The sequence below is a fragment of the Eleutherodactylus coqui genome, chromosome 3 (assembly GCF_035609145.1).
Source record: "Eleutherodactylus coqui strain aEleCoq1 chromosome 3, aEleCoq1.hap1, whole genome shotgun sequence".
Classification (NCBI taxonomy): domain Eukaryota; kingdom Metazoa; phylum Chordata; class Amphibia; order Anura; family Eleutherodactylidae; genus Eleutherodactylus; species Eleutherodactylus coqui.
This window is the reverse complement of record NC_089839.1, coordinates 18,029,423-18,101,001: the sequence shown is the minus strand read 5'-3', so window position 1 is coordinate 18,101,001 and position 71,579 is coordinate 18,029,423. Positions and strand designations below refer to the sequence as shown.

The window sequence follows — 71,579 nt, the reverse complement described above, 5'->3', positions numbered from 1 at the left end:
AGTGCCCTCCAAACACATCAAAGAAACTGAGAGTAATGCCCCACAGACACTAAGAATGCCTTCAGTTGTGCCCTCCTCATAGAAGTGCCCCCCCCCCCCCCCTTCATGGTAAAAATGCCCCTGTTGGTGCCTCACGGTAAGGATGCCCCAGTAGTAGTGCCTCATTAGCTCTTCTCGACTTATCATCTGTCCAGTTCCGACTGCTCACCTCAGAAGGAATGGCGATGAAGATGCACATCCTGTGCTGAGGGTGGTGGCAGGGCACTGTGTGGTGGCACATGGGATGTGGCTGGTGGGGGAACAGAACCCGGGACATCTCTGATGAGAGCCGAATTGTTTGGCGCCTTGGAACGGGGTTGTTGCAGTGGTAAATAAGTGGGGACACATTTATCTAACGGCCGATGGAGTAAGGCCTCATGTCCACGGGCATGTGGGGGCCCACCCCGGAATCCAACCCTGCCACCGACTGCACATACCCGGGTCTTCCTTTTTTCTGTACTGCGGATGGGTGTGGAAGTGCCGGTCGGCACACATAGGCGGTAGTTTTTTAAAAAAACTGCTTTCCCGCGGGTTGGTTGGCTTCCATTGACTTCAACGGAAGCCATCTACGTGGGAGCCGCACCGAAATGGAGCTTGCTATGTACCAAAATATCCGCAAAACAAATCCGCATGCTTGAATTCGGGTGAGGGCGCCCGTGCTGCCCTATGGGCGGCTTATATTGCAGATCTTCCTGTGGACATTGGGCCTAAGATGCGTCAGATGTACTAAGAGGCGACTTTTTTGCTCCACAATTCCGGCATAAACACTTTTATGAAATCCCCCCCATTCAGCTGTGCGGGACCCTCGCAGTAATGTCTGCTGCGTGTCAGTTCCAGAGCTGCAGTTCCATCATGTTTTATAGCGCAGCCACCTCCAGAGCAGCTGTTCACAAGTTTGCTACTTTGTCTTACTATACTAGTCCCAATTCTGCTGCTACAGTATTACTCTAGTCACATCCCAAGCTGCATTTACAGTTCTGCATTACATAGGACTTTATATTTCAGTCACTTAAGAATGAATGAGGGGAGGGGCAGCGGATGAGAATACCGGACATAATTCTTCTGCTTTAGTTATGTGATGGATTTATACAGGAACAGAAGAGAATCCTCCTATCTTTCAGTGACCTCTAGTGGCCACACAGCAGCAGTGCAGTCTGCTACCATTTTCCATAAGGGAAGCTTTCACCAGACATAGATTTCAATTCCTACCCCAATAACGGCCACAAATACGCCAAAAATAAAGTATGGAATGACGGTCTTAAGAAATCTCCCCATTGGACTTTTTGTCACAATACAGAGGCAGCATACAGTACAGGGTGGGCCATGGAAAAGTAGCCCGTCTCTAACAATACTGCAACTGAAAAATTACCAAATGGATTTTTTTCCCCCCCCCAAAGCTTTATTAATTTATTCATGTTACAACAGATCCTGGAAGTGGTTGTCGTTCTCTTCTAAGCACGTCTAAATATGTTGGCTGATACTGCCTGCAGCTCTTCAACGGTGAAGCTGTGGATAGTGTTTGTTAAGTTCAACGAGAGTATGCGGGTTATTGCAAGTTTTCTGTTGGCGCAGTGATTTCTCGTGAGTCAGGCGGGGTCTTCAGTAGACCGCTACCTCGTATTCTGTGAATTCACGTGACCTGATGAGACCGCGCTGCGTCCCTCATAAAGTGCGGCAATGGGTCCAAAAGTCATCTAGTGATCAGAGTCCGCCGTCCGACACGTTTAGCTTCCAGTTCCTGCGCACACGTTATTCAGCATGGTTTGGGGTTCAGAGATCGCAGCGCGCGCCGACACGTCGTTCGGATACACCGCCGCGCTGGGACCGTCTCGAGTTGATTTGCAATCGCTGCCTAATGTCACAGACGACTTCGGACTGACGGCGGCCTCGGTTTCTTCATGTTTCTGACAGTTCTGGTTTGGCGCCATTTCTGAAGCAGGCTCTGAATACAATGTTTAGCACCTGGGTACTTGTCGGCGAAGACCTCGTGCGTTTCCTTAATTAATCCGCTCCGCACATTGCCTTCCCCAATAACTTATTTGCTGTTACGGGAAGAAGACCGCAGAGCAGATTTATAAATGCGGTCTAAAAGAAAATATCTTTGTTGCCCATCGCAGCCAATCACAGCGCAGCTTTCGATCCTTCCACGGCGGAGGTAAAATGAAGGCTGCGTTGTGATTGGTTGGGATGGGCATTCTTTTTAGACTGCTGCCTGTATAACCCTCTTATGGAAGCAAGGCTATTTTTCCTTGGCCCGCCCTGTAGTTCATGCAATCCTGAAAATCCGTAAGTTCACCATCCTGTTCAGAGCAGCTCATATACCCCAGATGCTATAATGTAAACCAGGACGTGGAAGGGTTAATAACTATATCCGTAAGGTCACATGTCCATAACGCCGCGGACTCCCGTTATTAGGGACACTCTCCAACTTGGGACTTTCATGCTTAGTATTCTTAGATGTTCACTAACTATTCAGCAGCCTTGTACTTGTGTGACACCAAAGAGAAGGGTAAATCGCTTTACATAAAAGGTCACGGGGGTCGGACCGCCATTGGCTTTTAGCACCTATCCGAAGGACAGATCGTAAAAGTCTGATTGGTGGGAGTCTCACCGCTGAGAACCCCACCAATCCCGAGAACCCGTGCTGTCCTCTTCTGCGTCAATGTAGAAACCTTCTTTCCTCTAGACAGAGAGGGCGCCACCTCGTTACAATCCTGGGTCTAAATAGATGGAAGAGGTCTCTGTACTGCCCCCTGTGGTACCCTAATAGTAACAGTGACCCTATCAGAGTATGTACCGCTTTCTATCACTGAGCCAGTTACATATGCAGTGAAGACCCCCCAGCACCTGTAATCTCTGCTCATTGCGTAGCACAGCCTCATGAATTAAACAGCAGTCATGCTATACAAATAGTATAGCAGTGCCATGCCTCATTAGTTCAGTAACTAACACAATAGGTGATAAAGTGGGTTCTAGCACAACCCCTTTAACTTGCTGACCACTAAGGGGTCCAAGATCCTTCTGATTTGCTGTCCACTGGCTGTTGTCATGTGAAGCCCACCCACAGGAACAGAGACTTAACAGCAAGTGGGGTTGGTTTATGTGCTTAGACCCTGCTGCAACATCTAGTAAGTGATTTATCAACCCACAGAACAGCAGCCGTTCCAGACCCAACCACTCGTAAGGGACGGTGCCATACCTTGATTTTCTGGAGTCACTACTGCTGGTGGAGACCACTGATTGCGCTTGAAGCAAGAAGCCTGGGCACTGGCAGCAATCAGGATGTGTCCCATGGCCCGTCCCAAGTTAGATGTCTGGAATAGCAGCCTGAAGGTGGCTTCAGCCTGAGCACAGTCACTGAAAGCCTTCTGCAACAGCAAACCCACAGCCCTTAGGCTGGACAATCGTAGAAGCCAAATCCACACCTAAATGGTGCCTCTGATGGTGTAGATCTGCTGCGGGATTTAACCCTTATAGTTCAGAGGTTGCATTCTGCATCATAAACAGACACTGCCGATACAGAATGCAGTTCTTCCAAAAAGGTTACAGAAAACTCACATCATGGTGTGAAGAGTTCAGAAATCCCTCCAAATGCTGCAGAACTACCAGCAGTGGAAATATTACAGCATTTCTGTCATATGAAGGAAGCTTGAGGGCGCCAGGACCACTAGTGTAATAGCATCAATTGCTGCACCAAGACACATGTACTAGTGGCAGCCACTGTAGCACATGGAATTGCACCCTGACCCTAGTCAACCCCTTTAATATGGCCCTGGGAGGGGCTTCTGCACCATCTTTTAGGTCAAGGAATACTCCCATTCACTGACAGCAAGCAGTGACCCTGAAAACCACCAAAAGGTGTGTGGGGGTGGGAGTGAATTGACTCAAAGGCTTTTTCTTTACCACAATCCTTTCCTTTGAAACCAGGTTCAGGGCAGGCTAGGCGACCCCTGAAGCTACCCAGCTCTTCCAGTTACAGACAAGTCCAGAATGTGGGACTCATTTGGGGAAATACGACCCCCTGGGTCAGCGCAGCAGAGTCAGCAGCTTACAGAAGAGCCTGGAAGCACCAGCCAAGACCCCTACATACATGTGTAAGTCCAAGAACAGACTTGTGTACATGCAGTTCAGCCTACTCTTCGACTCGTCTAGCCAATTTTCTCCATTTCAGGGAAAACAAAATTCCTTCCTGAATCCAATCTGGCAACTGAAATAATCCCTGGATTATCGATCGTTCTGAAGTTATTACATGACATAATATTGTAACACTCAAGACCTCCAGACCCCTCTTTTACTCTTATCAAGTTTGCCATCACGTCACCAGGAGAGAGAGCTCCACAGTCTCACTGCTCTTACAGTAAAGAACCCCCTTCTGTGTTGCTGATGAAACCTTTCCTCTAGATGTGGAGAGCGCCCCCATTAGTCCTGAGTAGAACTAGATGATTTAGAGATCTCAGTACTGACCCCTGATAGATCTATACAGTTATTAGGTCTCCCCTCGGCCATCTTTTTCTAAAGTTAATAACCCCACTTTCTCCTAACCTCTCTGGGTATTGTAGTCCGCCCATTCCATTTATTGCTTTAGTTGCCTTCCTTTGTACTGGCTCCAGCTCTGATATGCCATTCTTCAGTACCGATGCCCAAAGCGGTCCACAATATTCCATGTGTGGTCTGACCAGCGAGTTGTAAAGAGTTAGAACAATGCTCTCATCATGCACCCCTAGACCTCTTGTGATGGTGACATGTTTCCCTGCCCACGGGCAGAACCTTACATTTATCAGTGTGACACCTCAATTGCCACTTCTCAGCCCTCAACTTACCAGATCCTCCTGAAAACACATGGTCGTGTTAAATTTACTAAATTTTGTAGAATCTGCAAATCTTGCCATACTATCCTACTAAAATATATATAAAATATGGCCGTTGTGGTGCCGCACTAGTAATGGTGCCCCTCCAATACTGCCCATTGTGGTACCGCACTAGTAATGGTGCCCCTCCAATACTGCCCATTGTGGTACCGCACTAGTAATGGTGCCCCTCCAATACTGCCCATTGTGGTACCGCACTAGTAATGGTGCCCCTCCAATACTGCCCATTGTGGTACCGCACTAGTAATGGTGCCCCTCCAATACTGCCCTTTGTGGTACCCCACTAGTAATGGTGCCCCTCCAATACTGCCCTTTGTGGTACCCCACTAGTAATGGTGCCCCTCCAATACTGCCCTTTGTGGTACCCCACTAGTAATGGTGCCCCTCCAATACTGCCCTTTGTGGTACCCCACTAGTAATAGTGACCCTCCAATACTGCCCTTTGTGGTACCCCACTAGTAATAGTGACCCTCCAATACTGCCCTTTGTGGTACCCCACTAGTAATGATGACCCTCCAATACTGCCCTTTGTGGTACCCCACTAGTAATGGTGCCCCTCCAATACTGCCCTTTGTGGTACCCCACTAGTAATGGTGCCCCTCCAATACTGCCCTTTGTGGTACCCCACTAGTAATGATGACCCTCCAATACTGCCCTTTGTTGTACCCCACTAGTAATGATGACCCTCCAATACTGCCCTTTGTGGTACCCCACTAGTAATGGTGCCCCTCCAATACTGCCCTTTGTTGTACCCCACTAGTAATGATGACCCTCCAATACTGCCCTTTGTGGTACCCCACTAGTAATGATGACCCTCCAATACTGGCCCGGGCACAGTTTCAACTGCTTTGGACAAGTTCCAGTCTAGAACTTACCTCCTCATAGAAGCTGATCAGGCTGGGTTGACAGGAGTGACCCCTCAAACCCATGCTGCTATGGCGTTCTCCAGCCATTCCCCTTGCGGTACCCCATGTGGCGGTATTGATCATGTGACGGCACAAACACTGTAAAAAGACTTTATTCTGCAGAACATAAATCCTGTAACAAAATAAAAAATAATCCTCACAAGACACAACTCAGAAGAGACTGCAAAGATTTATGAGCGTTCAAGACATTCCTGAGGGCGCTGCACAGGGCGAGGGGCAACACCCCTTGGGTCAGGGTAGGCAACAAGCTGACAGACAACGCAGCGTTACGAGTGCGCATCAGGCTGTCCGATTGTGGGGTGAAGCGGGTTATACTACAGTAGAGAGGAGATGATTCCCAGTGCAAGTAACCAGGGGCTCGCAGCAGCAACTTGTCTTGAAGCTTCCCCCTCCTCAAACAAGAACATGCCAGAAGGGGGTCCCCGATAGTGTACAGTCCAAGACTCCCCCCGAAGCAGGCTGCAGATACCAGGCTCGGGGAGACTGAGGAGGGGCATTAATCCACCTCTTCCATGCGAGAAGCATCCTCATCACCTTCCAGAGGAGGGATATCATCTGGGACGGGCGCTGCACACTCTTCCACCGTTGAGTCGTCATCATCGATGCCTGATAACAGAGACAATAGTTAAGAGGAGCTTAAATGGCACATGCACAACCTAGAGAATACGCTGGATGTGGTTGACTTCGGATTTCTGCCCTCGATGGTAGACACTTACCCAGGCCGAGTTTGATCATCCTGTAGATTCTATTGGAATGGGTCTGGGGGTCGTCCAGGGAGAAGCCAGAGGACATGAGCGCCGTCTCGAACAGCAGAACCACGAGGTCCTTGACAGCCTTGTCATTCTTGTCAGCGTCTGCCTTCTGCCGCAGAGTCTCCACGATGGGATGATCTGGGTTGATTTCTAGATGTTTCTTGGCCATCATGTAACCCATGGTGGAGTTATCACGCAGGGCCTGTGCCTTCATGATGCGCTCCATATTTGCCGTCCAGCCATAGGTACTGGTGACGATGCAGCATGGGGAGGATACCAGGCGGTTGGACACGGTCACCTGTTAAGAGGGACAACAGATCAGCAATGACAAAGTGTCCCGACTGAGTTACTATGGAAAACTGGATGATGCCAGCCTCAAGTCCAATCAAAGATAGACGGGGTTGTGCTGCCGTTTCTTAAGAACATCCCTGAATGCCTGCAGATCTCTCTAGGGGGCGATCTACATGCAAGCTTGCAGTCAATACAAAACCACTCTGCCTACACTTAAGGTACAGGGTGACAGATCAGAATCCCCTGTGCCAGACCAAGCCATTCCTAACCAATGGAAGTTGTGTATGCACACTGCAGAGAGGTGGGGTGCACCCTTAAGTCCCAAATCCTCCATTCTAAGGGTCCCCATGTGGCTCAGACCCTGCACCCCTACCAGCTTCCCTGCTCACCTTCTCCACCTTCTTGTCCAGTATTTCCTTCATCAGTTTGCACAGGGACTCAAACTTAGTCTTGTTCTCTTCCATCTTTTTCTTCTCTTCTTCGTCCTCTGGAAGCTCCAGACCTTCCTTGGTGACAGAAACTAGAGTCTTCCCGTCAAACTCCTTGAGTTGCTGGACGCAGTACTCATCGATGGGTTCCGTCATGTACACCACCTCGAAGCCGCGCTTCCTCACACGCTCCACAAAGGCGGAGTTGGCCACCTGCTCCTTGCTCTCCCCTACGGTTCCACAAGGACAGTCAGCGGCATGTAAACATGGAGGCCATGTCCTGTTATAACCGCAGCTGTGCCGTCACTCACCTGTGATGTAGTAAATGCTCTTCTGATTCTCCTTCATGCGGGACACGTACTCCGTCAGAGAGGCCATCTCGTCTCCGGTCTGGGAGGTGTGATACCTCAGGAGCTCCGACAGCTTCTTCCGGTTGGTGGAGTCTTCATGGATTCCAAGCTGAATATTAAAAAAAAAAAAAAAAAGTCAGTGCTTAACCCCTTACGGATGTGGTTTTTTTTTTTTTTTTAACGGACGCAATTCTGCTTGGCTCAACGGTGCCGCCACTCTGGTTAAGTCCTCACCTTCAGGTTCTTGGAGAAGGCCTCGTAGAACTTCTTGTAGTTCTCCTTGTCTTCTGCCAGCTCAGAGAAGAGTTCCAGACACTTCTTCACGATGTTCTTCCGGATAACCTTCAGGATCTTGCTCTGCTGCAGCATTTCTCTGGAGATGTTCAAGGGGAGATCCTCGGAGTCTACAACGCCCCGGATGAAGTCTGGAAGACAAAGACCTCATGAGCATCAACAAATTAAGCCCTACAGTACTGTTCCCAAACCTGTAGCTATCCAGATACTGCAAGACTACAACTATCAGCATGCCCTGATAGCCAAATGATGACCACTTCCTTGCCCACAGTTCTATATAGCCTCTGCTTCACTCAATCTTGTATACAATAGTGGAGTACAGGGCTCTTCTCCCGCCAGGAGGCACTTACTGAGGTACTCTGGGATCAGCTCGTCGCAGCTGTCCATGATGAAGACTCGCCGCACGTACAGCTTAATGTTGTTCTTTTTCTTCTTGTTCTCAAACAAGTCGAAGGGAGCGCGACGGGGGATGAAGAGAAGCGCCCGAAACTCCAGCTGACCCTCCACCGAGAAGTGCTGGAGAAGAAATCAAAACCATCACATCAGCACCGCTCATCCCACAGACAGCAGCCCCTCCCTTCTCCATCACCCGGTCTTACCTTTACGGCTAGGTGGTCCTCCCAGTCGTTGGTCAGACTCTTGTAGAACTCTCCATACTCCTCCTGGGTGATGTCATCGGGGTTGCGGGTCCAGATTGGTTTGGTTTTGTTCAGCTCCTCCTGGTCGATGTACTTCTCCTTGATCTTCTTAGTCTTTTTCTTCTTGTCTTTGCTCTCCTCCTCGTCATCAGAGCCCACGTCTTCTATTTTGGGCTTGTCCTCCTCACCTTCGTCTTTTTTCTCTTCCTCCTTCTCTTCCTCCTCAGCCTCATCGTCGCTGATCTCCTTCTCTCGCTCCTTCTCCAGCTGTGACACCAAACCAAAAAAAATGGGGTCAGTCAGCAGCAGATAAAGGCCCCCTGACAAGTGATTGAAGAGCGCCCCCTGAAGGATAATTACTCACGTAGAGGGTGATGGGGTACCCGATGAACTGGGAGTGCTTCTTCACCACCTCCTTCACCCGCTTCTCCTCCAGGTATTCAGTCTGGTCCTCCTTCAGGTGCAGGATGACTCTAGTGCCGCGTCCGATGGGCTCACCTGCGAAGCGCAGAACGCATCAGAGTGCGCCAAAGTTGGCATTGCCTCAATACACCAAACCCCCCAACTGCGCAGGATGTGGAGTCCTCAATGCCTACCCAGCCCCACCTCCCAGCCCCTTGTACTCACCATGGTCGATCTTGACGGTGAAGGACCCCCCTGCGGAGGACTCCCAGGCGTACTGCTCGTCGTCGTTGTGTTTGGTGATCACCACAACCTTCTCGGCTACCAGGTAAGCCGAGTAGAAACCAACACCGAACTGTCCGATCATGGAGATGTCCGCTCCAGCCTGAGGGGAGACGACAGCGCTCAGAGGAGCGGATCCTCACCACGTACCCCCCCCCCCCCCCTAGACTGAGTCACCACCGCGGCCACCTACCTGCAGCGCCTCCATGAAGGCCTTGGTTCCGGACTTGGCGATGGTTCCCAGGTTGTTGATGAGGTCGGCCTTGGTCATCCCGATGCCGGTGTCCTGCAGCGTCAGCGTGCGGTCATGCTTGTTGGGGGTGATGTCGATCTTCAGGTCTTTGCCGCTGTCCAGCTTGCACGGGTCCGTGAGAGACTCATAGCGGATCTTGTCGAGGGCCTGAAAACACACAAGAGGTCATCAACTGCCGCCGCGACGTACACGGCGCCGACCGCCCGGCGTAAGGCGCCACTCACATCGGAAGCGTTGGAGATCAGCTCCCGCAGGAAGATCTCCTTGTTGGAGTAGAAGGTGTTGATGATGAGAGACATGAGCTGCGCGATCTCCGCCTGGAAGGCGAACGTCTCCACCTCCTCCTCGCCATGATGGACTTCTTCTGGCATCTACAAGAGACGGGATACGGTCAACAGAGCGCAACGGGGTCCCAAGCAGCAGCACCCCAACTTATACTACGCCACAGCTACTAATGGCCGACCTGACCTCATCACATTGGCGCGGCCCCGCTCCCACCAAGGTGACCCCCACACCCCTAAAAAGTCCCCCCAAAAGCTCAGTTCAGGAAGTATGACAGCTGCAGTGACGTCACAAGATGGCGGCGTCCTCATTACAGGCTCTAACCACGTGCCCCATTCTCCGGCATCTGGAAGGTTCCAGCAGGAGGAGGAGCCAGCGCGGAGCCCCTTGTGGTACCCCGACATGAGAGAAGTAGCGGCCGCTATCCCCCCGCCTGCCGACCCTTCCCGGAGCCGCCGGTACCTTGTACTGTGCTGGAACCTGCGGGACTGACTGCAGCGGCCGAATGAAGGGGAGAAGTTCCGGCAGCCGGGAGTTTATATAGAGAGCGGGCGGAGCGCAGGGAACAGATCCTTCCGCCGCCCACGGACACGCCCACCGTGACTGCGCCATAGAAACCTCCCCTCATGCGTCACACAACTGGCCCGCAGTAGTGTGAGGAAGAAGAGCGGAATATGTATACTAACCCCTATATATATATATATATATACCCTATATACAGACAGGTCCACCCTATTCTATAAACACCCCGTATGGTGTGTCCGGCATATCATACGCCCTCACATAGTACACAAGGGGGCGACGGAAGAGGAGGCGCCACAATCTTATAACGGCTATCTAACGAAAATTTCTGTTGCCCATAGCAACCAATCACAGCGCAGCTTTCATTTTACCTCAGCAGTATAACAGCAACCAATCACAGCGCGGCTTTCATTTTACCTCAGCAGTATAACAGCAACCAATCACAGTGCAGCTTTATTTCACCTCAGCAGTATAATTGTAACCAATCACAGCGCAGCTTTATTTTACCTCAGCAGTATAATAGCGACCAATCACAGCGCAGCTTTATTTCACCTCAGCAGTATAATTGTAACCAATCACAGCGCAGCTTTATTTTACCTCAGCAGTATAAGAAACAACAGCCAATCACAGCGCAGCTTTCATTTTACCTCAGCAATATAAAAAATGGCTCTTGCCAACTTGTTTTTTTCACGCCATTGTGAGGCGTTTTTTATTCAAAAATGCCCCGCTTCCGTGAAATTGCGATTCTCCGGCAGGTGCTTCACACGTATCCGAGGAACGCAGGTGTTTCCCATTTCAATGGCAAACATCACATCGCACGGCGTGTAACGTCTTTAAGGTCCCCTTGAAAACAATGGGGGGAGGCGTTCCGATAAACACCAACAGATAGAACACGCTGCGACTTTCTTCCCTCGCGGCATCGCTCATGTGAATACGTCCATTAAATGAATGGAGTTTATATCCGTGCGAATTCTGTGCGTCTCGCCATGCACAAAATGCGGGCGAGATTCTCTTAGGTGAATGCAGCCTCAGGCTAGTATCACACAGGCGTGATATCATCGGGCTGATATGGTGCCATGTCCCCGCGGATGGGAGGCGGTTTTGTGCTTCAGGAAAAGTTGCGATCCTCCGACGCGACTTTCAGCCGCACCGCGGGATCGGCAAATGCGTCTCAGTGTTTTTAATGGGAAACTTTGCATCATACGCCGTGCGTTTTCCGGCCCTATTGAAAACAATGGGCGAGGCGTTCTGAGGGAACGCGCAAAGGTCGGACATGACACGGTTTTTCTCACACCACAATGCAACGCGGGGAAAAAACGCTCGTGAATAGGCGCCCGTATAATAATGGGGGTCATAGTCATGCAAGATTTGTGCGTCTCGCAACCCATACCGGTCTGCTGCTCCCGGGTGGAGCGTCACTTTAAGGCTGGGGTCACATGAGACGGAATTCTCGCGGAATAACCGCACTGAAATTCCGCAAGAATTCCGCCGGAGAAGTGCAGCTTCAAAAAGTGCGGCATTTTGCAGCGGATTTTGGAGCCGTTTCGCCGTCGGCATTCCGCTGCGGCTTTCTCTGCCCATAGAGAGGAGCGAGCCGCTGCGAATACGAAAAAACAATTGACATGCTGCGTCTTTGTTTTCCACACCGCGCGGCTTGGCTGCAGCGTGTGGACGACCACTTTGCTGGCTAACCCCAGGATTAGGAGCCGCGGGTGGAATTGCTGTGCGGACATTCCACCCCATGTGAACCCAGCCTAAATATGAATGCCCCCTCGTGTGGTGATCAATGCTGAAGAGAACTGCAGCTCTGCTATCATCCTTCAACGTAAACGCCTCGCTCGTTGCATGTACCGAGGATCACAACATTTCCGCCAACTTTAGATTTTTTTCGCCACTGTCGGTTCATGGCAACGTGTGAGTCGCAACGTAACCGCGTCCATTTATATTCTACATGGGGAAAGCAGCCATCTTTCTTTCCCATGTAGCGCATTAAGGCCGAGGTCACTGTGTAGCCCTGGGACGGTGTGATCGAGGTGCGGTTCTTGCCGCGCAGTCAAGAACCACGTAACACAAAAGGCACGCAGTTTAAGGGCCCTTTCACACGAGTGCAAGCATATTTGCGTGCATTTTTGCGGAATGAATGTTTCGTATTTGCTCGTACTGTACCTTTTGCGCGCGCAAGTCGCGCCCAATTGCCCACGTAAAAAATACCTCACCAATGCTCCCAGCCATTGAAATGGCCAAATGCTTTAATGAGTGCCAGATGTGCGCAGGAAAATTATTATTCCACACGCAACTACAGAATTCCACACGCAAAATACACGCTTGTGAATGAACCTACTGAAATCCATGGATTCTCTTTTCTGTGTGTTGTGCGCGCAAATTTTACGTGCACAAATACTCGCATAAATACACCCATCTGAAGGAGCCCTTACTGTGGAGCTCCACCTGTACTAGCTGCGGGAGCGCTACATCTGTACATATCCTTGTGGTCTGTTCAGATAGTGCGGTTCTTGTAACCATGGTGGACCAAACCATTAGACATTATACCTCTCTAGACTTGTCATGGTGGGGGAAAATAGAGGGTTCCAGATGTTAAGATGCCCCTACATGGTGGAGGTCGCTAGATGGTTGAGGCACCAAGATGGTGGAAGTCCTCAAGGTGATGAAGGTCCTTACATGGTGGAGGTTTGTAGATGATGGAAGCCTCTAGATGGTGGAGGTTCTTGGGTGATGAATGCCTTTACTAAGATAATGCGGTGTCTAAATGATTAAGGCACCTTGTTGGTTGGGGTCCCTACATGGGGGCACCTAGATGGTTGGGGTCTCTAGATGGAGGCACCTAGATGGTTGGGGTCCGTAGATGAAGGCACCTAGATGGTTGGGGTCCCTAGATAGAGGCACCTAGATGGTTGGGGTCCGTAGATGGAGGCACCTAGATGGTTGGGGTCCCTAGATGGATGCACCTAGATGGTTGTGGTCCCTAGATGGAAGCACCTAGATGGTTTGGGTCCCTAGATGGAGGCACCTAGATGGTTGGGGTCCCTAGATGGAGGCACCTAGATGGTTGAGGTCCCTAGATGGAGGCACCTAGATGGTTGGGGTCCGTAGATGGAGGCACCTAGATAGTTGGGGTCCCTAGATGGAGGCACCTAGATGCTGGAAGCCCGAGAGGGTGTAGGTCCACAGGTAGTGAAAGCTCTTAGATAGTACAGGTCACTAAATGGTGGAGGTCCCTAAATGATAAAAGCTACTAGATAATGGAGGTCTATAGCTGATGGAAGTCTCTAAATAGTGACAGCTCTTAGATGTTGGTAGTCCCTCTGAGATGGAAGCCCCTAAATTGTGGAGGCACCTAGAAGGTGGAAGTTGAAAGGTGGTGGAAGTCTTTAGATCATGGGGTGTCTAGGTAGTGGAAAAATCTAGATGGTGGAGGCCTTTAAATGGAGGTCTCTAGATGTTGAAAGCCCCGAGAAGGCTCGAGTAGTGGTCTTTAGATGATGGTGGCTCCTAAATTATAAAAAACCATAGACTGGTTCCACACTACCAAGAAACTTGTAGGAGATTTGTGCATTGAGAGAAGCACAAATACGAACCCCATTCTTTTGAATGGAGTCATATACATGAGCGATGCGGTGTGGGAAAAAATCGCTGCATGTCCTATCTTTTCGCGTTCCTTGAAACGCATCGCCCATTGTTTTCAGTGGGACAGTAAAACACATTGCACAGCATGCAATGCGAGGTTTCCCATTAAAAACAGTGGGAAACATTTGCCGATCCTCCGACGTGGCTGAAAGCTGTGCCGGAGGATCGCTACTTCACAGAAGTGATGGGAGGCGTTTTTGATAGAAAAATGCTTTGTGTCGCCTGTGAAAACACAGTTTGCCGAGCGTTATATCGGGTTGAGCTTCTCGACCCGATACTGCACTCGCCCTTGTGTAGGTAGCCTTAGACAAAGAGGTCCTTAGGTGCTGAAAACCTTGCGATGGTAGAGGTCGCTAGATGGTGGAGGCACCTAGATGCTGGAAGCCCCTGGAGGGTGTAGATCCCTAAAGGGTGAAAGGCTTTAATTGTTGGAGGTTTCTAGATGGTGGAGATACCCAGGTAGTGGAAGCCCCTAGACAGTGATAGCTCCTAGATGGTGGTAGTCTCTTTATGATGGAAAACCCTAGATGATGGATGTCCCTAGAGGATGGCGGCCTCTAGGCGGTGGAGGACCCTAGATGGTGGAGGCACCTAAATGGTGAAAGTATCATAAGGTGTAGGTCCCTAGGTGGTGAGAGTCCCGGATGGTGTAGTGTTGGTCCCTAGGTGGTGAAAGCTGCTTGACAGTTCGGCAGCACAGGGGCTAGCGCTGTTTCCTTGCAGTCCTGGGTTCAAATCCCATCACGGACAACATCTGCATGGAGTTTGTATGGTTTCCCTGTGTTTGCGTGGGTTTTCTCCGGGCACTCTGGTTTGGATGATGCAGGTTCCTAGATAGAAGAGCCACAGAATCAGTGGTGCACAAAATTATTTTGAGCCCAAGGGCCACCTTGTTATATTGCACCACTCCCAAAGGCCATAATAAAACTTAGGGGGTTATTACCATCTAAGACATTTATGGCATATCACAAGTATATGCCATAAGAGTCTGACAGCTGCATGTATCACTTTCTAGACTACCACCTATCAGAAGAATGGGGGTCCCGTACACAATCAATACTCCAGACAGAAGACAATGCAGACATGCAGTTCTATCGATTGTAGGTGATGGGTGTTGTGGTAATAGTCAAGCATTTTACAGCTCACATAGATTACAATGGAAAGTGCTGCATGCATAGATGGCAACCTCTGACTCATATACTCCTTTATGGTGTGCCAAACAGGGATCAAGAGACCCTATAGACCTCCTGCTATATGAGAAACCCAGAGATGGCTATACAAAGTACCACTAGTACTTGCCCGTCGCTGATCGGGGCACACTCCTCTTCTCATCCACATAGAACTACATGTGAGCAGCCACACAGACAGCCTTTCTGTTTCCAGAAGACCGCATGTAGCCTACGGGCTGCAGATTTTGCACCCCTGCTCTAAATGGTGGAGGTCCCTAGATTCCCGAAGCCTCTAGATGGTGGAGGTCCCTAGATGGCGGAAGTCTCTAAATGATGGAGGTTAGATTATGGAAGCCTCTAGATGGTGGAGGTCCCTAGATGGTGAAAGTCTCTAAATAGTGGAGTTCCCTAGATGGTGGAAGTTTCTAAATGATGGAGGTCCCTAGATGGTGGAAGCTTCTAGATGGTGGAGATCCCTAGATGGTGGAAGTCTCTAAATGATGGAGGTCCCTAGTTTCAGGAAGTCCCTACACTCTGAAAGCCCATAGATGGTAGGTATTCCTAGATAGTGGAAACCTTTGGATGGTGGAGATCCATAGATGATGAAAGTTCCTAGATAGCTGAAGCATCTAAATGGTGGAGATGTCTCAAGATGGTGGAGGTCCTTAAACTGTGAAAGCCTATAGCTGGTTGGTGGCTATGCCTAGATGGTGGAAGGGCCTTGGGAGTGGCAGCCCTGGGACATTAACCCCCTTTTGCTCTCCACAATCCAGCTTAGTGTAGGCTGTATAACAGCTATGGGCTCCTCTAGGTAGTGAGGGCCTGTGGATACATATAACTGACTGTACATAGACCATTGTGGTCACTAATCCCTCTGTCCCTATGTCCAAAGTACGGCAGGTGACACTGGAACGACAACTCTTCAATGGCCGTCTATACCTATTTCATGATGTATTCAGTATATATGGCCTAAAAATAACTTACAGGAGTGCTGACTATATATACGGTATACGGGGGTATATATAATACACAGGGGCCCAGGCTGTATATACAGTATATATGGCCTAAAAATAACTTACATGAGTGCTGACTGTATATACAATATATGGGGGTACATATAATACACAGAAGCACTGTCTGTATCGTTTTAGAGCGCTATGATATTACAGGATATAGACATTAAATAACCAGCGGGGTTGTTGGTCTTGGAATCAGGTAGGAACTGTCAAACGTTGATCCAGGGATTATTTTGATCGCCATTAAGGAGTCGGGAAGGAACGTGTTCCCCAAAAATTGCCTAAATTGGCCTCTGCCTCATTGGGCTTTTTTTTCCTTCCTCTGGATCAACACGGTGGTGGAAACAAGCTGAACTAGATGGACATTATCCCCCTTCAGCCTAACATACTATGTCACTATGTATATGCAGTATATACATTTAATACATAGAAGCACTGTCTGTATATATTGTATATGGGGGAGTATATATAATACATAGAAGCACTGTCTGTATATATTGTATATGGGGGAGTATATATTACATAGAAGCACTGTCTGTATATATTGTATATGGGGGAGTATATAATACATAGAAGCACTGTCTGTATATATTGTATATGGGGGAGTATATAATACATAGAAGCACTGTCTGTATATATTGTATATGGGGGAGTATATATTACATAGAAGCACTGTCTGTATATAGGGGAGTATATATTACATAGAAGCACTGTCTGTATATATTGTATATGGGGGAGTATATAATACATAGAAGCACTGTCTGTATATATTGTATATGGGGGAGTATATATCACATAGAAGCACTGTCTGTATACAGTTTATGGGGGTATATATAATACACAGGGGCTCAGTCTGTATATACAGTGTATGTGGGAGTATATATAATACATAGGAGCGCTGACAGTATATAAGTACTATATAATATATAGGGACCATTATCTGTTTCTTCCTGTTCGCACAGTAAGGACAACATCCTACGAAAGGATGAAAAATTGTGCTTGTTTTGGGTCTATTAACAGTGATCGGTGACATTGTGGGTCCGCGGCCGGCTGTCCGGGTATGGGAGCCTAGGAAATGTTATCAGGACAGCAGAGGACCATGATAATAGAGAGCTGGCAATGATGGGGGTGGTAGTTGGGTGGTCTCCGCTCGCTCTCTGCCCTCTGCTGTCCTTAAATGAACCTCACCCTCACGGATGACATTGATCTATGTGACCCAGATAGGATGCTGGGGGTTGTGCTCCTTCACCAGGAGGGGGCAGCGGACAACTATGCAGAACACAAGGGGTAAAGTAAAGAAAGAACCGGGGACTATTTGGAGATGTGTAAGGACAAAAGCTGTGATGCGACTTTTCTTCTAGTAGCTTCTCTGTATGCTCAACCCCTACACTGACTACTCCTCCCCTCATCCTGCCCCCTACTCCTCCCAGCATCCTGCCCTGTATTTCTCCTCCCCTCATCTTGGCTCGGTCCTGACTACTGTCCCCCTCATCTAACGGCTAGATGCACACTAGACGCGAACGTAAGTTGCGCCAAAGGGGCTCGGGCGCTACTCCCACCGGACAGCGTACGGACACCGGTCTGTGTTCTCTGACGTACGCTGAGTCAGCACATGCACGCCCTTGTGTCTTGTCTGTGATACGTCCCAGTGACAATTCGTCAATATGTATGGCGTCATAGGCTATAATGGGGCTGTGTGCTGTCCGTGGATTCACAGGGGCGGCACTTGGCCCTAAATATGCCAGTGTGCAGGGGGGGCGACCTCTCTTGTCTACTACACTCCTCTATTGTTGCCCTCTGCCCTTACAAATGCAAAGAAGGTTTATTAGCAAGACCAAAGAAACAGTATTGTCAACGCAAGTGGAGAATAGTGATAGAAGGATTGGGGTGAGGGATCGGGGGATAAAGGACACAACACGCACTATACAACTGCCAACCGTACCACTAAACAACACCCAGATATGACCATCGCACCATCGCCACCATTACTCCGTAGGGACCGATTAGTATTACAGTACTGTTACTGAATAAAGCCCACCAATATTACCCGTACCACTACACAAGGCCCAAATAATACCACCGCACCGTCACCGCTACATAGGGATTGAATATTGCTGCCATACTGTAAGAACACTGTGTAAAGATTAATATTACCCCCATACAGTGTCCATAGATACCGGCCCTACACAGGTGCCCAGCAGACTGTACAAGTGATCACAGTACCGTTATACCCAGAGATCACAGCTGACGTCCATTCTGACTGACTTTTCTATCCAGCCCAGAGCACCATGATGATATCTTCCAGCCACAATCTATCTTTGGCTCTACAATTTTCCAGCCGCCAAAAAACGTTTACCAACCTACACAAACTCTTCATCCTACTGCTCCCCCTAATGCTGTGCCCGTTACTACCCCAATCAGCCCCTGTACCAGGTATGTGCTCGGTGCCCCCCAATACTATACTTAAAAATAAATAGTGCCTCAGCTATAGTTACTCAAAAAATAGTGCCACACAGACAGAACCCCTGAAAACAACAGTGCCAGATAGACTGTGCCCATATTGTACCCAGGCATCATTAGTAAAAGCGTGACCGTTTGTACCACAAACAGTAATAGCGCTCTTCCTAATAACGCACGCAATGATAGTGCCTACGTTGTGCTCCTCGCATGCTGATAATGCCCCATGTAGTAATACTACCCAGTAATAGCGCCCTCTCTTGTCCGCTAGACATTAATGACTCCGTGTGCGTTTGTACACAGCATGTTAGGCTGAAAATAGATATATGTCCATACAGTTCAGCCTATTACCCCAGAAGCAGGCGAAAAAAAACCAATGAGGTAGAAGCCAATTTTCGTCTTTTTAGGGAAGAAAACTCCTTCCTGAATCTGGTAATCAGAATAGTCCCCGGATCACCGACCGGTCTGAAGTCATCAGTGATATAACACGTAATAGTGTATCACTCAAGAAAGGCGTCCAGGCCCTTTTACCGAGTTCCCTATCACCATGTCCTCAAGCAGAGAGTTCCACAGTCTCACTGCTCTTACAGTAAAGAACCCTCTTCTATGTCGGTGTAGAAACCTTCTTTTCTCTAGACCAGGGGTGTCAAACTCATTTTCACCGAGGGCCACATCAGCCTTATAGCTGCCTTAAAGGGCCAAAATAAGACTGTGTAGTAAGGGCTTGTTCACACCGGCGTATTTCGCAGCGCATAACGTGCGTGACTTTTGCATGCGTAACATGCAGTGAATAGAACCCACTGATTTCAATGGGTTTCTGCAGGAGCGTATATATATTTACACAGGATATGTGATCACGTAAATGAAATACACCGCATGACGTATTACAACCACAATAGGCCATTGAAGTGAACGGGCCGGTGCAGGAGTCCTGCATATTCACTGCATTTTGCGCATCATTGCGCCCGTCTGCGTATTTCTATGCATGTGCAAATACACAATGTGTTCACACACGGAAAAACACGCCGGAGTGGACGAAAACGCAGGTGTGAAAGATTTTCAGTCGTGCGAGTACGCAGCATGTTAGTGTGACCGAAATGTGCTTGTGCCTGTGTTAACAAGCCGTAATGGTGGCCCCAGTAGAAAAAGTTACCCCCACAGTGGCCCCAGTAGTGTCCCTTAGAAAGGTGGCCCCAGTACTGATAGTGTCCCCCATAGTAGCTCTAGTAGTAATAAGTGACCCCCATAGTATTCTCAGTAGTAATAGCGACCTCCCTATTGGCCTAGGGCAGCATCCCTACAAGCATTCCACTCATCCAGCCTGAAGCTCCGGGGCCGCAGTGCAGAGTCTGTGACTGCTGACCTCTCCCCTCGGCGACTGCGCTGCATACAGCATGGCGCCGGCGCGGTCAGAGAGCGCTGTTGCCGGCGGACCAAACCTGCAGGATGGACAAGTGGAATGCTGCACGGCTAGTGGGCCACATAAAATGAGGCGGTGGGCCAGTATATGTTTGACGTGTACTCTAGACGTTGAAGGCGCCCCCTTGTTCCGGTTCCGGGTATAAATAGATGATGGGAGAGATCTCGGTGTTGTCCCCTGAAATATTATACATAGTTATTAGAGCGCCCCCTTGTTACAGTCCTGGGTATAATAGATGATGGGAGAGATCTCTGTCCTGACCCCTGATATATTATACATAGTTATTAGAGCCCCCCTTGTTACAGTCCTGGGTATAATAGATGATGGGAGAGATCTCTGTCCTGACCCCTGATATATTTATACATACTTATTAGAGCGCCCCCTTGTTACAGTCCTGGGTATAATAGATGATTAAGAGATCTCTGTATTGACCCCTGATATATCTATACATAGTTATTAGAGCGCCCCCTTGTTATAGTCCTGGGTATAATAGATGATGGGAGAGATCTCTGTATGGTCACCTGATATATCCATACATAGTTATTAGAGCGCCCCCTTGTTACAGTCCTGGGTATAAATATATGATGGGAGAGATCTCCGTACTAACTGCATATATATCTATACATAGTTATTAGAGCGCCCCCTTGCTACAGTCAGCCAGCCAGAAGCAACCATCACAGGAAGATTTAGGCTTGGTGAAAGAAATGAAGCCGGTGATCACCTGGTACAGTTCTGCCAAGAAAATCAGCTCAGGATAGCAAACAAATGGTTTCTACAACCCAAATGCGGACTGCCCCCGTGGACATCCCCAAATGGCCTCCACCGAAATCAGATTGATTACATCCTGTGTAATGATCGTTGGCGAAATATTCAGTCATTGCAATAAAGACATTTCCCGGCGCTGATCATGGACTCCTTGCAGCTGGGATCAAATTCCGTAGCATTAAGAAAGTCGCTCCATTGAGAAAATTCAACACCTCTAAAATCCCCCAATCATACACTATTGGAGTAGCAAACCGATTCGAACTGCTTGACACATCAGAGAAGCATCCAGAGGAACTACGGCACGATATACAGTCCACGGTTATGGAAACCACGGGTAAGCATCTCACCTATAAGAAGCAGGAAAAACAACGCTATTGGTTGTCCAAGGAAACCCTCAGAATGGCTGATAGAAGAGCAGCAAAGGCGGCCGGCAAGGAAGATGAAGTCTGGCAAGTAAATACCGATTTTCAGCGAGCGGCAAGGAAATGGACTGGAATGAGCGTTGCAAACAACTCGAAGCAGAAGCCATGAAAGGCCATATATGAGGCCTATTCTCACAGGTCAAGATGGCCCAAAAACCTTTCTTGGCATGCAACAGGACAATCAATGTGAAGGAACTGAATGACCAACAGAGTATCAAGGATAGGTGGAGGGAATACTCAGAGGAACTATGTGTCTGCAACCACATACCTTGACCATAGCATGAGGTGGAGCCTGTGGACTTGAAGCCTCCATTTAGGGTTGCCACTAGAGATGAGTGAGCATACTCGCTAAGGGCAATTACTCGAGCGAGCATTGCCCTTAGCAAGTACCTGCCCGCTCGAGAGAAAAGGTTCGGCTGCCGGCGCGGGTGACAGGTGAGTTGCGGCAGTGAGCAGGGGAAGCGGGGGAGGGGGGGGAGGGAGAGAGAGATCTCCCCTCCGTTCCTCCCCGCTCTCCCCCGCAGCTCCCTGCCCGCCGCCGGCAGCCGAACCTTTTCTCTCGAGCGGGCAGATACTTGCTAAGGGCAATGCTCGCTCGAGCAATTGCCCTTAGCGAGTATGCTCGCTCATCACTAGTTGCCACCCGATCGGTAAATCACCGGCCTGGCTGGTGTTTTTACCACCAGGCCGGTGATATTATTTTATTTACCGGCCTTATTACAGGCCAGTATTTTTGTCGAGCCCCGGGGACTGCAGCAGGCTGCGCCAAAAATACCAGCCTGTAACATAGTCTATTGCAGGCAGCCCATCATGCAGCAGACTCTCGCAGAGAGACTATGCTGTAATACTGATGACGCACCCCTGTTGGGTGGCCGCAGGAGCACGGGGAATCTCGCGCATGCGCAATGGGTTTTCAGGGACACAGCAGACAGCCTATGATGGGAGTCGGGACCCGGCAGCTTGGACAACGGGACGTGTACACAGCCGGTGATTATATGGGCCATGGCTGGGTCACTGAATCCCACCGCAGCCATAAAGATTATTGATGTGACTATTGAATTTGTGCTGTCCCTGCCCGATCCCCGACACATGGACATGCTGGACCAGAGCCTCCACTCCTTCACCACTTCCAGGCTGCGGCCTATAGTGGGGGAGGGTCTGGTCAATACGGACCCCCTGTCACTTAGCAGAGGGTGTAGGATATGTAGTATATGCTGTAATCCATATGCTGGATACACTGTGCTCTCTATGCACTTTCTCGTATTTGGCGGTTTAATATGTCTCCACACATTTTTTTTTCAGGTTGGAGCATCACGGCAATTTCTGGCGCAACGCGGACTGTGCCGCTAAAGATCACAGCGCGCCCCATGGCACACAAGTCAATGCAATCACATGGCAGCCCTTGGTTTGTCGCAATCACAAGACGTGCAAACGTACCGGAATTCTTGCCGTGATGCAACTGACCTCTGACGTGGCGAAATCAGTACTTGATAGCAGGGTTGCTGCCCTATTGGAGGTTCAGGAGTGGGGAAGGGCACCAAGGGGGGCACTATTACCACTGAAGCTACTGATGGGGAACTATCACCAACAGCCACTGGAATAATGCCGCGATGCAAGATCCTTCTCAAAATTATACAGGAAAGACCGAGACCAGTAGTCGAAGACCGGTTCTCAAAGATGGCACATTTCATGGCGTTAAAGAAGCTTCCTTCTGCGATAGAATTTTCAAAGATTTTTGTAAAAGAAATCATTCGTCTACATGGGGTTCCCGAGAACATTGCATCTGATCGCGGGGTTCAGTTTGTGGCGCAGTTTTGGTGACCCTTCTGTAGAAACCTGGGAATGTCGCTTTCCTTCTCCTCAGCGTTCCACCCGCAAACTAATGGTCAGACTGAGCGGAAGAACCAGGATTTAGTGCAATATTTACGGTTGTTTGCTAGCGAAAAGGCTCATCAGCGGGCAGAGTTCCTGCCGTTGGCAGAATTTGCACTAAACAACCGCACTTGTTCTTCCACTGGGGTGTCTCCATTCCTGTGCGTATATGGTCAGCATCCTCGCTTCCTTACAGCTATTTCTGCGCCGTCTGCCCATCCTGCAGCTGATGTCGCCACAGATACGCTGCAGGGGGTATGGAAAGAAGTACAGAAGAACCTGGAAGCAATGGGGGCTCGTATGCAGTTGTGTAGTGGGAGGAGTCTGTCAGTATCTGAACCTTACAGGTTAGGACAGAAGGTATATTTGTCTTCTAGAAATCTTAAATTGAAGGTTCCGTCTTTGAAACTGGTGCCTCGTTACGTGGGTCCCTTTGTCATCACATGTGTAGTAAATCCGCTTGTTTATGAACTTGATTTGCCAGCTACATGGACAGTTCACAGGGCTTTTCATAAGTCATTATTGAAACCTTTTGTCACTTCGGTGAGGCCCACTTCCCGTCCCCCACCACCCACCCTGGTCTGGGGTGAAGTTGAATATGAGATCCAGGAAATCCTGGATTCACATCTGTGCCGGGGAACTTTGCAATATTTGGTGACCTGGAAAGGCTTTGGTCCTGAAGATCATTCCTGGGTGGCTGCACGTGAAGTTTATGCTCCACTGTTGGTGCGGCGTTTCCACCGTCTATTTTTGGATAAGACTGGACATGGTGGCATGGTCCTGGAGGTCCCCCGTCAGAGGGGGGTAATGTTACCAAGCGGCGGTTGCTGGTCTGCCCGGGGCAGCGGTGTGCGGGGTCCCGCGGTCGGGGCATGTCCCCCCGGCAGCCGGACAACAAGCCGTGTGCCGGGGGCACGGGTGCCTGGGCGGCGTGGTGCTGGTGGCATGCGGCGCCATGCGAGCGCACACCTGTGAGTGCAGCTGCCGTGCACGAGCTCCCTTTTATTATGTTCTGTTGGGAGTTGGCTGTCTCCCTCTCTCCGCCCCTGGGCGGAGGCTTTTGTTTAAAGGTCGGGCAGAGGCTGGCAATCACTGCCAGTTATTGGTTTCCCTCAGTGTGCTAGCTAGTCTGCCTCGGTTGGTCTCCTGCTTCTGTCATCTTGTCTGCTATACTTTGCTATTATCCACCAGGTTTTTCCATCTGCCTCAGTTCTGCTTAGTATTGTTCGTGTTGGTTATTTACATCTGCTTTTTCTGTCAGTATTCTACCCTTCCATCCTGGTACGCCAGCGTCCCTTTTTCGGTCTCTAGTGAGAGCAGGGATCGCCGTCCAGTTGCCCACCTGGGGTTAGCCAGGAGTGGAGCCAAGTAGATAGGGACAGGGGTTGTGGGTGAGATCTAGGGCACCCGGGCTGGTGTATCAAGGGTAGTATACCGTAACAGGCGCTCTAATAACTATGTATAAATATCAGGGGTCAGTACAGAGATCTCTTCCATTATCTATTGAAACCCAGGACCGTAACAAGTTGGTGTTGTTAGCCGTTTAGTCATTCACGAACATTGGCAACCCTTAAGGCTCCCTCCCTCCATGTTTTTTGGTTTTGCACTGTTCTTTCAGTTGTGTGATATCTGACAGTATCAGCTATCGTGTCCTTTGGCAGACAGGTCTTCTGTCCAAGCGTTATAGAATTTTCTAGCGACTCTGTTCGCTTTACATGGCCAAAATCCGTGAGCCCGAGTCTGCTTATCTTACCCTCCAGTGATATATCGGGTCTTATACTATTCAGGACTTCTCTGTTCGTTCCTCTTGCCATCCAGGGTAGGGTTGGGACATCGACACAAAAATATCGATAGTATCGACGAACGAACTAGCTGAACGAACTATTGATTATTGTAAAATATTGGTGGAAAACTATCGCTATTTCGATATATCGATTTTTAAAATGCTGTATAAAAATAAAGCAGGTCGAGGGTTAATAAAGCAACAATCAACATAAAAATTATAGTTTTCTTTTAAAACTTTAAACTGTTGAAATTTATTATTAACTTATAACTATTAATAACAGGAAAATATATTAACCCTTTGCAATCCAATTTTGGATTCAGGGTTTCCTAGGGGGCTTTCTCTTTCTGCCATTATACAATGGCTCCACCTGCTGTCTAGAGCCAGTACTGCGGTATGGGATATGCTGGAGAGGCCCCCGACAACAGAGCGGCCAGTAATATACAGTAAGAATACCCTGCCGGACGTCTTTCGACATCAGAAGCTGTACAGCCTTCAATCAGAATGTCTTTAGACGTAAGACAGTGGATTGGAAAGGGTTAAAGTACAAATGAAAATAAAAATTACAGATAAAACACAGAATTATATTGAGGTCTATGAAAAGAAGCTTTTTATCATTGGCCCCAATAATCGTTATCTAATGAGCCAACAAACACACTGAAACAAGGTCCTGCCAGCTACAAGGAAGCCAGAAGCTGGCCGCTGGACCTGACGGGATGTGAGCATGGTCTCTGTTTATGGGGTTGCGTGCCCGGCCTCTTTTCAAGTTGCCGCTGAGGGACCAACGGTCTCCATGGCAACTTGTAAACAATGACGGGACTGGTAACGCGAACACAATTGTAATTGCGTTAGATGGGTCTCCTATTTTTTCTATGGGCACTGCGTTCGCATTAGATGCTGAACGCACAACAGGTCACGTCTGGACGCGATCTTCATGCGTTCAGCGCAGCCCTCCATCTTTCATTTAGAAAGCATTGCCCATGGCCATCACGGCAGACGCAAGCGTTCAGAGCCTGCGTCTAACGTGATGAACAAACCCATGTAGAAAAGGGTCCGAAGACCCCACCTTTCTGAGAGTCGTTTTGCCTGGAGCAAACCTGATTGGTGACAAAGAGTCACCTGACACTTTCCAAAAGTTTCTAGAACTTGTTTATAAGTTCATTAGTGCCACAAGCAAAACTACATCCTGTACACAGAGGAAAGGGCGGAATGTAAAGAAAAAATATACGGTCACCGGACCGCAAGACACGCTCCTTCTTTACAAAAATCGATATTATATCACCTTAAACTATCGATGTTACCGATATATCGGACATTACAACATCGATGAAAAGTATCGCCAAAGCATTAGCGATATATCAATATTTTGATATATCGGTTTTCGATGTCCCAACCTTAGTCCAGAGTATACGCAGCACCTTGCACAAGCGCCATGGCTGCAATGCATCAATCCTCCTTCTATCAGCTTCCCTCGCAGTCCAGCTTTCACATCCATACATAGCTATGGGTAATACAATGGTTTGCACTATTCTACATTTACTTGCTATACCAATATCCCAACTTTTCCAGATTTTGTCCATGTTTAGCATTGCGCTTACCCCCAATGCTCTACTACGTTTTATCTCTGGCATAGATTCTCCAGCCTGGTCAATTTTTGAGCCAAGGAAGATGAAGTCTCGCACGCATTCTACGGCCTTATTGTCGATTTGAATTTGCCTATTTTTTGCAGTTGTCATAATTTTAGTCTTCTTCAAATTCAGGTAGAGGCCCATTTTTTCCCTTTCAGTTTTAATCTTCCATATCAGCTGCTTCAGACCGGCTTCTGTTTTTGCAGGCAGAGTTGTTTCATCCGCATAACGGACATTGTTGATGTTTCTTCCACCTATTTTCACCCTGATTTCCAATTCGTCTAGGTCCATTTTATGCATGATCGCTTCCGCATATAGGTTAAACAAGAAGGGTTAGAGGATGCAGCCCTAGCGGACGCCTTTGCCGATCCCAAACAAATCTGTGTCCCCATACGGTGTGCCTACAGCCGCTTTTTGATTGGTATATATTGATTTCATTAGCTTGACTAGATGTGCCTATACATCAGCTCTTGTAGAGCCTGCCAGAGCTTGTTATGGTCAATGCAGTCAAAGGCCTTGATGTAGTCTGCAAAGCACATGTAGATGTTCTTTTGGTATTCTCGATCTTTTTCCACGGTCCATCGCTGGTTTGCAATATGGTGGTGGGTGCCATGTCCTTGCTGGATCTTAATAACTAGGATAGTGGTGAACTTCTGAGACTCAAGTAGATCGGTGCTAAAATCTACCAATAAATGCGCCCACAAACGAAAAAGGCACCGGTAACGGTCTCAGAGGCCCCTCCGGACGACGCCTCCAACTTTTACTGCATGCACAGACAGAGCATCCCTTAACAAAGTTGCGGATCTCCCGAGACATGCCTGGCCACCAGTAGTGTCTAGTACAAAGATCCAGAGTCCCCTGAACCCCCGGATGGCCTGCGAGAACAGATGAATGAGACTCTTCAATGACTCTGAGATGCAAGGTCTGTGGCACAAACCATCTGCCCTCCGGAACCCCCTAGGGAGCGTCCTGCTGACAATTTTGTAGAGGAGGAACGAGATCAGATTCTACAGCTGCCACCACCACCCCAGGTGCCAAGATATTCTCTAAGCCATTGTTTCACTTTCCGGCGAACCGAAACTCAGTGAGAGGGCGTCTGCCTTCACGTTCTTCTCCTCTGGAATATATGTAATGACTAGGTTAAACCTGGCGAAAAACAACGCCCACCTGGCCTGACGAGCTGTGAGTCTCTTAGCATTGGCGAGATATACTAAGTTTTTATGATCAGTATACAAGGTAATGGGATGCTTTACCCCTTAAGATGGTGACGCCACTCTCCTTGAGACCACTTAATCGCCAATAACTCACGTTTACCCACGTCGTAGTTACATTCCGCCGAACGGAACTTCCGCGAGCAGAACGCACATGGGCTATACCCAGATCTCCCGCTGACTTCCTGGGACAATACAGCTCCTGTCCCCACCTCAGATGCATCAGCCTCAATGAAGAAAGGTCGCCGCGCGTCAGTCTGTACTAGCACCGGGGCAGCAGTAAACACCCTTTTGAGACAACTAAAAGCCTCTAGGGCCTCTGGCAACCATCTTACCAAGTTGGCCCCCTTCTTGGTAAGATCGGTCAGGGGTTGAGCAGTAACAGAATAATTCTTAAGGAATCTACGGTAGAAATTTGCGAAACCTAAAAACCGCTGGAGAGCTTTCAGGTTATCTGATCTGACCCATTGGAAGATTGCTGCCACTTTATCAGACTCCATTTGAATCTCCGTGGGTGAAATCACATAACCAAGGAAAGACACTTGTTTAGTACCAAAAATGCATTTCTCCAACTTGACAAAAGTTGGTAGTCACGCAAACGGGTCAGAACCAACCTCAGGTGCCGCACATGTGAATCCCGGTCTGGGGAGTACACCAGGATGTCATTGAGATATATGACCAAGAATACCCCAGGAAGTTGTAGAAGACCACGTTCATAAAACCCTGGAACACAGCGGGGGATTACAAAGTCCAAAGGGCATGACAAGACATTCAAAATGTTCAAACGAGGTGTTGAACGAGGTCTTCCACTCATCTCCCTTTCGGATGCGAATTAAATTGTAAGCCCCCCTTAAGTCCAATTTGGAAAACCAGTGGGCCCCTATCACCTGATTCAATAAATCAGGAATCAGGGGCAAGGAGCTCTGGTTCTTCAGTGTGATTTTATTCAAAGACGGATAATCCACACAAGGCCTCAATGCCCCATCCTTCTTCTCTACAAAGAAGAGACCTGCCCCGGCAGGGGACCTGGATGGCCTGATAGGTCGTTTGGCCAGAGACTCCGAGATATAGGACTTAAGGGCTTCGTGCTCACGCCCCGACAAATTGAAAATGGCTCCCTTAGGGATGGGACTGTCGGGGATCAAATCAATACCACAGTCCCACTCCCTATGGGGAGGCAAAGTCTCAGACAGGTTCTTGGAAAATACATCATGAAAATCAGACAAATACTCAGGAATAAGTATGGCATCTGCTGAACACATGGATATAGTAGCTAAGTGACTATAACAGGACTATCCCCAATGTGTCAATTCCCGAGTGGACCAATCAAATCGGGGATTGTGCAGTGCCAACCAGGGCATACCAAGCACTACATCAACAGACATCCTTTCTATTACCAAGAACGACAGATTCTCAGAATGAAGAACACACACAGTGTACTGTAACATGGGAGTCCTCCATTGTACAACCCCTGCAGACAGAGGGGTAGAATCGATACTAGTGAAGCGTATGGGAATCTATAACGCTGAGAATTCAGTCATCAGAGGTCTGACAAAACTTAAAACTAATCAAATTGGTGGCAGACACCGAATCAATAAAAGCCTGACCAGACCGAGTGAAATTCCGGAAGCCAATATGACAAGGCACCAACAACTTAGGGAGTACCTGTGATCCTAGGCAATCCTCCCAAAAATCGCCTAGGATCTGAAGTTTTCTGCCGATTCAGACTTATGTTGTAGACGCTTCTGAGGACAGGTCGCTACACGATGTCCGGCTTTCCCACAATAGAGGCAGAGACGATGAATCATCCGTAACCGTCGCCGTTCCTCGGGACTTAGGTTATTCCCTTCCATAGGCTCGGCACCAGAAATTGGCATGGGAGAAGTGGGAGCGGGTCTGCCGGATTCCCTAGCCTTACAGGCCTGACGTTCCTCTTTTCTAGATCTCAGCCTCCTGTCAGCTTTGACCACCAACTCCATCGCATCATTGAGTGTCACGGGAGCGGGATGAGAAATGACCACATCAGACCACATCCTTGACCACATCAGAAAGACCCAACAAAAACACATTTTTAAGGGCGCAATCGTTCCAAGAGCTTTCACCTGCATACAGTCTAAATTTAGAGCAATAGTCCTCTACCCACTGCTGCCCCTGACATAGAGACATGAGATGGGATATCGCCAACCCCGCACGGTCCGGCTCATCAAAAATACCTCAAAGTTCCCGAAAAAACAAATCAACTGACTGCAGGCAAGCCGAACTCTCGGGTAAGAAGTAGGCTCATGTCTGAGGGGGGGGGGACCCCGAAGTAAGGACATAATCAATCCAACTTTCTGGGATTCTGAGCCGGAGGAGCGGGGCCACATTCGAAAATACAATCTACATGCCTGCTGAAAAACAAAAAACTTGCTCCTCTCCCCTGAAAATACCTCAGGAAGAGGACACTTGGGTTCAGGAATAGAAGGGGCGGTAGAAACATGCACTAACTCCCGCTGCTTCTGGGCCACCATACGACCTGACAGGTCTTGGATCACGACCACTAAATCTTGCAACTGACTTGCGAGAGTACTCATGGTCTCCATTGGAGAGCAATTTTAACGGCCAGCTATTATGTTACGGTATACTACCCTTAATACGCCAGCCTGGGTGCCCTAGATCTCACCCGCAACCCCTGTCCCTGCCTACTTGGCTCCACTCCTGGCTAACCCCAGGCGGGCAACTGGGCGGTGATCCCTACTCTTACTAGGGACCGAAAAAGGGACGCTGGCATAGCTGATGGAAAGGGTAGAATACTGACAGAAAAGGCAGATGTAAATAACCAACACGAACAATACTAAGCAGAACTGAGGCAGATGGAAAAACCTGACGGACAATAGCAAAGTATAGCGGACAAGATGACAGAAGCAGGAGACCAACCGAGGCAGACTAGCTAGCACACTGAGGGAAACCAATAACTGGCAGTGATTGCCAGTCTCTGCCTCTTGGCGCCCCTGTGTAAGTAACAAATATAATTCTCTAACTTCCCGATGTCGTACAAACATGAAATTTTGCAGGAACATTCTTTAGGTCCTAAATAGGAAAAGTAAAGGAGTCACAACTCGAAAATTCAATGCTAAGTGCAAAAGTATTGGCGCCCCTGTGTAATGTACCAAACCTAAATCTCTAACTTCCCAACGTCGTACACACATGAAATTTGGCAGGAGCATTCTTTAGGTCCTAAATAGGAAAAGTGAAGGAGTCACAACTTGATTATTCAATGCCAAGTGCAAAAGTACTGGCACCCCTATGTAATGTAACTTCCCAGTGTCGTGCAAACATGAAATTTGGCAAAACCATTCTTTAGGTCTTAAGTAGGAAAAGTAAAGGTGTCACAACTCGATTATTTAATGCTAAGTGCAAAAGTATTGGCAACCCTGTGTAATGTACCTAATCTAATTCTCTAACATGCCGATGTCGTACAAACATGAAATTTGGCATGAACATTTTTTAGGTCCTAAATAGGAAGAGTAAAGGGGTCACAACTCGATTATTCAATGCTAATTGCAAAAGTAAGTGCACCCCTATGTAATGTAACTTCTCGGTGTCGTACAAGTGTGAACTTTGGTGTGAGCATTCTTTAGGTCCTAAATGAGGAGAGTGGGAGGGGTGGCACATTCTGCAGAGGGACATCGGTACATGCAGCCTGAGGAGAATCTAACGCTCCTCTATGTGTATGCATATTTTATTCCTCGGTTACTCTAAAGTAGCCTTGATTTCATAAAATTTACTGTGCAAACAACCAGTAAACACCTGTATCAAATATACACGGGCGAGGCTGGGTAGATCAACTAGTATATCTATACATAGCTATTGGGTTGACCCTCAACCTGCTTTTTTTCTAAACTGAATGACCCCAAATTTGATAATCTCTCTTTGTATTGTAGTCCGCCCATTCCGTATATTACTTTAGTTTCCCGTCTGTCTACTCGCTCAAGCTCTGATATGTCCTTCTTGAGTATCGGTGCCCAAAACTGTCCGCAATATTCCATGTGTGGTCTGACCAGTGACTTGTAAAGAAGAACGATGTTCACATCATGTGCCCCCTAGACTTCTTCTGGTGCACCCTGTGATCCTATTTGCCTTGGCAGCAGCTGACTGACACTGGTTGCTCCAGTTAAGCTTACAGTTAACTAAGTGGGAAAGCACTGGGCAAAACTGACATGGAGAAGGACTTGGAATTTTAGTGTGTAATGGTGGCATGTATTTCCCTGCCCATGTGCAGAACCCTACATTTATCAGTGTTTAATCTCATTCGCCACATTTCTGCCCAAGACCCCAACTTAACCAAATCTATTTGCAGCCCCCTTGCGTCATCTCGTGTGAATATCTTTACATAGTTTTGTATCATCTGCAAATATTGATATTTTATTGTATAATCCTTCTACCAGGTCATTAATAAATAAAAGGAAGAATAGGGTCCAATACTGCCCCCCCCCCCCCGTGGTGCCCCACTAGTAACGGTGACCCCCTCCAATACTGCCCCCTGTGGTACCCCACTAGTAACAGTGGAGGGGTCACCGTTACTAGTGGGATACCACAGAGGGCAGTATTGGAGGGGTCAATAGAAGATAGACTTACCGTCCTTTTGATTCCAGTTTCACTTTTCACCCTTTGTAGAATATCGACACCTCCAAGACTGCCCCCTGTGGTACCCCACTAGTAACGGTGACCCCTCCAATACTGCCCCCTGTGGTTCCCCACTAGTAACGGTGACCCCTCCAATACTGCCCCCTGTGGTTCCCCACTAGTAACGGTGACCCCTCCAATACTGCCCCCTGTGGCTCCCCACTATTAATGGTGAGCCCCCCAGTACTGCCCGTGTGGCTCCCCACAAGTAACAGTGACCCGTACAAGAGCTCATGTCCACATCTGAATGCGCTAAACATGGTGGGTCTCCCCGCAGTGTTTTACACATTCGGCAGCCATACGCTCTGCTGGTAGAGACTGCGTTTGGTGCTGCGCATGCCCGCGAATCACACGCTTACAGACACGCACAGTGTGATTTTCTTTTTCAATTCCCCGCTCTGTTCAGAAGGGGGATGCATATGGAAACGCTGCCCATACGCAATGTATTCTGTGTGGACAGCATATCATACGGTGCCCATACAAGTGTAAAGGGTTCACGCTGCGTACGGACACAGAGAAATAGAGCATGCTGCGATTTATTTTTCTTGCGTATCAATACGCAGTGGCCGCACGCCGCTGTGCATAGATCAATGAAAGTCTATTGGACACAAGCCCTAATACTGCTCCCTGTGGCACCCCACTAGTAATGGTGACCCTTCCAATACTGGCCCCTGTGGTACCCCACTAGTAACTGTGATCAAATACTGGCCATTGTGGTACCCAACTAGTAACAGTGACCCCATCCAACACTGGCCCCTGTGGTACCCCATTAGTAACAGTGACCCAATCAGAATATGTATCATTTATAACCCCCCCTTTGCTTCCTATGGCTGAGCCACTTACTTACCCCCTTACACACATTCTCGCCCTCGGACCAAGCATTCTCATTTTATATACCAACCTTTTATGCGGCACAGTATCAAATGCTTTGAGGAGGAATCTCCAGATACAGAAGATCCAGTAACTCTCCCCATTCCAGTCTAGAACTTACCTCCTCGTAGAAGCTGATCAGATTGCTTTGACAGAAGCGATCTCTCATAAACCCATGCTGATACCGAGTTATACGGCTCTTTTCCTTGAGGTCCTCCAGGATGGCATCTCTTAGAAACCCCTCAAACATTTTACCCACAATAGAAGTCAGACTTACCGTCCTTTTGATTCCAGTTTCACTTTTCGACCCCTTTTAGAATATCGACACCACAGTGGTTATGTGCCAATCTAGTGGAATAGACCTTGTCACTATAAAGTCCTTAATTATAAGAAACAATGGTCTGTCTATCACATTACTTAATTCCCTTAGAACCTGGGGGTGTATGCCATCGGGACCCGGTGATTTGTCTATTTTAATCTCTTTAAGGCGGCTCTGCACTTCTTGGGCTAAACTTGCGTCATTTATTGGAGAGTTTACTTTATCACTCTGCATCTCATCTGACATTTCATTTTCCTTTGAGAATACACTGGAGAAAAAACTATTTAAAGGGGTTGTCCCGCGGCAGCAAGTGGGGTTATACACTTCTGTATGGCCATATTAATGCACTTTGTAATATACATCGTGCATTAAATAGGAGCCATACAGAAGTTATTCACTTACCTGCTCCGTTGCTAGCGTCCCCGTCGCCATGGTGCCGTCTAACGTCGGTGTCTTCTTGCTTTTTTAGACGCGCTTGCGCAGATCCGTCTTCTCCCTTCGGCTGGTCTTGGAAGCATCGGCGTTTTGGCTCCGCCCCCTTGTACGTGTCATCGCGTAGCTCCGCCCCATGACGTGTTTAGGTTCCAGCCTCCTGATTGGCTGGAATCGGCACGAGACGGGGGCGGAGCTACGCGATGACGCGTACAAGGGGGCGGAGCCAAAACGCCGATGCTTCCAAGACCAGCCGAAGGAAGAAGATCCATCTGCGCAAGCGCGTCTAAAAAAGCAAGAAGACACCGAAGTTAGACGGCACCATGGCGACGGGGACGCTAGCAACGGAGCAGGTAAGTGAATAACTTCTGTATGGCTCCTATTTAATGCACGATGTATATTACAAAGTGCATTAATATGGCCATACAGAAGTGTATACCCCCACTTGCTGTCGCGAGACAACCCCTTTAATAGATTTGCTTTCTCCTTATCACCTTAGAAATTTTCTCCTACATTTATTAACGGGCCAACGCTTTCAGTAATATTTGTACTATTTATATAATTGAAGAACAATTTAGGGTTAGTTTTTCTGTATTCAGCAACAAGTCTCTCCATCTCCAGTTTTGCTGCTTTTTACCCAATTTATTGTTTTCTAGTGCTTCTTCGCCGCCTTGCTTTAGTAGTTTAAATGCTTCTTTTTGCCGTTTATTGCCCCATTCTACAGCTTTATTGAGCCACATTGGTTTTTAGAACATCGTCCCAGTCAATAAGGGCGTCTCTGAGCCGGTCGAACTTTGCTTTTGTAAAGTTAAGTATTTTAGTATCTTCCCTATAAAACTCTCTTTTGAAAGACAAATGGAAATGTATTATATTATGATTACAGATGAGCGAGCATACTCGCTAAGGACAATTACTCGATTGAGCATTGCCCTTAGCGAGTACCTGCCCGCTCGGAAGAAAAGGTTCGGCTCCCGGCGGCGGGGGGAGAGCGAGGAGGAACGGAGGAGAGATCTCTCTCTCTCTCTCCCCCCCCCCTCTCACTGCTGCAACTCACCGCTCCCCCACACCGGCACCCGAACCTTTTCTTCCGAGCGGGCAGGTACTCGCTAAGGACAATGCTCAATCGAGTAATTGTCCTTAGCGAGTATGCTCGCTCATCTCTAATTATGATCATTATTTCCCAGGTGCCCCCAAACTGCACCCATTATTCTGCCAGGTCTGTTGGTTAATATTAAGTACAGAAGGGCCGTCCTGCTAGTTGGACCCTGTACAAGTTGGGTAACATAATTATCTTAAGTTACCCATCCCCCAGCTGCTCACTACCTTCTGAGGCAGAGATGATGTCACCCACAACAGGGACATGTGGCCGCTGCAGATAAACTGTTGTCACATCATCATTGTTGCAGCAGCAAGTATAAGGTAGCTGGGGACCGGGCACCGTAGGGATGAGAACGGCGGGGGATGGGGTGGGGTAAGACTTTTGTGTTTTGCCACAACTCTGAATGTGTTTAAAAAAATAATAATTCTTGCCCGGATAATGCTTATTAAACAGTTTACAAAGTCCATCAAAAGTAATCACCCAGGGCAGCAAACAATAGCTCCAAACTCTCCAAAATCAATACCTTAATTAAACAATTGTTGCACTTCCTTCCCGCAGTGCTCGCCAACCTCCACTCTTCCTATCCCTTGCAGTTATTGCTCCTCCCCTCTTCCCACCCCTTGCAGTTATTGCTCCTCCCCTCTTCCCACCCCTTGCAGTTATTGCTCCTCCCCTCATCCTGCCCCTATTAGTTCTACTACTCCCCCAGCTTCCTGTTTTCTCCTGCTGTTTCCAGTCTTCTCTTGTGCCTTCGCCTCTTCTCCCTTCACCTTTCCTCCTCTGTTGTTTCTACTCCTCAATTCCCCCCTTTCAACACCTCTCCTTCCCCCCCTTGTTATCTCCACTTGCCAGCTTAGTTCCATTGTCTTTTGAAGCCTAAGGTAGTCGGAAATCCACCTCGTCTCATTAGAGATTCATACTGCTTTGTTTGTCCCCAATGCTTTACACTGCAGCTCTGCTTATGCAGATTTTTTTTTTGATATGTATCACTGCACACCCCGGGCTATTATTGGGAGATTCTGTTTACGCTATAGTGAAAACAGGAAAAATTGCGTTCAATCTTACACAAAAAGCAAAAATAAAATGTAAAATTGTTATATTACCAATTAACTCAAATTGTTAATTCCAAAAAAATAATGTTTTTTTTCCACTGGTGAGAAACAAGATGTAAAATAAGAATATTTTACTACGAAGTACAAAACCTGCTAAATATTAATCAGAGAGAAAGTCATTGAGACCAGCAGGAAGTAAACGCCCCCTGTAAACGCTCTGCCGGCTCCGCGGGGGCGGGGTTACTGAACTATTTATACAAGGATACATAAAATAATAATAATGGCATAGGTTACACAAACAAAAGTCATAGAAAGTAGCCACCACCGCCCCGTGTCTCCTGGCACGAAGGGGGATGCAATGGGGGTGATACACTTGTAGGAGTTACTGCAGGCACAGCTCCGGGCATTGTGTGGTAGGGAAGGAAGTCTTCATCCCCTTCCAGTGAGATTTGGGTTACATCCAGCGCCTCGCTGTGCAGTTCAGGGTCCCTTAGCCAGGAAATTAAACTTTCTTTGGTACGGCAGGGACAACAGACAAAAAAAAAAGCAGCCAATGAGAGCAGCAGCGGCAGCAGCGATACGTTATATAAGGAAAACGGCTCCGCGACACGGAGAGAAGATTCTTCATGATTCACATGACGAGCACTGAATACATGCGAGGTAGCACTGGACTCCGCTAGGCTTCGGAGGGTAGAGGGCTCTTTATATCAGACCAGGATCCTCAGCAGGAAGGAAAATCCAGCTCCAAGCGCCAGACCCAGCGACAAGAAGAACGCCATGATGGCGCCAGCGGTTTCAGCCTCGTGTACATTCACCTTCCTGCAGGGACAAGAGAGGAATGTAAGAAAGCAATATGGAGGTTGGACCCCCAATATGACTGTCTGCCCCTAGGGTGGTCCTTTGGGTATGAAGCGACCTTAACCATTTCATGACCAAGGATCATTGATGCTCGTGTCCGGGTCACTTTCTGCAGTTCCAATATTCCCACTTCCAAAAGAAATGATAACTTTTTTATTTTTCCGGCGATGTATTGACACGCGCGCTTGTGTCCTGCGGGCGAGGTCTATTTCTCAAAGGCACCATATAATGTATTGGAGGCCTTTTAAAAACCGCAAAGTAAGGCGAAATGGAAAAAAACTGCAATGACAACATTTTTGGGGGGGGGGGGGGTATTTTTATGAAAATCAAGGTACAATGAAAGGCACATTTTCGGTATTCTGCGGCTCCGTACGATTACAGCAATACAAAATTTAGTTTTTTTTATGCAGCACTGCTTAAAAAAATAAAACCTTGTTTTTTGTTTTTTTTAAATTGCTTTCGGTCTCCGTCTTACTCTAGAAAAAAGAAGGCTAAGGGGCGACCAAATAACTCTGTATAAGTACATGAGGGGACGATACAAGGATCTCTCCCAGGATCTGTTTATACCCAGGACTGCAACGGTAATGAGAGGGCATCCGCTACGTCTAGAGGAAAGCAGGTTTCATCACCAACACAGAAGAGGGTTCTTTACTGTAAGAGCAGTGAGACTGTGGAACTCTCTGCCTGAGGACGTGGTGATGGCAAAATCCATAGAGGAGTTTAAAAGGGGACTTGATGTCTTTCTGGAGAGGAAGGATATTATAGGATATAAATCTTAGGTTAATTGTTAATCCGGGTATACAGGCAGGTAGGAACTATTAGGGGTTGATCCAGGGAACAGTCTGATTGCCATTAGGCCTCCTTCACACGGGCGACAACTCATCGCTGCAAGAAAATCGCAGCGATATTGCATCGCTGCACTGTGCGATATCGCTGCGATATTCTCGCAGCAATACCGCGATTTTGTAGCATCACGTGCGAGGATTTTCGGGGGGGGGGGGGGGGGGCTTGAAATATAAGCTCTACCCCGAAAATAAGCTGTAACTAAAGGAGAAAAAAAAAAAAAAGTATACATTACCTATGCCACGCTGTCCGGGGCGCAGCCGCAGCTTCTCCCCAGGTGCCGACACTGATCTTCTTCATCTTCTGGCCAGGGATTGAAAAATCCCCGGCTGCTGGAAGCGCTGGCTGTGATTGGCTGACACTTTGGCTGTGATTGGTTCAATCACTGCCATTCATCGAGCACTTGCTGTGATTGGCTAAGTGTCAGCCAATCACAGCCAGCGCTTCCAGGAGGCGGGGATTTTTGAATCCCCGGCCAGAAGAGAAGAGGAAGATCAGTGCCGGGACCTAGGGAGAAGCTGCGGCCAGGCTGACAGCTTGTCTAAGGTGATGTGTGTGTGGGGTTTTTTTTCTCCTTGCAGTTAGGGCTTAGATTATAGCTTTGACAGTAGCATTTGCTACTGTCAAAGTTGCATTGCATGCAAACCACGTTTTCGTGCGATGCAACAGACAGGAATGCTCCATAGGCTAACATGGGCTACAAAACCTCACGTGTCGCGGGCATCTCACCGGACCTGCGAGGTTTGTGTGTTGAAGGAACCCATAGAAAACCATGGGCTTCTCATACATGCGATTTGTAGCATCGTAGCAACACTACAAAATCGCGCGACTTTGTCGCCCGTGTGAAGGAGGCCTTAGGGAGTCGGGAAAGAATTTTTCCCCCAAAAGGGCTAATTGGCTCCTGCCTCTTGGGGTTTTTTGTTTTTTGTCTTCCTCTGGATCAACAACAAAGGAGGATAAACAGGCTGGACTAGATGGACATGGTCTTCATTCGGCCTTATATACTATGTTTCTATGTATGTCTTTTGGCCCCATACGTTTTTAATTTCTCCTGGGGCTGTATGAGGGCTCGTTAATTACAATGTTGCCTTTATTGTTACCCTTTTGGAGTACACATGACTTTCATCACTTCTTATTACACTTTTCCATCAGAGCTCAGCTCTGGCATTGTGCAGACTTTGGCCGGCTCACTGTGAGCAATTAATAATGTGATATTTTAATAAATTGGACTTTTACAGATTCAGGGATACCAATTTTTGCATTCTCTAAAAAAAAATAAAAAATCCCCCTTTCCCAGATGTATCATCAGAAAAATATACAAAAAGTTTTAATATTTCTTAATTTTTGTAATAAAGTATTATATATATTTTTTTTAGTCCCCATAAGGGACTTAAACTTGCGGTCCTTTGATTGCACACAGTATAATGGAATACTATGGTATTGCATTATACTAGATTTCAGCCAACCTTCCTATTAAAGTTGTGCCGCAGGTCAGAGGCATATCTCAATAGGCGGCCATCATGGCAGTCCTATGACCTTCTGAAGGCACTCGGGCTGGCATGACACCCGGATGGCACCACCACGATCCTACCACAGGGGGGCCGTTTAGGACATTTAAATTCAGTTGTCAAATTGGACGTATATACCAGATGGATGTAGCTGTATGGCTGTCGGGAAGGGGTTAATTAACATGGGAGGCAACTACATGACCCTTCCATCATGAGCCCAAGTGTCCCCTCTACCAACGAGGAGACCCTCTGGCACCAACCATGAGATGACCCTCTCCGAACCAGAAGAAAACCCCTTCCAAAAATGCATGTAACCCTCACCCTGCCACAAGGGGGCTCTCGTACATCTGTGACCATGCCCGCAGCCCGCTCTAATCCCTCCACTGTCCTCAGGGTGGCAAGGGGGCACACCGACATCCTTAGTGCATGGGTGATAGGGGTGACAGACCAGTGCGGGGAGGCGGGGTACTCACTTAGGCCCAAAGCACATGCACAGACTGGCCAGGTAGCCGTTGGAGAGGGCGAAGAGCACCATGATGCAGATATACCAGGCGTCATGAGCCAGGTAGACGGGCAGGTAATTGCGAGGTATCACGTTGCACAGCATGAAGAGGGGCAGGAACACCAGACGAGCCGCCACCATGATGGGCAGGAGACTGCTGTCCTTCCCCGGCTGCAAAAGAGACAACAGAGCAGAGGTGGCATTAGAGGGCATCCGTGTGGCCACATGGGTAAAGCATTCAGCATGTATGTGAACCGCTGTAACCTGCATACAGAAGTCTACCCTGCAACCTGCAGACTCACCAGCAGAGGGCAGCAGCCGCAAAATAGAGCATACAGAATTATCCACTAGAGGGCAGCAACACCCACAACATCTGCAGAACATTACTCTGCTCCTCTACCTCCTAACATAGGGTGCTTATACACAGGTCAGAGCATCGCTGGCCGAATGGCGGCGCAGCGAGTCGGGGGAACGCTGCGGCCCGCACGCCTCCATTCGCAGTAAGCAGGCCGTTGCTCAGAAGCGATACTGATTGATACGCGGGAATCCGAACGATAATTGTTCAGTGTAAATGCGGCTATAGTGATACAGCCTGCAGATTATTACACCACTGACCTAGAGATCTGCAGAATATCGCTCTGTCCCGCTACCTCCTAAGGCCGGCTGCACACGAATGAGCCGAATTCCGCCTGCGGGTTCCCGTAGCGGAATCCAGCTGTGACCCTGGCTGGCGACCCCGCGCACCCATCTAGAGATCTGCAGAGCATTGCAGCTCTCTCTACTTTCCAAAAAGTATACAGTGATATACCCTGCAGATTGTTACACCCATAACCTCTCTAGAACATCACCTGTCCCCTCTACCCCCTGCAGATTATCATATCACTCATCTCTGCATGACCCATCTAAAGATCTGCAGAACATTGCTCCATCAACCACCTATCACAATGATATACTCAGCACTGACTTACAGTTCTGCAGACCGTCTCCTAACAGGTACATAGTGATATATACTGCTAATTATTACTCTATAGGGATCTGCAGAACATTGCTCTGCTCCCTTAAACCTAGTGATATCCTGCAGACTATTACACCCGCCTCCATACTTACCCACATAAAGAAGGACGTGAAGCTGCGTCCAGCCCAGTCAAACAGGTTGAAAAGCAGAAAACACGACACGGGGATGAAATATTTTCCTGCAGAGATGAGAAATAACATCATGTGAAGAGGGGCCGAGTATGACGAGAGCAGATCGAGGGTCCCTGAAGGCACCATCAGGGGCTCCATGGTGGCACTGCCCTTCGTGATTGCAGCGGGTTACACTGGCCACCCACACGGCACTGTTCTAGTTCTCCTACAATACAAGTCATGGGACCCGGCATCAGGGGCCACATTTCATCTCCAGTATTAGACCCCCGTTGAATAATATGGAGATGGATGGAAAACAGATGGATGATAGCAGATGGCAATAGCTCATCCCATCTGTTCTCAACCCCGTGGGTAACTTTATGCTCCCGTTCTACTTACCCCACCCAGAGTCACCGGCAATGGTTGACTTGACGTCTGCGGTGACAGATGGGAATATCCCAATGGTGACCGTGAAGACGAGGCAGACGGACAGCGCCAGCACCCATATCTAGAGCCAGACACGGGCAGTTATATGGTGTACGCCGGGCAAATGGTGGGCAGGGGCACAGCTGGCACTACTCACCTTTTTTAGGATGTTTAAGATGGATTGCTTCTCGGTCATACTGGCGCCGGACTCCGCGTGGTCACCTGAGCAGAAAAAGGCAATTATATACCCCCATACAGAAAGGTAGATCCCCCCCTCCCCGCTACTCAGAGGCACCCGGACCCCTCGCTCACCCTTATGCAGCAGATCTTTCTTCAGCTCCACGTTGTTCGGCTCGTTGTTTTTGGCCGCGTTCTTCAGATTTTCCACGGTGTAAAACTGGTAGAATTCCTGCAACGAGCGCAGAAATAAATATCAGACCTGCCGCCGTCGCTTCGGTTAAAGGGCCGGTAACGCTGCATCCGTACGGCGATACGTTCGGCAACTTTCCAATAGACTTTACAGGAAATTCAGAAAGAAGTGGGTGGTGCTTATCAGAAGGGGGCGGGACCAATAAATTTACTATAATTTATGCCAGAACCTGGTACAAATTATAGCGCAATTCTGTGCCAACTCCGATTACTGTGTTTCAGTTCCTCACCATTTTCAAGATCACTGCTTGCTGTGAGAACACTCAGAGGCTGAAAAGCCATTCTAGATACATCACAGCCTGACCCAGCTTGTAGTGGGAGCTGCTAAGGAGCACATTACACAGAGGAGCAGATTTCCTGATGCGGAATCCACGTCAAGAGGGGTTAAGGCGCTTCTTTATACTCCGCAAACCGGATTTGAAAAGTCATCCGCCCGTCCCTTTATCCCCAGTAATTGGCGCACTCACCAGTCTAAGCAGAGCCCAGTAGGAGACGAGCGCGATCAGGATGACCACACAGGCCGTGATAAAATAGCCAAACGCGCTGTCCTCCAGCGCAGAACCGCCTGCGAAAGACGGACCGAGATTAGAAGATAGTGGATAATTATAATGGGGGGGAGGAGTTATAATTAAAGTCTATGGGCGGCACGGTGTCTTCTTGACAAGTCATTTCGCCCCTCCAGAAGGGAGTTCCATGATATTCGGAACCGGCTGGTACTTACTGGCTATGGCGCAGATCATGGCGAAAGCGGCAAATGTCCCCGCAAGACCCTGACCGCTCATTATCGGAGCCGTGTAACTGGCTGGAAAGAGAGCGGCCAATCCGAAGAGACTGCCCTGGAGGAGAGCGCCAAAAGCTGCGGAGCAAGAAGGACACAAGAGACGTCAGAGACGGATCCAGTGGTGCGGACATAGGCAGCCATGTTTTTCCCCTCCCCCGGTACTCACAGTTGATGAAGATTATTTTGATCATAGTTAAGGTAAAGAAAGTGACCGGCGAGAACTCGATCTTAACAAATATGGCGGTCAGCAGGAAAACCAGGAAGATGGCGAACAGACTGCCGGCAATTCGTATGTTCTGAGAGATTCTGCATGGGTAAGAAACAAGAACGTAAGGAGGAACACATCCCAGGCTCCGCCCACAGTGTATTATATCTGCAGCACCACTACTGCGGCTATAACTCGTATCATTAGATGCCCATGGGGCACAGTCTCTAGAGACCGTTACTCACCGTTTGTGCAGAATGGAGTTCAGGCAGGTGAAGATGAGGAGGGGTAACATGGCGCAGAGGGTCATCACATTGTTGAACTTGCTCTGCAGCAGGGTCCGCGACGGCTCCAAAGCTATCGCGCGTGTGTCATTTGCACCAAACGCAATTGAAACGTTGGAGGGGGTGGAGTCATTTCCGCCGCCGCCACTCGGGGCTATTCTACTACTCCCAGGCTCCGCCAGACGGCTGGTGAAATACTGAGAAGAGAAATAAGAGGCTCAGCTGCTATAACCACATATAACCAGCAGGGGAAGGGCTCGCATGCTCCCATGTACCCACCAAACCCTCACATAGCCATCTCCCTATCTTCTACGGATCCGAAGTTACATCCTGTGTTATACTCCAGAGCTGCACTCACTATTCTGCTGGTGGAGTCACTGTGTACATACATTACTTATCCTGTACTGATCCCGAGTTATATCCAGTATTATACTCCAGAGCTGCACTCACAATTCTGCTGGTGGAGTCACTGTGTACATACATTACTTATCCTGTACTGATCCGGAGTTACATCCTGTATTATACTCCAGAGCTGCACTCACTATTCTGCTGGTGGAGTCACTGTGTACATACATTACTTATCCTGTACTGATCCTCAGTTACATCCTGTATTATACCCCAGAGCTGCACTCACTATTCTGCTGGTGGAGTCACTGTGTACATACATTACTTATCCTGTACTGATCCTGAGTTACATCCTGTATTATACTCCAGAGCTGCACTCACTATTCTGTTGGTGGAGTCACTGTGTACATACATTACTTATCCTGTACTGACCCCGAGTTACATCCTGTATTATACTCCAGAGCTGTACTCACTATTCTGCTGGTGGAGTCACTGTGTGCATACATTACTTATCCTGTACTGCTCCTGAGTTACATCCTGTATTATACTCCAGAGCTGCACTCACTATTCTGCTGGTGGAGTCACTGTGTACATACATTACTTATCCTGTACTGCTCCTGAGTTACATCCTATATTATACTCCAGAGCTGCACTCACTGTTCTGCTGGTGGAGTCACTGTGTAATGGGTTGTTAGGTTACTCCTATAGTCCTGTCACGAGGTTGTAGATCCAGGACTTAACTACAGAACTGTGGCCCCAAATCTTTGCCCCCTTTAGGGCCCCCAGGGAATCATAGTCCACAGAGGCGGTAGCGTCTCACTTACCACAGTTGCGGTCATGAAGAAGTTCCATGGTAACAGGGTGCCGAGCCCGAGCATGAAGAATATCAGCCACACGCCATTGTACCTGAGAGGGAGGGAGATACGGGGTTAACAGCTCCACCTCAAGAAGCAGGGATAAGCAGGGATAAGCCTCCCCTTATCCCCGGACGGGACCCTCGGTGCAACCGCGAGTCAGATTCCTCACTATGCGATGGCTGCGACATACTGAACACTTAATCCATGTGCTACAGAAGGAACTCACCTGTCCCTAGGGGGCGCCGTCATGGTCAGTCAGGACGCTGCACTTCACGAACGGAAAACCTGCAGGACGACACGGAAACAAACATGAGGATGGCGTCGGCGGGGGGGAACCCATGCGCCAAAATATCGTTAAAATGAGACAATTAATTCCTAACCTCATGACCTGGTGATTTTGGCGTAGCCCCTCCCCCACCTCCTATAATTTGTGCTTCACCTCCCCAACTTCTCTCTCGCAGGAACAAAGTTCAGCACATTTTCCATAAAAAGCACATAAACGGTCCGGAGCCAAAAACCGACGCCAGAGGAGAAGGCGAAATTCTCCAGAGCCGTGCGAAAGAATGAGAAGAATGAGAGCGGCCAGGGCGATATCTGACGGGCGGCGAGGGGCCCGACGGTCGATCACCTTGTTGCCACGAGGTCCTGTCATTCGTGGTCGTGTGGCAATGTACCATTCTGGTATCGGCGTGAGCCACGGACGGAAGCCTCTACAATATCGTGTCCGCCATATTCTTTCCGCCATGTCTTGAGGAGAATATTAATTGCCTGTAGCAACCAATCACAGCGCAGCTTCCATCTTTCCGGAGAGTTTATCAAGATCAACCAATCCGAGCGCAGCTTTTTGCAGTGGTTGTTCGTTTTGCTTAACAAGTCACCCGTCGTACATCGCCCGATCCGAGATGTGGGGTCATGTGACATGCGGAGGTATTGTGTGAGGATGATGAGAGGCACCACTGTGCGGGGGGTTCCTCTCTGACAGAAGCAGCGAGGCGTTCTGTGCCTCCCCGAGGCGCTGATATCAGACGGCTCACCAGGGATCTGGCCATGTTCCTCCATGAACATCTGCACACAATCTGCACCGTCCCGGAGGCTGCAGTAACTTTCCACTGTCTGCAGTCCAGGACTGAGAGCTGGGGCCCCGCACGCACAGCAGCGGCTGGAGGGGCCCCTATCATAGGTATGCATACAGCTGGGGACTGCACCCACAGCAGGGGCCCCCATCATAGGTATGCATAGAGATGGGGCCCCACACCCACAGCAGGGGCTGGAGGGGCCCCTATCATAGGTATGCATACAGCTGGGGACTGCACCCACAGCAGGGGCCCCGAACATAGGTATGCATAGAGATGGGGCCCCACACCCACAGCAGGGACTAGAGGGGCGCCTATCATAGGTATGCATAGAGTTGGGGCTCCGCACCCACAGCAGGTGCTGGAGGGGCCCCATCATAGGTATGCATGCAGATGGGGCCTCGCACCCACAGCAGGAGCCCCTATCATAGGTATACATATAGCGGGGGACCGCACCCACAGCAGGGGCTGAAGGGGCCCCTATAATAGGTATGCATAGAGATGGGGCCCCGCACCCATAGCAGGGGCCCCTATCATAGGTATACATACAGCTGGGGACCGCACCCACAGCAGGGGCTGGAGGGGCCCCCATCATAGGTATGCATAAAACTGGGGCCCCGCACCCACAGCAGGGACTGGAAGGGCCCCCTTCATAGGTATGCATAAAGATCGGGCCCCACAGCCACAGCAGGGGCTGGAGTTGCGCTCATCAGAGGTATGCATAGAGATGGGGCCCCGCACCCACAGCAGGGGCTGGAGGGCCCCCCCATCATAGGTATGCATAGAGATGGGGCCCCACACCCACAGCAGGGGATGGCGGGGCCCCTATCATAGGTATGTATAGAGATGGGGCCCGACAGCCACTCAAGGGGCCCCTATCATACGTATGCATAGAGATAGGGCCCCGCACCCACAGCAGGAGTTGAAGGGGCCCCTATCATAGGTATGCATAGAGCTGGGGCCCGACACCAACAGCAGGAGTCCTTATCATGGGGATGTATATACAGGTAGGGGGGAGGGGAGGGAACAGAAAAGTAGGCTGGTACCGCTCTCCTATGAAAAGAAGGAAACTATCCATAGCAACTAGAGATGAGCGAGCGCACTCGGTTCGGGTGTTTTTGGACTCGATCACCGCTTTTTCCAAGTAACTGACTACTCAGACGAAAAGATTCGGGGCGGCGTGGTAGAGCGGGGGGTAGCAGTGGGGAACAGAGGGGAGCTCTCTCTCTCTCTCCCCCTCCCCTCTGAAACCCCCCACGCACCCCAGGCGCCCCCCGAATCTTTTCGTCCGAGTAGTCAGTTACTCTGAAAAAGTGGTGATCGAGTGCAAAAACACCCGAACCGAGCACGCTCGCTCATCTCTAATAGCAACCAATCACAGCGCAGCTTTCATTTCTTATACTGCTGAGGTAAATTGAAAGCTGCGCTGTGATTGGTTGCTAAGAGCAACAAAGAGATTTTTCTTTCGGGTCACTCTCATAGGATCGTGCTGCCGGTCTACTTTTCCGTGGCGCACCCTGTCGACAAGGGTCCTGCATCATCTACACATGTGAGAGGATCGGTGCCCCCCTGACCCGGGCACAACTTGATTTGCTCACCCAACCAGATCCAGATAAGGCCGGCTGCACGCATACGAGAGCCCGCAGCAGAAGCGGCCCCTGTGCCGGCCGGCATCCACGCATACCTGTATTATCTTTTCTGCACTGCGGATGGTCCGCACGGCTCGTCATCGCAGATGCCTAGTACTGATATTCCCCCCCCCCCCCTGCTTTTTGACGAGAGATGGAAGCCGGCGGTGCGGAATCCGCAGAAAACGGAGCAGGCTGAGAGTTTTAATTACTTTTTCACTATGAAAACACATTTTTAAAGAAAAACCATTGACTCCCTCGCCTCGTTCGTAGGCCTATAATATTTTTATCTCTCCCACAGCGGGGCTCTGGGTTTCCTGGAAGAGGTGTAGTTTTTATTGGTACCAGTTTTGGATTGTTTTTTTATTACATTTTATGGACAAAACAAAATATAAAAAAAAAAATAAAAAAAAAAAAAAAATCACAATTCTGGCGTTAGTTTTTTTTTTATATATTTTTTTTCCGGCCGTCATCAAGTGCGAAAAGCAAACTATTTTTGTCTGGGTGGTTGCGAATGCGGTCATACGCTTTACGTGCTGCTTGTTTAAGAGGTTGGTTGGTACTTTATCCATTTAAAACAGGTTTTTGTGGGGAAAAAAAAAAACATTTTTCAACTGAATTTGTGTTCTTTCAGTTAAAAAGAGAGTGTCAAAAAAGTTTAGGTCTCTGATGGGGACTTGAAGTTGCAATCATTCGATTGCTAGGATAGTACACTGCATTACTTAAGTAGTGCATTCTACTAAGCCTATGACAGCAGCCTACTAAGCCCCGCCTCCAGCAGTGTTACATGGCAGACAAGGAGGCCTTTGTCGGGCTTCTGGCTGCCATAGGAATCCATTGGTACTTTGCGATCACACTGCAGGTTTGCAATGGGTGACAGAAAGAGCCCCCCGTCATCTGCTTACATGATGCAGTCGCTATTGATTGTGGCATGGAGGGGGTTAAACTGGCAGGATATGAGGTTTCTCCGCTCCTGGCTGTCAGTAGTCAGACTACCACCTTAAAAAGATGTTAGTGAATCAGTACAAGGTGTATTGCGGTCACAAATGGGTTAACCGCGGCAGGTGTAGCGCCTTTGATGTGTACTAATATACAGGCGCAGTCAGGTGAGGCCGTCTGTTTGTCCAGGCCCGTAGGGTCACCTTAAGTGAACAACGGCCTATATAATTACCGTCCTCCAGGGGGCAGCAGCGCACACAAGGCCCTGGCACTGGATGGCACCGGGACCCGAACAAATACCAGGAGTGATGAGCCCGAGTATATAGCGTGACCATTACTAACATAGGGGGCTGAATACATTTAGCCACACCCCCTTTAAAGGCCACTCCCCCATGACAGGAGTATCGCTCTGTAAAGGCTGACAGCTCTGGCTCTGCATGGATCAGGCAGCGATTGTGGTCTGCGTGCGACTGACCGATGGAACGCCAACTGTGACAAATTTTCCGAATGTGGGAAATTTCTGGGGACATAAATTGGCAGATGCGGGGTTAATCCCGCGGGGTTGTAAAGCTGATGTATAAATAGAGAACGCTGCAGTCTAAAACGGTCGCCATCATGTGACCAAGCAAGACATTGATTACAGCATGGGAGGTGCTATAAATATATCAGGACAGAGACCAACAGGGAGCGCAGAGCATTGGGGGGGGGGGGGGGGGGGGGAGATACAGGGAATGACCTCCCAATGTGCAGAACAGGGTGCGTGATAGATATATATAGGACAGGACAAGGGGCAATGTGTGGTATATCTATCTATACATACACACGACAGGAGAAGGTGCGTGTGTGTATATATATTATACATACACATATACAGGACAGACGTGGCACTGTGTAATGTATTATATATATATATATATATATTATATTATATATACACACACATACATACATACATACATACATACACACACACACACACACACACACACGGCCTCGCCCAAGTTAATTTGATACAGGTGTTTACATGTTGTTTGCACAGAAAACTTTATGAAGTCGCGGTTACTTTAGAGTAACTGAGGAATAAAGTATGTATACACATAGAGGAGCGTTAGATTCTCCTCAGGCTGCATGTACCGATGTCCCTCTGCAGAATATGCCACCCCTCCCACTCTCCTCATTTAGGACCTAAAGAATGCTTGCGCCAAATTTCACGCTTATACATACACAGAGCATAGGAGAAGGGGTACCGTGTAGTGTGTAATATATAATATACACATATATATATCTCACACACACACACACACAAGAAAAGGGTTACTGTGCACGTATCTCCCATGTTTGTCTGTCCTCCTCACCCGTCGTGTTCTGACTGGACTTTTTTCCTCAGACTTCTGACTTTCTGTATTCCTGACCTGAGACGTCGCCCAGGTTCCTACATGACACCCCTGTTGGTATTGGGTGACCCGCATTGTGTTGCCCCCCCACGCCCCGGGCTGATATCCAGGTTTTCCTGCGTTTACAAGGAAATCGCACATTCCCAGATTCACATATTTGTAAGCCCTCGGGGCACTTAATGATGGAAAGGTGAAAAAAACAAAAGAGGATCATGAGGCGGTGGAGCGCTGTACTCAGATACCTTCCGGCCGTTATCATTCCTGCTCGGCAGCCAGTCAGTAATGAGGGTCACCTGGAGTCACCCCAACCCTCGGTCCATAGACTACTGACCAGTGCAACCAGCAGCCAAATGTACCGTGTAATAGGGGCACCATCTCTATATAAAGCAGGGTGCGGAGTGATACAGGGGGCCCCAGGATCCTACAGAGCAGTGTGATACAGGGGCCCCAGGAACCTACAGAGCAGTGTGATACAGGGGCCCCAGTAACCTACAGAGAAGGGTGCGCTGTGATACAGGGGCCCAGTAACCCACAGAGCAGGGTGCGCTGTGATACAGGGGCCCCGGGAACCTACAGAGCAGTGTGCGCTGTGATACAGGGACCCCGGTAACCCACAGAGAAGGGTGCGCTGTGCTACAGGGGCCCCGGTAACCCACAGAGCAGGGTGTGCTGTGATAGAGGGGCCTCAGGAACCTAAAGAGCAGGGTGCGCTGTGATAGAGGGGCCCCAGGAACCTAAAGAGCAGGGTGCGCTGTGATACAGGGGCCCCAGGAACCTACAGAGCAGGGTGCGCTGTGATACAGGGGCCCCAGGAACCTACAGAGCAGGGTGCGCTGTGATACAGGGGCCCCAGGAACCTACAGAGCAGCGTGCGCTGTGATACAGGGGCCCCAGGAAGCTACAGAGCAGGGTGCGCTGTGATACAGGGGCCCCAGGAAGCTACAGAGCAGGGTGCGCTGTGATACAGGGGCCCCAGGAACCTACAGAACAGGGTGCGCTGTGATACAGGGGCCCCAGGAACCTACAGAACAGGGTGCGCTGTGATACAGGGGCCCCAGGAACCTACAGAACAGGGTGCGCTGTGATACAGGGGCCCCAGGAACCAACAGAGCAGGGTGCGCTGTGATACAGGGGCCCCAGGAACCAACAGAGCAGGGTGCGCTGTGATACAGGGGCCCCAGGAACCTACAGAACAGGGTGCGCTGTGATACAGGGGCCCCAGGAACCTACAGAACAGGGTGCGCTGTGATACAGGGGCCCCAGGAACCAACAGAGCAGGGTGCGCTGTGATACAGGGGCCCCAGGAACCTACAGAGCAGGGTGCGCTGTGATACAGGGGGCCCAGTACTGTACAGAGCGGCGTGATACAAGGGGCCCAGTACTGTACAGAGCGGCGTGATACAAGGGGCCCAGTACTGTACAGAGCGGCGTGATACAGGGGGCCCAGTACTGTACAGAGCGGCGTGATACAGGGGGCCCAGTACTGTACAGAGCGGCGTGATACAGGGGGCCCAGTACTGTACAGAGCGGCGTGATACAGGGGGCCCAGTACTGTACAGAGCGGCGTGATACAGGGGGCCCAGCACTGTACAGAGCGGCGTGATACAGGGGGCCCAGCACTGTACAGAGCGGCGTGATACAGGGGGCCCAGCACTGTACAGAGCGGCGTGATACAGGGGGCCCAGCACTGTACAGAGCGGCGTGATACAGGGGGCCCAGCACTGTACAGAGCGGCGTGATACAGGGGGCCCAGCACTGTACAGAGCGGCGTGATACAGGGGGCCCAGCACTGTACAGAGCGGCGTGATACAGGGGGCCCAGCACTGTACAGAGCGGCGTGATACAGGGGGCCCAGCACTGTACAGAGCGGCGTGATACAGGGGGCCCAGCACTGTACAGAGCGGCGTGATACAGGGGGCCCAGCACTGTACAGAGCGGCGTGATACAGGGGGCCCAGCACTGTACAGAGCGGCGTGATACAGGGGGCCCAGCACTGTACAGAGCGGCGTGATACAGGGGGCCCAGCACTGTACAGAGCGGCGTGATACAGGGGGCCCAGCACTGTACAGAGCGGCGTGATACAGGGGGCCCAGCACTGTACAGAGCGGCGTGATACAGGGGGCCCAGCACTGTACAGAGCGGCGTGATACAGGGGGCCCAGCACTGTACAGAGCGGCGTGATACAGGGGGCCCAGCACTGTACAGAGCGGCGTGATACAGGGGGCCCAGCACTGTACAGAGCGGCGTGATACAGGGGGCCCAGCACTGTACAGAGCGGCGTGATACAGGGGGCCCAGCACTGTACAGAGCGGCGTGATACAGGGGGCCCAGCACTGTACAGACCGGCGTGATACAGGGGGCCCAGCACTGTACAGACCGGCGTGATACAGGGGGCCCAGCACTGTACAGACCGGCGTGATACAGGGGGCCCAGCACTGTACAGACCGGCGTGATACAGGGGGCCCAGCACTGTACAGACCAGCGTGATACAGGGGGCCCAGCACTGTACAGACCAGTGTGATACAGGGGGCCCAGCACTGTACAGACCAGTGTGATACAGGGGGCCCAGCACTGTACAGACCAGTGTGATACAGGGGGCCCAGCACTGTACAGACCAGTGTGATACAGGGGGCCCAGCACTGTACAGACCAGTGTGATACAGGGGGCCCAGCACTGTACAGAGCAGCGTGATACAGGGGGCCCAGTACTGTACAGAGCAGCGTGATACAGGGGGCCCAGTACTGTACAGAGCAGCGTGATACAGGGGGCCCAGCACTGTACAGAGCAGCGTGATACAGGGGGCCCAGCACTGTACAGAGCAGCGTGATACAGGGGGCCCAGCACTGTACAGACCAGTGTGATACAGGGGGCCCGGTAATGTATATAGCCATTATAGTTTCTGCGCTGTTTTCCACACCATCCTTCCGTCAGCTCGGTTCCCTACAAATGGATGCGGCAGGAGGGGGGCTGATGCCTGAATATGTAATGTAGATGTCGCCCCGACAACACGTGGAGCGTCCTCGCTGAAGCTCATATCCTGTCCTCCTTCCTTGCCTGCGGCTAAGTACAGCGGAGCCAACCGCGCTGGAGCCCCGTCTACTACACCCACAGCAGAGGTCCTGGAACAGGCGACGCCGAAAGAGCTCACCGATCCAACTGCATCAGCGACCTGGACCGCATTTACCCACTTATTGGGCAAGTGGGAACAATCGATTACTTAGGAACGCTCTATGATAACCAATAGGGTGGCCATTCCATCTCTCACAGTGGTCATCACCCAGCTTTCCTAGAGTCCTGAACAGCAGTTATAAAAGGATAAATCACCAGATCTTTGTACAACTAGACATATGTGCCATTCAGGGGCCCAGGAAAGCCAGAGGACAAGCAGCGTGTGCCATGTTTCTTCCTATCTGCGGGCACAGAGGGCGATAGACAAAGAGGATGATGGGAGGAGACAAGATGGGGACCGCGATGGAAGCCGAGATCGACCGACTGCAACCAATGACCTACAGAGAGGGGTTTGCTGTATGAGGCCTCCACTGGGGCCGGGCAGAAGGCGATGATCACAACCTGCTCCTGTTTATTTTTTGGCGCATCTAGGGAGTCAGTGGATTATGTAGACTGAGGAATCGCGTCCCACGTGCTTCACCTCGAGAGGAAGCGCATCAACACAATCAGGGAGCGACAATCAAAGCCCCGGGCGCCATCATTAGTATATTATCCTGGGCATTATTTTAGTTGGCGGAGTTTTTAAAGAGTCCGCAAATCAGCGACACGATTTTGCCGGCAAGAACACGGTTTTACGTTCAAAACCGCCTGGAAATTAACAATTGGGCAATTCGCTACCCGATTTTGCGGTAAAACCTGTAATCTTAGCGGAAAAATCATTAAGTTACTTTAAAACCCCGCCCACCGCGGTCATCCATCTACAGGTGGCTGCGGCCATTTATGAACACACCTCTAATAACATAGTATGTTAGGCGGAATGAAGACGATGTCCCTCCAGGTCAGCCTGTTTGCGTCCCCCTTGCTGAGGAGATGAAGGCCTCTTTCACACGAGTGTTTTATCACAGCCATTTTGCCACGATAAAAAACGCCTGCCGAAAATCGCGCCCATCTGAAGCGTTACATTCTAATGCATCCGTTCAGATGGGCGATTTTTCTGGCACGTACAATCAGCCGTCCGTATGCGCTATTGTTTCTGGATGGCCGTTTTTACGCGTCGGAAAATTTTTGGTCAAAAAAGATAGGTCTTGTCCTACCTTTCGGCGGAATGCGTAGCCGGTTCCCATAGACTCCTATGGGAGCCTATGAGTGCCATGAGAAAAGGGGAGGGAGTTTAGCAGCGGGTCGCATTGCTAAAGTCCCTACCCTTGATGGCACCTCCCATAGGCTGGGGAGAGAGGGGAGGGAAATTAGTATGGCAAGTGCTGCTAAAGTCCTTCCCCCTCCCTTTGCTAGCAGCTCCCATAGGCTTATATGGGAGCTTCTATTGCTGCGATTAGCTGGCAAAGGGAGGGAGAGTGATGGGGAGAGTGCTGCCAGAATTCCGGGCTGTCTGAATGGGGTCGCAGCTTTCTGTAGTTCATGCGATTTTCAGCCACGATGCGGGCGACCGAAAATTGCAACGCCTGTGTTAAAGAGCCCTAAAAGTGCAGGATTCACAGAGGCTTTACCTATTAAATAAAGGCACACAACGCCTGGTTATTAACAGATCTTTTCTTCTGGAAAAAAAGTCTGGTTAGTGTAAGCTGCACCTCGATGTAAGCAATTTTCAGAAGATGTGTCAGAGGTGTAAAGATGGAAAAGGCTACAAAAAGACCGGGGAGTACAACAACCCACAGTTATTATCTATAGATGGAGAACATTCTGGACTGCTCCACTCTTCCTGGGGGTATCCTGTTCCTGGGAGAAGGAACCCAAGAGGAACAGCAGAAGACTCTACAGATAGCAGAAACATCTGTTCATGTGTCCTCTATCTATTGGAGAAACCCTGACCATGAATGGTCATAGGAGGACACCACAAAAAGAAGGCCGTGGCTGGCCAAACATACATAGCCGCTGGTCTCAGGTTTAACAGAAAATCTGTTAATGAAGTAAAGGGATGAAGCAGCAAATCACAATGAGGTCATTATTATGGGGGACTCTACTATCTGGATATAAACTGGGAAGCTAAACCTGCGGATCTCAGACAGGTAACATGTTTCCGTCAATAACTAAGGATAATTACCTTACCCAACTTGTACAGGACCCGACTAGAACAAATAGTATACCCCTTTTATTAAACAGTTTTTTCTCGAGTATATTCACGAGAGAAAAAGATATGTCACATGAGATGCAGAGGGATAAAATGAACCCCACCAAATAGCACCTGCCTAAACGCAGGAAGAAGAACCGGCTAAAATATATTTTTTTAAAAACCAATTAATAAATCGCCGGGCCCAGACGGAATACACCTAAGGGTTCTAAGGGAACTAAGTGACGTGATGGACCACTATTACTTATATTTAGGGAGACTGGGGTTGTACCAGGGGGTTGCATTGCCAATGTGGTTTCAATATACAAAAAGGGGTGAAGAAGAAAGCCTGGTGACTACAGGCCGGTAAGTCTCACTTCAATAACTGGAAAAATAGTCCGGGTTTCCAAAAGACGCCATCCTGGAATACCTCAGGGAGAACGACAGTACAACCCCTCATCAGCATGGGTTCATGAGGGGTTGATCATGTCAGACCAATCTGATCAGCTTCTATGATGAAGTAAGTTCTAGGCTGCACCTGGGAGAGTCTATTGATCTTGTATATCTGGACTTCTCTAAAGCATTTGACACCGTGCCACATAATAGGCTGATATATAAAATGAGACAGCTCGGATTGGGTGAAAACGTGTGTATCTGGGTAAAGAACTGGCTCAGAGATAGAAAGCAGAGGGTGGTAATAAATGGCTCATACTCTGATTGGGCAGTCGTTGCTAGTGAGGGGCCACAGGGTTCAGTATTAGGCCCCACTCTGTTCAATATATTAATCAACGACCTGATAGAGGGGCTGCACAGCAAAATATCAATATTTGCAGATGATACAAAATGATATAAGACAATTAATACAACGGAGGACAATGTGCGGCTACAAACGGACCGAGATAAGCCGGGGAAACGGGGAGAAAAATGGCAAATGAAGTTCAATATTAAGAAATGTAAGGTTTTACGAGGAGGTAATTACGGTTATTTAGATTAGAAAAAAAGACGGCTGAGGGGCGGCCTAATATGTATATATATCTATCAGCGGACAATACAGAAATGTCTCCCATCATCTGTTTATACCCAGGACTGTAACAAGAGGGCGCTCTCTACATCTAGAGGAAAGAAGGTTTCAACATCAACACAGAAAGGGGTTCTTTACTGTAAGAGCAGTGAGACTGTGGAACTCTCTGCCTGAAGACGTGGTGATGGGGAACCCGATAAAAGAGTACAAGAGGGGTCTGGGCATCTTTCTTTAGCGTTACAATATTACATGTTATATCACTGGTTACTTCAGACGGGTCGGTGATCCGGGGATTTTTCCGATTGGGGTCAGGAAGGAATTTTCCCCCCTTGAATGGAGAAAATAGCCTTCTACCACATTGCTGTTTTTTTTCCTTCCTCTGGATCAACATTAGGCAGGGGGGGGGGGGGGGGGTTATAGGCTGAACATGTATGCCTTTTTTCAGCCTAACATACTAGGTTATTATGTTTTTGCATTTTGAGGCGTATTTAGAAATCTCATTCATTTCTATGGCAAAAACCAGTGCAGAAAGCAAAAAAAGGGAGTGACATTACTTTTTTTTTTACATGAGGCGCATTCTAAATATGTGTCAAAAAACCCCACAATAAATAGAACATGCTGCGTCTTGGAAAAAAAAAGCTCACGGCTCCAAAAACCATCGAGCACACCAAAAGTCAACATGAAAACACCCAAAAAACCCACAAATAAGCAGAAACAAAACAGCTTTATATAGAAATGACATCACAAGCTGCGGTACGTTGTGCAACACTTGAATGAGACTTAGTGGGCAGGGCAAACATGTGGCACAGCATGGACGCGTCTGCAGATGGTCAATGTCACCTACTGATGATAACAGTAGCTTGCACAGGAAGGGGTTAACAGTGGAGGTCTACCAGAAGAACTGCACATGAACAGGTTAATATGGGGATAGGTGGGTGAGAACAGGAGGTGTGAGGTTTGTACTGGCACAGGCACAGACGTGAGGGGGTGCAGCTGGCATCAGAGCTTCCGTGTGATGATGCCACAACAAGCACCTCCATGCCAAGGAGACATCAATCACCATGCAGGATGCATGGGGGCTACAGGGTGAGCCCCCCATACTGTGCCACACTACACCCACCTCTGTGTCTGGACCTGACGACCTATCCAGCCTTCCTGACCCAGAGTACAGTAACCACTCCCCAGATGACATCCCCATGCTGCTGCTCGCTGTTATCAGCCACTGGGTCTGTATTATATTCTAAATGACCCACAGAAAGGCGAATCCCCCTGTACGGCTTCAGGCCGCCCCATACGAGGCCCTGGTATATACTGAACCTCACTGCGAACGACCAAGACCACGTTGATTGCCTATAATAGAACGGGCGATAACGCGGCCGTAGCTGGCAGCTGTATGTGAGGCGACGGCTGACTAACGGCCATATAAACCTGCACCAGATCCGTCCGGAGCTCTGCACTCCGCGCAGGATTTACAGATAAGAGGCCGGAATAAGCCGCTTAGCGGTAACTAATGCAGGTCTAACGAGCAATTAGCCGAGGTCGAATACAATCCCGGCCGATCACAAGTCAATTACACCTATAGATTACCAGACCCTTAAAGAGACACCGATCCTGGCAGATATTCTAACTGCAACTAGTGTCCTCTGTTATCAGCCAGTTCAAGGTGAGAGGACCATAACGTCCTTGAGTGGAATGAGTGACGGGAAGTCTGCTGCGTGACGGAAGATTCCTCCCTCCTCCCGGATCACATTGTTGCCTCGTGAAGCAGGATATGAACATTGTCTTACCAAGTCTCTATGGAGGCAAGTAAAAGTGTGGACAAGGGTCTCTAGGAGTTCCCGCCATACAAAAGGGTGGGGGGCAGCGAGTGACAAGGCAGCAGAACATGACCCCGTTGTACACGTATTGATTAGTGCGGACGTGCAGAACGGTCGTGAACTGACTGTGGAGCAAAGTCCTAACTTTACAGGCAGTATACTGCCGTGAGTCTCCCGATCCTGCACAGGTCATGTGACCTGGGAAATCGCTCTGCACTAGGCCAAAGAGCTAGCAGTTTAATCAGGTGATACTCTGTGGAATATGGAGGTATGTGATAACCAAGAGCGACAGGAACCTCAGTCCTCATATATGCAGGGTGAACAGCTGGGCAGGTGAGGCAGCGGATGGAAACGACCAGGATACGGCTTTCTTGGTGATATCTTAAAGACATCTGTCAACCATGGCCTCACTGAGCTTCAGGTTCACTACCTCATCGGGACTAGGCCTTCATCCAAGCCTTCATCTCCACAACCACCACCTCATCAGATCTGGGCGTTTGTAGAGAACCACCACACGAGCCTTCGTTTTTTACAGCCTCCACCTGATCAGATCGGGGTGTTTAGGAGGACCTCCACACGAGACGTCGTCTTCAGCAGGGCCTCTACACAAGGCTTCATCATCAGAACCACCACCTTTTCAGATCTGGGCTTTCAGTAGGACTAGTATGTGAGCAATCGGCTTTGAAAGGGCTACCATACAAGAAGTCATCTTCTTGCTAAACACCTGCCGCACGAGCCTTCGCCTCCAGAGGCACACCTGCCGCACGAGCCTTCGCCTCCAGAGGCACACCTGCCGCACGAGCCTTCGCCTCCAGAGGCACACCTGCCGCACGAGCCTTCGCCTCCAGAGGCACACCTGCCGCACGAGCCTTCGCCTCCAGAGGCACACCTGCCGCACGAGCCTTCGCCTCCAGAGGCACACCTGCCGCACGAGCCTTCGCCTCCAGAGGCACACCTGCCGCACGAGCCTTCGCCTCCAGAGGCACACCTGCCGCACGAGCCTTCGCCTCCAGAGGCACACCTGCCGCACGAGCCTTCGCCTCCAGAGGCACACCTGCCGCACGAGCCTTCGCCTCCAGAGGCACACCTGCCGCACGAGCCTTCGCCTCCAGAGGCACACCTGCCGCACGAGCCTTCGCCTCCAGAGGCACACCTGCCGCACGAGCCTTCGCCTCCAGAGGCACACCTGCCGCACGAGCCTTCGCCTCCAGAGGCACACCTGCCGCACGAGCCTTCGCCTCCAGAGGCACACCTGCCGCACGAGCCTTCGCCTCCAGAGGCACACCTGCCGCACGAGCCTTCGTCTCCAGAGGCACACCTGCCGCACGAGCCTTCGTCTCCAGAGGCACACCTGCCGCACGAGCCTTCGTCTCTAGAGGCATACCACCCCGCGATGGCCTGCATCTAGAGGCATACCACCCCGCAATGGCCTGCATCTTGAGGCATACCACCACACTTCTCTTCAAAACCTCATCTTTCAGAAGGACAACCAGATGTTACCTTATCTTCTGGAAGAGCATCCTGGAGCACATCGTGTAGTATACGGTCACTCACCAGCTGTGTTAGTAGTAATTTAAGATGACATGTGTGAAGTGTCAGGGAACCACCAACGAGGGTCACATCTGGCAGGTGCATCACCCGTCGGGTCAAGCAATGGAGTATAAATCTCACAATGTACACAAACACTGGAGACACGATATCTACCTGTAAAGCACAGCAGCCCCCCACGTCCGGCACCGCAACACCGGAGATGAGCCACAGGAGCTCCGGATGAAAGAACTTATTTACTACGGCGAGGATCCTGCGTGGCCCCGGCACGTGATGGAGCTTATCTCACACTCCAGACCGCTCACATCTGCTGCATCATCACTTCAGACATTCTGTTCCTTCTTTCACTCGTCTTCTCCTTTCTTGTGTCACCAGGAAAATGCAGAGCTGTGCAGTTCTCCCGGACGGTATCACACAAGCCTAGATACACCAGCGGTACGGCGGCTCAGCAGGCAGTATAAACAATAGGAGTAATGAAAAAGGTTCGGTCCGTGTCGCCAGTAGAGCAAAATGTGATTGTTCCCAGCAAGAGAAACCAAGTAATCTTGTAGATGTGATAGCTTATACATGTTATAGCGAGATTTCGGACCTCCTCAGGATTTTTCCTCAGGCATAATGAAATAGATGGGAAGAGACATGCATATATACACACATACATATCACAAGGCACAGACATGAATGTGGTTAATTTGCACTTGAAAGGATACTACAGCAGAATGAGTAGAGAAATAAAGCATACTTAAAAAGTCCTCCGATAAAGATGTGAAGGTTTTATGGTCCCTGGATTAGTGTTAGGGGGTCACCAGGCCAGCAGTGAATGGGAAGTATGAGACATCTATAGCAGAGATAACACTCTGGCCTGGCGACCCCCCTAACACTAATTCAAGGACCATAAGACATTCACATCTTTATCGGAGGACTTTTTAAGTATGCTTTATTTCTCTACTCATTCTGCTGTAGTATCCTTTCAAGTGCAAATTAACCACATCCATGTCTGTGCCTTGTGATATGTATGTGTGTATATATGCATGCCTCTTAGGATCTATTTCATTATGCCTGAGGAAGAATCCTGAGGAGGTCTGAAAGCTCGCAATAACATCATGTATATAGATCAGGGGACAGTATCACACATGATGGGATTAGATACACAATTCACAGTACAGACTCACACATGATGGGCTTAGATACAGGGCTCAGCAGACATGATCACAGATGAGAGGCTTGGGGTTCACTTACATGGCTGTATATCAGCTGCATATTTTATACACACGTAATACACAGCGCCAAATCCACATAGACTAGCGTTGGGACATTCGGCCCAGTATCAGACATGGTAGGCTTAGATACAGCAGCTCAGCCCGGTATCACACATGGTAGGCTTAGATACAGCAGCTCAGCCCGGTATCACACATGGTAGGCTTAGATACAGCAGCTCAGCCGGGTATCACACATGGTAGGCTTAGATACAGCAGCTCAGCCCGGTATCACACATGGTAGGCTTAGATACAGCAGCTCACCCCAGTATCAGACATGGTAGGCTTAGATACAGCAGCTCAGCCCAGTATCACACATGGTAGGCTTAGATATGTACTGCTCCATTGTTTATAGTCACTGGGGGCAGTCGGTATATTATAGAGACCCCCATTCCCCCCGATCTTCTCATATCACCTTGCTGCCTCCTGTTTGTATATTGAGTGACTTGTAATATTCATATAATGTACAGCAGTATTTGTGGGACCTCCGTACCCCCACATTCAGCAGCATCCCCCTCCCCCACACAGCATTCAGTGCACAGTGGACAATGACCTGTGGTAACATTCCTGACCTGGCAGAGGGGGCACAGGACGGGAGAGGGGATTTAGGAGGAAATGAGATGACATATCACAACCCAGGGGAGAGGGGGGTACTGAGCGGGGAAGGGGCAGAGCTGCCACACGATGGGGGCATCACAGGGGGCACCTCATATTCAGCTGCTGCAAATAGGGGGAGAGGCGGCAGCTGCTTGTGGGGGCACAAATCAGACAGGGTAAAGCGGATGTAAAGATCTACCGGGGGGGTCAGATGCGTCCGACATCTGGGGTACAATGTACTCACTATAGCTCTGACACCTGCGGTGGGGGCACATACTTTTGAAGTACATGCAGCTCCTATCTAGGGCAGGGGAGGGGGGGATTACTGTGGAGGCAGCATGGCTCTAGCTCCTGTGGGCGGTTGGCACATTTTAGGGGAAGGGGGGCTTGGCAGGGGCTCAGATTTGGGAGGAGGGGGCAGTCACGCCAGGAGCGGCGCGGTCCCAGGTCTCAGACAGCAACAAATAGTTTTTACTTGACTTGAACAGAACAATGAACACGTGATGGAGGGCGCCGAACTGTACGAGGGCACGGACCATGGGGGCGACACACTGCGTGCCACAGGGAGATTAGAGACAGAGCCCCTGGGGTCAGGGATGATGGGAGGGATACATGATGTGACACAGCGAGATTAGAGTGTGAGCTCCTGGGGTCAGGGATGATGGGAGGGATACATTATGTGACAGAGGGGGATTAGAGTGTGAGCTCCTGGGGTCAGGGATGATGGGAGTAATACATTATGTGACACAGGGAGATTAGAGTGTGAGCTCCTGGGGTCAGGGATGATGAGAGGGATACATTATGTCCCACAGGGAGATTAGAGTGTGAGCCCCTGGGGTCAGGGATGATGGGAGTAATACATTATGCGACAGAGGGAGAGTAGAGTGTGAGCTCCTGGGGTCAGGGATGATGGGAGAGATACATTATGTGACACAGGGAGATTAGAGTGTGAGCTCCTGGGGTCAGGGATGATGGGAGGGATACATTATGTGACAGAGGGAGAGTAGAGTGTGAGCTCCTGGGGTCAGGGATGATGGGAGTAATACATTATGTGACACAGGGAGATTGGAGTGTGAGCTCCTGGGGTCAGGGATGATGGGAGAGATACATTATGTGACACAGGGAGATTAGAGTGTGAGCTCCTGGGGTCAGGGATGATGGGAGGGATACATTATGTGACACAGGGAGATTGGAGTGTGAGCTCCTGGGGTCAGGGATGATGGGAGAGATACATTATGTGACACAGGGAGATTAGAGTGTGAGCTCCTGGGGTCAGGGATGATGGGAGGGATACATTATGTGACACAGGGAGATTAGAGTGTGAGCTCCTGGGGTCAGGGATGATGGGAGGGATACATTATGTGACACAGGGAGATTAGAGTGTGAGCTCCTGGGGTCAGGGATGATGGGAGGGATACATTATGTGACAGAGGGAGAGTAGAGTGTGAGCTCCTGGGGTCAGGGATGATGGGAGTAATACATTATGTGACACAGGGAGATTAGAGTGTGAGCTCCTGGGGTCAGGGATGACGGGAGAGATACATTATGTGACAGAAGGAGATTAGAGTGTGAGCTCCTGGGGTCAAGGATGATGGGAGGGATACATTATGTGACACAGGGAGATTAGAGTGTGAGCTCCTGGGGTCAGGGATGATGGGAGGGATACATTATGTGACACAGGGAGATTAGATTGTGAGCTCCTGGGATCAGGGATGATGGGAGGGATACATTATGTGACACAGCGAGATTAGAGTGTGAGCTCCTGGGGTCAGGGATGACGGGAGAGATACATTATGTGACACAGCGAGATTAGAGTGTGAGCTCCTGGGGTCAGGGATGATGGGAGGGATACATTATGTGACACAGGGAGATTAGAGTGTGAGCTCCTAGGGTCAGGGATGATGTGATGGGAGGGATACATTATGTGCCACAGGGAGATTAGAGTGTGAGCTCCTGGGATCAGGGATGATGGAAGGGATACATTATGTGACACAGGGAGATTAGAGTGTGAGCTCCTGGGGTCAGGGATGATGGGAGGGATACATTATGTGACAGAGGGAGATTAGAGTGTGAGCTCCTGGGGTCAGGGATGATGGGAGTAATACATTATGTGACACAGGAAGATTGGAGTGTGAGCTCCTGGGGTCAGGGATGATGGGAGAGATACATTATGTGACACAGGGAGATTAGAGTGTGAGCTCCTGGGGTCAGGGATGATGGGAGAGATACATTATGTGACACAGGGAGATTAGAGTGTGAGCTCCTGGGGTCAAGGATGATGGGAGGGATACATTATGTGACACAGAGAGATTAGAGTGTGAGCTCCTGGGGTCAGGGATGATGGGAGGGATACATTATGTGACAGAAGGAGATTGGAGTGTGAGCTCCTGGGGTCAGGGATGATGGGAGTAATACATTATGTGACACAGCGAGATTAGAGTGTGAGCTCCTGGGGTCAGGGATGATGGGAGTAATACATTATGTGACACAGCGAGATTAGATTGTGAGCTCCAGGGGTCAAGGATGATGGGAGGGATACATTATGTGACACAGGGAGATTAGAGTGTGAGCTCCTAGGGTCAGGGATGATGGGAGGGATACATTATGTGACACAGGGAGATTAGAGTGTGAGCTCCTGGGGTCAAGGATGATGGGAGGGATACATGATGTGACACAGGGAGATTAGATTGTGAGCTCCTGGGATCAGGGATGATGGGAGGGATACATTATGTGACACAGGGAGATTAGATTGTGAGCTCCTGGGATCAGGGATGATGGGAGGGATACATTATGTGACACAGCGAGATTAGATTGTGAGCCCCTGGGGTCAGGGATGATGGGAGGGATACATTATGTGACACAGCGAGATTAGATTGTGAGCCCCTGGGGTCAGGGATGATGGGAGGGATACATGATGTGACACAGGGAGATTAGATTGTGAGCCCCTGGGATCAGGGATGATGGGAGTAATACATTATATGACACAGGGAGATTAGAGTGTGAGCTCCTGTTGTTAGGGATGATGGGAGTGATACAATGTGTGACATAGGAAGATTAGATTGCGAGCTCTTGGGGTCAGATGATGGCAGTATGTGCAATAGAGGTTAGATTGTGAGCTCTTAAGAGCTCGCATGGATGATGGGAGTGATACAATCTAATCTCTAGCTCACATACAGTATGAACTCCTGGATCAAAGGTAGTTGCAATGATACATTTTGAGATTAGATTGTTAGCTTCTGGGGTCAGGGATGATGAGGGTGATACAGTGTGTTAGATTAGATTGTTAGCTCCTGGGGTCAGGGGGAGTGATTACAAGCTGCATACAGGAGCACATCCCTGAGCTGGTGATGTGGGCAGGACACTTGTGCCACCTGCTGCTTACTGATATCCCCTGGCACCTCACTGCTTCCATCACTACATAGGACAGCGGGGCAGGGTGACACTACCATGACTCATGTGCCCAGGGCCCTTGGTATAGTGGCAGCTGGGTGTGGATGGCGGACTATTCGCAGTGACTTCCCACCCACATAGCGAGCATCGCCCTTGTCGTCCGTAATATTTGTGCTGACACAGAAGTGGATACAAAGTCTCAGCAGATACAAGAGAACAGGGTGACAAGCAGAAGCCACGTGCCGCCCGCTTCCCTCCCATGTTCTCCACCGGCACATGGCATGAACCTGGGTATCAGATGGCCCCCACCCAATCCTGAACACATTTAACCCCTTCAGCTACTAACTGCAGAGCTCTTCACCACTGTGCCGTAGGTTTCTGGCTTTCCCAGAGAGTTGGCGCCTTTTCTGGGCACCCCTCGTGTCTGTACTTCCCCGAGGGTGCCATGAGGCCCCAATCATCAGAAGTCAGAGTCAATAAGTTGCTGAGCCCCCCTCCTTGTACCCAGCACCCACATACCCTGGCAGCTCGTACCTTGTTGGGGTCCCTCCTGGATGGCTGCTGCCTCCTGTCTGAGTCCTGCCTTGTAGTCTTGTAGACACAAACTCATTGAAGTGTGAGCAGCTCTCTCCTCCCCTCTCCTCCTGTGAGTGGCGGCCGGGCGGGCAGCTCCACCCTGAGCCACAACTCACTGCAGAGGAGTCCATTCATGAGCTGGGCAAAGCCCCAGCCGGCCCTGACCCAGGGAGGGAGTGTAGCCCCCCACACCTCAGAGGGACCCAGGGAGGGAGAGCAGCCCCACACACCCAGAGGGACCCAGGGAGAGAATACAGCCCCCACACCCTCAGAGGGACCCAGGGAGGGAGAGCAGCCCCCCACACCTCAGAGGGACCCAGGGAGGGAGAGCAGCCCCCCACACCTCAGAGGGACCCAGGGAGGGAGAGCAGCCCCACACACCCAGAGGGACCCAGGGAGAGAATACAGCCCCCACACCCTCAGAGGGACCCAGGGAGGGAGAGCAGCCCCCCACACCTCAGAGGGACCCAGGGAGGGAGTGTAGCCCCCCACACCTCAGAGGGACCCAGGGAGGGAGAGCAGCCCCCCCACACCCAGAGGGACCCAGGGAGAGAATACAGCCCCCACACCCTCAGAGGGACCCAGGGAGGGAGTGCAGCCCCCCCCCCCCCCCGTACCCCAGAGTGACCCAGAGAGGGAGTGCAGCCCCCCCACACCTCAGAGGGAGCCAGGGAGGGAGTGCAGCCCCCAATACCCCAGAGGGACCCTGGGAGGGAGTTCAGCCCCCCACACCTCAGAGGGACCCAGGGAGGGAGTGCAGCCCCCCACACCTCAGAGGGACCCAGGGAGGGAGTGCAGCCCCCCACACCTCAGAGGGACCCTGCAAGGAACATATCCCCCCACACTCCCAGAGGGGTCCTGGAAGGGAGTGCAGCCCCCCCCCAACACACACACACCCACCCAGAGGGACCCTGGGAGGGAGGACAGCCCCCCACCCCCAGAGGGACCCTGGGAAAGAGTGCAGCTCCCCACACCCCCAGAAGGACCCAGGGAGAGAATACAGCCCCCCACACCCCAAGAGGGACCTTGGGAGGGAGTGCAGCTCCCCGCAACCCAGAGGGACCCTGGGAGGGAGTGCTGCCCCCCACTCCCACAGAGGAACCCTGAGAGGGAGTACAACCCTCACACACCCCCAGAGGGACCCTGGGAGGGAGTGCAGCCCTTACACACCCCCAGAGGGACCCTGGGGGGGGGGGGGGGGGAGTACAGCTCCCCCACACACCCATAGGGACCTTGTGAGGGAGTGGAGCCCCCCACAGCCAGAGGGACCCTGCATGGAACATATCCCCTCCCCACCCAGAGGGATCCTGCATGTACAAAATCCCCCCACACACATCCAGAGGGGCACTGGGAGGGAGTGCAGCCCCCCAAAAGCCACAGACGGATCCTGCAAGGAACGTTTCCCCCCACACCCAGAGGGGCACTGGGAGGGAGTGCAGCCCCCCACAGCCAGAGGGACCCTGCAATGAACATATCTCCACACACCCAGAGGGGCACTGGGAGGGAGTGCAGCCCCCTACAGCCAGAGGGACCCTGCAATGAACATATCTCCACACACCCAGAGGGGCACTGGGAGGGAGTGCAGCCCCCCACAGCCAGAGGGACCCTGCAATGAACATATCTCCACACCCCAGAGGGACTCTGGGAAGGAGTGCAGTGCAGCCCCCCACAGCCACAGAGGGACCCTGCAAGGAACATTTCCCCCCACACCCAGAGGGACCCTGCAAGTACAAAATAACCCCCACACATCCAGAGGGGCACTGAGAGGAAGTGCAGCCCCCCAAAAGCCCCAGAGGGACCCTGCAAGGAACATTTCCCCCACACCCAGATGGACACTGGGAGGGAGTGCAGCCCCCCACAACCCAGAGTCACTCTGGGAGGGAGTACAGTGCAGCCCCACAAAGCCAGAGGGACTCTGCAAGGAACTTAACCCTCCTCACCCAGAGGAACCCTGCAATGAAAAATACCCCCCACATCCAGAGGGACCCTGTAAGGAAAAATATTCCCTACCCCCAGAGGGACCATACAGGAAAAATACTTCCCCTGCCCCCTCCTGCAAGGCAAATACTCCCCCCACACCCAGAGGGACCCTGCAGAGAATACAGCACACCTGCACATACCTGGAGATACCCCGCAAGAAATACCTTGTTGCCTCCCCAAAAACTAATGTTTTTTCATACTTGTGCAGCCGTATTCGTTTGGGGTCTCGGGGTTTTTTCTCTGTAAACCAAATTTCTTTTAAAGAAATATATAAAAAGAAGAGCCGGCGGGGGCACGGACTGCAGATGGAGGGCGACCGCGTGCGCTACGCTTAATTCTCTCCCTATTGACTTGAATGGACAAGTCTCGTCCGTAAAATGGATCAGACTCATGAAAAAAACAATACAAAAAACATGGCAAAAAAAGCCCTTACACACCAGCGGAATAGAAAAATGATACCTTACAACTCATCCTGCTAAAAAAGCAAAAAAGACACACCACAACGATTAACCCCTTAGGGGCGCAGAGCTTTTTTCCTATCCTCCATTTTTGATTTTTTTTTCCTACAAACTTTTAAAAAATCATAACTCAGAGTAACATAGAATGTTAGGCCAAAAAAGGCAATGTCCATCCAGTTCAGCCTTTTTATACCCCCCCCCCCCCCCCCTTGTTGATCCAGAGGAAGGCAAAAAAATACCCCTAATGAGGCAGAAGCCAATTTACCTTCCCGACTCCATAATGGCAGTAATCCTCGGAACAAGTTGTATTTTTCATTGCTACTATTTAGGCCTCCTGTCCACGGGCGATATTTAATTGCGTTATCCGCGGCGATAATCCGCACTCGGGTAATACATGAAACGCTTTCCATAGGATAACTAATGAAAGCGCAGCCCGATGTACACGAGCATATAAAAATCACAGCATGCCGCGCTAAACCTATCATAATGATAGGTTCATCGCAGAAGAACGTGGTGATTTTAGTGTTCTCCTGCGACGGAAATCCACTGCGTTAAAACTCAACGCCCGCGGACAGGCGGCCGTAACCCTTTCCGATCCAATTTGTATTCTGGTTTTCCTAGGGAGCTTACTCTTTTTCTGCCATTATACAACGGCGCTATCTGCTGGCTAAAGCCAGTACTGCATGAGGTGACACGTTGGATAGGCTCCAACAGCAGAGAGGCTGGCAATATACGAGGGGCTGTTGATAAGTCTTAGGCTTTGTGTTCTTTTTCTCTTTGTTGCTCCGGAGATCGTCGATGCTCTGCACAACTTCATACTGGAGAATCGGCCAATTTCAGCTGCAGGAATAGCCGACATCATGGGGATTTCTGGTGAACGTGTTTGTGTCATTATCCATGAAGCGATCTGCAAAGTGGGTCCCCAAATGTTTGACAACAGATCAGAAAAGCGTGCGAGTGAAAACGTCCTGGTCCATTTGTCAGCGTTTCCGGACTGATAAGAACTTCCGGGATGGACTGGTCACTATGGATGAGGCCTGGATTTATTTGTATGACCCTGAAACCGACAAGCAGTCAAAAGAGTGGAGGCCCAGTGGTTCTCCTCGCCCAAGGAAGTTCAGCCACTAAGATGATGGCGTCTGTGTTCTGGGATAAGGAGGGCGTGCTGCTAGTGGACGACCTTCACAATGGTTCCACCATCAATGCAAGGTATTACATTGAACTTTTGGACCGATTGAAGGCAGCTCTGAAGGCCAAAAGGAATCTTGTTCCTGCAAGACAATGCCTCCGCTCACACTGCACAAGCGACCGCGGCAAAACTGGTGGAGCTAGGCTTCCAGCTGGTTGACCACCCACCTTATTCACCAGATCTAGCTCCCTCCGACCATCATCGGTCTCCAAACCTGAAGAAACACCTCAAGGGGACCAAGTTTCACACCATTTCTGATGCCATGGCTGCTATGGATGACTGGTTTGAGGCACTACCAAAATCCTTCTTTTTGCAAGGCTTACAGAACTTGGGATACCGATGTAAAAAGTGTGTTGGCATCAATGGAGAGGATGTGGAAGAAATGGGAAGTTTCTTTCTGGGTAAAGCCAAAGACTTATCAGCAGCCCCTCGTACAGTAAGAGAACCCTGACGGACATCTTCCAACATCGCAGCTGTACAGCCTTAAATCATAATGTCTTCAGAGGTCAGACAGTGGATTGGAAAGGGTTAATGTATCATATAATATAATGAAAAACTTAGTTCTTTTTAAAGGGAAATGGAAAACCAATGTCATTTTGCCATCTTTGGGTTACTTTCATAGATCGGACTTCTAAGATGCAGCGATAGCAAATATGTTTTGGGTTTTTAGATTTTTTTGTAAATATGGCAAAAAGTTTTTAGTTGTTTTTTTTTTAAATACTCAATAGAACTTTTAAAAACAAATTTTTACATTTTTTTAGTCCCCAAGTGGATTCCAAAGGAATGGGAACTCAAATGGACAGCTGTATAATATCCTCCATGCTGGACCCACTTCTGGCTTTGCCTCCAAAGGGATTCTTTGTTTTTAATGTATCTTAAAATACTGTTAGCAATGACTGTATTAATACTGTGCCCCCTGGGTACTGGGTAGGGCAACCCAAGGCTGGCACAATACATCAAAGATCGCCATCACTCTGGTAACCAGGGTGCGATATATATTGGCGGGGCGGCGCTCGCCCCCTGGCAGAGTGAGTCAGGTTATAAATATTAAGTGTTGACAAAGAGTATTTGTGTGCTAAGTCTACAGCCTAAGAGTTAATGATGTGGGAACAATCAACGGAGCGCCACTGTTTTCTCCCTGGGCGCTGGGTGGCCCAATCAGGGACCACAGACTGCATTAAAAGCCGTTAAGTTAATGATGGACATGGGCTCCATTGCTTCTCGAGGTGAATAGGCCGAGCCAGGGAATTGGAAGGAGCACCAGATACCAATAGCAGGCGCCATAAGGAGGTGGTGGAGAACCCATTCGTGAGCAGATGGGGATAGGTGGACACCAGGTATCCCTTGGAGGACTCTGTGACCAGACACCCATGACCCCCCAGAGACTACAAAACCCATCAGTCAATGCCGATCCAGGAAAGGTGCACTCTGTAACGGGTGGCCCAGGGCACACACCACAACCTAAGCCATCCCATAGCTCAGAATCACCTCTATGTACCTGATGGCAATGGGCCTGATTTATCAAAAATGTCTAATAGTAAGACAGTCCTTGTTTTCCAAAGCAACCAATCACAGTGCAGCTTTCATTTTACCATAGCAATGAAAGCTGTTCTGTGATTGGTTGCTATCAGCAATAAGGATAGTCTTACTGTTTTAGTAAGGTGACCAGACGTCATGATTTAGGTGGGATAGTCCGCTCTGGGACCCTGTGACCTGCTGTCCCCAGGGTCCCTAAGCAGAAAACCCTTTTGTCCCGCTTTTGGGACGTATGTTCACCTTAAGGGGCGATTACCAGCCGGGGTGCTGCGGCTCCCCAGCTAATAATCACTCAATAGAGCTGCTACGGGATGTACACACTGATGGAAGTGTGCGCAACCAGGTCACTATTACTACTGGGGCCACTGTGAGGGTCACAATTACTACTGGGGGCACTGTAGGGGTTACTACTACTATTGGGGCAGATATAGAGGACACTATTACTACTGGAGTCACTGTGGGGGTCACTATCACTACTGAAGCCACTGTGGGTATTACTTCTACTGGGGCAGATATAGGGGGCACTCCTACTGGGGCCACTGTGGGAGTCAATACTACTACTGGGGCAGATATAGAGGACACTATTACTACTGGGGCCACTGTGGGGCTCACTATTACTACTGGGGCCACTGTGGGGGTTACCACTACTACTAGGGCAGATATAGAGGACACTATTACTACTGAGGCTACTGTGGAGGTCACTATTACTACTGAGGCCACTGTGGGGGGGTCATTATTACTACTGAGCCCACTGTGGGGCTCACTACTACTACTGGGGTAGATATAGGTGACACTATTACTCCTGAGGTCACTGTGGGGGTCACTTACTACTGAGGCCACTGTGGGGGTCACTATTACTACTTGAGCCACTGTGGGAGTTACTATTACTACTAGGGCCACTGTGGGGGTCACTACTGCTACTGGGGCAGATATATGGGACATTAATACTACTGAGGCCACTGTGGGGGTCACTACTACTACTGGGGCAGGTATAGGAGACACTATTACTACTGAGGCCACTGTGGGCATCACTATTACTACTGCGGCCCCTGTGGGGGTCACTACTACTACTGGGGCCACTGTGGAGGTTACCACTACTACTAGGGCAGATATAGAGGACACTATTACTACTGAGGCTACTGTGGAGGTCACTATTACTACTGAAATACAAAAGAGCTATCAGCAAAACAAAAATTTCTGCGCTCAATAAATAGTGTGAAACCACAAATAGTGATCCGTCAAAGAAAGTATAGGAGTTACACTTACTGGGGAGGGGGGTATGATGACCATGAGCCCCCTCCTTGAAGTGATGACTCCTGCAGTCTCCAAATAGATGTTTCCCACACGTTTTTTAAAAATGATGCAATAGCAACTTTAATTTCAAAACTTCGCTAAAATAACAGGCAACGCGTTTCAGTGCACACAGGCACCTTTCTCAAGCCATAATGTAACATAAAATACTCACATATATATAGGAGATAGATTACTTACAAATCATACCGCTGGTGGGGGCAGCCATATTGGGGGCGTGTCATAATGTGCCGACGTCACGGCGCCGGTCACATGGTCAATGTCTTCAACCTTCTGATAAAGTATGGGGGCGTACTAGGATGACCTACGTCATTGGGG

General features: G+C 49.7%; 3 protein-coding genes across 5 annotated transcripts; all 3 read right to left on the bottom strand.

The window, feature by feature from the left end:
* Positions 1-5,909: 5,909 nt before the first annotated feature.
* HSP90AB1 (heat shock protein 90 alpha family class B member 1) lies at positions 5,910-10,421 on the bottom strand. Its single transcript, XM_066595218.1, has 12 exons — positions 10,268-10,421; positions 9,748-9,894; positions 9,464-9,670; positions 9,214-9,373; positions 8,951-9,084; positions 8,548-8,853; positions 8,299-8,464; positions 7,889-8,079; positions 7,616-7,763; positions 7,266-7,534; positions 6,550-6,883; positions 5,910-6,439 (listed from the first exon to the last, which is right to left on the bottom strand). Exons 1-12 carry the CDS (start codon positions 10,415-10,417, stop codon positions 6,330-6,332), a joined length of 2,322 nt encoding a protein of 773 aa, XP_066451315.1. The 5' UTR covers positions 10,418-10,421; the 3' UTR covers positions 5,910-6,329.
* A 25,758-nt stretch (positions 10,422-36,179) lies between these two features.
* On the bottom strand, positions 36,180-64,851 carry SLC29A1 (solute carrier family 29 member 1 (Augustine blood group)). 3 transcript variants are annotated; one of them, XM_066595215.1, is made up of 13 exons: positions 64,746-64,851; positions 44,542-44,600; positions 44,283-44,364; positions 43,075-43,310; positions 42,791-42,930; positions 42,565-42,699; positions 42,311-42,408; positions 41,727-41,823; positions 41,572-41,636; positions 41,388-41,496; positions 40,971-41,056; positions 39,835-40,034; positions 36,180-36,971 (listed from the first exon to the last, which is right to left on the bottom strand). In XM_066595215.1, exons 2-13 carry the CDS (start codon positions 44,562-44,564, stop codon positions 36,860-36,862), a joined length of 1,383 nt encoding a protein of 460 aa, XP_066451312.1. In that variant the 5' UTR covers positions 44,565-44,600; positions 64,746-64,851; the 3' UTR covers positions 36,180-36,859. The 3 variants fall into 3 exon arrangements, with proteins under 3 accessions (XP_066451312.1, XP_066451314.1, XP_066451313.1); XM_066595217.1 differs by having other exon boundaries at positions 64,731-64,816; XM_066595216.1 differs by lacking the exon at positions 64,746-64,851 and adding an exon at positions 59,128-59,270.
* On the bottom strand, positions 58,140-58,805 carry LOC136620085 (Golgi-associated RAB2B interactor protein 3-like). The gene has a single exon (XM_066594812.1). It carries the CDS (start codon positions 58,803-58,805, stop codon positions 58,140-58,142), a length of 666 nt encoding a protein of 221 aa, XP_066450909.1.
* Positions 64,852-71,579: the final 6,728 nt, after the last annotated feature.

What these genes read in the sequence shown, in the direction of transcription:
- LOC136620085 (XM_066594812.1), bottom strand. Translation starts at nt 58,805, where the DNA reads ATGCCTCTAGAGACGAAGGCTCGTGCGGCAGGTGTGCCTCTGGAGACG.
- SLC29A1 (XM_066595215.1), bottom strand. Translation starts at nt 44,564, where the DNA reads ATGACGGCGCCCCCTAGGGACAG. An exon ending in AACTCCATTCTGCACAAACG is followed by an intron (nt 42,931 to 43,074) that starts GTGAGTAACGGT and finishes TTACCCATGCAG; the next exon opens with AATCTCTCAGAACATACGAA. An exon ending in ACTGGGCTCTGCTTAGACTG is followed by an intron (nt 41,824 to 42,310) that starts GTGAGTGCGCCA and finishes CGCTCGTTGCAG; the next exon opens with GAATTCTACCAGTTTTACAC.
- HSP90AB1 (XM_066595218.1), bottom strand. Translation starts at nt 10,417, where the DNA reads ATGGCGCAGTCACGGTGGGCGTGTCCGTGGGCGGCGGAAGGATCTGTT. An exon ending in TGATCTCCAACGCTTCCGAT is followed by an intron (nt 9,671 to 9,747) that starts GTGAGTGGCGCC and finishes GTGTGTTTTCAG; the next exon opens with GCCCTCGACAAGATCCGCTA. An exon ending in GAGCATTTACTACATCACAG is followed by an intron (nt 7,535 to 7,615) that starts GTGAGTGACGGC and finishes GTGGAACCGTAG; the next exon opens with GGGAGAGCAAGGAGCAGGTG.